This window comes from Melospiza melodia, chromosome 17 (genome assembly GCF_035770615.1).
Source record: "Melospiza melodia melodia isolate bMelMel2 chromosome 17, bMelMel2.pri, whole genome shotgun sequence".
Lineage (NCBI taxonomy): Eukaryota > Metazoa > Chordata > Aves > Passeriformes > Passerellidae > Melospiza > Melospiza melodia.
In genome coordinates this window covers 14,848,353-14,920,441 of record NC_086210.1, presented here as the reverse complement: position 1 = coordinate 14,920,441, position 72,089 = coordinate 14,848,353, and positions in this window count along the sequence as shown.

The following is a 72,089-nucleotide window of genomic DNA, read 5'->3' as shown; positions in this document are numbered from 1 at the left end:
GGACACCAGGTCTACCCCGTGGCCGGGGACACCAGGTCTACCCCGGGTCCGGCCGGACACCAGGTCTACCCCGTGGCCGGGGAAACCAGGTCTACCCCGGATGCGGCGGGACACCAGGTCTACCCCGTGGCCGGGGACACCAGGTCTACCCCGGATGCGGCGGGACACCTGGTCTACCACGTGGCCGGGGACACCAGGTCTACCCTGGGTCCGGCGGGACACCAGGTCTACCCCGTAGCCGGGGACACCAGGTCTACCCCTGGGCCGGCGGGAGACCAGGTCTACCCCGGGGCACGTGACACCAGGTCTACCCTGCGGCCGGCGGGACACCAGGTCTACCCCGCGGCCTTGGACACCAGGTCTACCCCGGGGCCCGGGACACCAGGTCTACCCCGCCGCCCGGGACACCAGGTCTACCCCGGGCCGCGGGACACCAGGTCTACCCCGCCGCCAGGGACACCAGGTCTACCCCGTGGCCGGGGACACCAGGTCTACCCCGGAGCCTGGACACCAGGTCTACCCCGGGTCCGGCGGGACACCAGGTCAACCCCGTGGCCGGGGACACCAGTTCTACCCCGAATGCGGCGGGACACCAGGTCTACCCCGGGTCCGGCGGGACACCAGGTCTACCCCGTGGCCGGGGACACCAGGTCTACCCCGGATGCGGCGGGACACCAGGTCTACCACGTGGCCGGGGAGACCAGGTCTACCACGGGGCCGGCGGGACACCAGGTCTAACCCGGGGCCGGCGGGACACCAGGTCTAACCCGGGGCCGGCGGGACACCAGGTCTACCCCGGGGCCCGGGACACCAGGTCTACCCCGTGGCCGGGGACACCAGGTCTACCCCGTGTCCGGCGGGACACCAGGTCTACCCCGTGGCCGGGGACACCAGGTCTACCCCGGAGCCCGGGACACCAGGTCTACCCCGAATCCGGCGGGACACCAGGTCTACCCCGTGTACGGGGACACCAGGTCTACCCCGGAGACCGGGACACCAGGTCTACCCCGGGTCCGGCGCGACACCATGTCTACCCCGTGGCCGGGGACACCAGGTCTACCCCGGGGCCGGCGGGACACCAGGTCTACCCCGGAGCCCGGGACACCAGGTCTACCCCGAATCCGGCGGGACACCAGGTCTACCCCGTGTACGGGGACACCAGGTCTACCCCGGAGACCGGGACACCAGGTTTACCCCGGGTCCGGCGGGACACCATGTCTACCCCGTGGCCGGGGACACCAGGACTACCACGGGGCCGGCGGGACACCAGGTCTACCCCGTGGCCGGTGACACCAGGTCTACCCCGGGTCCGGCGGGACACCAGGTCTACCCCGCCGCCCGGGAACCCAGGTCTACCCCGTGGCCCGGGACACCAGGTCTACCCCGGGCCGCGGGACACCAGGTCTACCCCGCCGCCCGGGACACCAGGTCTACCCCTGGGCCGTGGACAACAGGTCTACCCCGCCGCCCGGGAAACCAGGTCTACCACGCCGCCCGGGAACCCAGGTCTACCCCGGGCCGCGGGACACCAGGTCTACCCCGCCGCCCGGGACACCAGGTCTACCCCGGGTCCCGGGACACCAGGTCTACCCCGGGGCCCGGGACACCAGGTCTACCCCGGGTCCGGCGGGACACCAGGTCTACCCCGGGGCGGGGACACCAGTTCTACCCGTATGCGGCGGGACACCAGGTCTACCCCGGGTCCGGCGGGACACCAGGTCTACCCCGTGGCCTGGGACACCAGGTCTACCCCGGATGCGGCGGGACACCAGGTCTACCACGTGGCCGGGGACACCAGGTCTACCCCGGGTCCGGCGGGACACCAGGTCTACCCCGTGGCCGGCGGGACACCAGGTCTACCCTGTGGACGGGGACACCAGGTCTACCCCGGGGCCCGGGACACCAGGTCTACCCCGTGGCCTTGGACACCAGGTCTACCCCGGGGGCCGGGACACCAGGTCTACCACGGGGACGGCGGTACAGCAGGTCTAACCCGGGGCCGGCGGGACACCAGGTCTACCCCGTGGCCGGGGACACCAGGTCTACCCCGTGTCGGCAGGACACCAGGTCTACCCCGTGGCCGGGGACACCAGGTCTACCCCGGAGACCGGGACACCAGGTCTACCCCGGGTCCGGCGGGACACAAGGTCTACCTCGTGGCCGGGTACACCAGGTCTACCACGGGGCCGGCGGGACACCAGGTCTACCCCGTGGCCGGGGACACCAGGTCTACCCCGGGTCCGGCGGGACACCAGGTCTACCCCGTGGCCGGGGACACCAGGTCTACCCCGGGGCCGGCGGGACACCAGGTCTACCTCGTGGCCGGGGACACCAGGTCTACCACGGAGCCGGCGGGACACCAGGTCTACCTCGTGGCCGGGGACACCAGGTCTACCACGGGGCCGGCGCGACAGCAGGTCTATCCCGCCGTCTGGGACACCAGGTCTACCCCGGGCCGCGGGAGACCAGGTCTATCCCGCCGACCGGGACACCAGGTCTACCACGGGGCCGGCGGGACACCAGGTCTACCCCGGGGCCGGCGGGACACCAGGTCTACACCGCCGCCCGGGTCACCATTTCTACCCCGGGGCCCGGGACACCAGGTCTACCCCGTGCCGCGGGAAACCAGGTCTACCCCGCCGCCCGGGCCACCAGGTCTACCCCGGGCCGCGGGAAACCAGGTCTACCCCGCCGCCCGGGACACCAGGTCTACCCCGCCGCCCGGGACACCAGGTCTACCCCGGGGCCGGCGGGACACCAGGTCTACCTCGTGGCCGGGGACACCAGTTCTACCACGGAGCCGGCGCGACACCAGGTCTACCCCGCCGTCTGGGACACCAGGTCTACCCCGGGCCGCGGGAGACCAGGTCTACCCCGTGGCCGAGGACACCAGGTCTACCCCGGGTCCGGCGGGACACCAGGTCTACCCCGTGGCCGGGGACACCAGGTCTACCCCGGATGCGGCGGGACACCAGGTCTACCCTGGGTCCGGCGGGACACCAGGTCTACCCCGTGGCCGGGGACACCAGGTCTACCTCGGTTCCGGCGGGACACCAGGTCTACCACGTGGCCGGGGACACCAGGTCTACCCCGGGTGCGGCGGGACACCAGGTCTACCCCGTGGCCGGCGGGACACCAGGTCTACCCCGTGGCCGGGGATACCAGGTCTACCCGGGTCCGGGACACCAGGTCTACCCCGGGGCCTTGGACACCAGGTCTACCCCGTGGCCGGGGACACCATGTCTACCACGGGGCCGGCGGGACACCAGGTCTACCCCGTGGCCGGGGACACCAGGTTTACCCCGGAGCCCGGGACACCAGGTCTACCCCGAATCCGGCGGGACACCAGGTCTACCCCGTGTACGGGGACACCAGGTCTACCCCGGAGACCGGGACACCAGGTCTACCCCGGGTCCGGCGGGACACCATGTCTACCCCGTGGCCGGGGACACCAGGTCTACCACGGGGCCGGCGGGACACCAGGTCTACCCCGTGGCCGGTGACACCAGGTCTACCCCGTGTCCGGCGGGACACCAGGTCTACCCCGTGGCCAGGGACACCAGGTCTACCCCGGATCCCGGGACACCAGGTCTACCCCGGATACGGCGGGGCACCATGTCTACCCCGTGGGCGGGGACACCAGGTCTGCCCCGGGTCCGGCGGGACACCAGGTCTACCCCGTGGCCGGGGAAACTAGGTCTACCCCGGTGCCGGCGGGACACCAGGTCTACCCCGTGGCCGGGGACACCAGGTCTACCCCGTGGCCGGGGACACCAGGTCTACCCCGGAGCCCGGGACACCAGGTGAACCCGGGTCCGGCGGGACACCAGGTCTACACCGTGGCCGGGGACACCAGGTCACCCCCTTGGCCGGTGACACCAGGTCTACCCCGAGTCCGGCGGGACACCAGGTCTACCCCGTGGCCAGGGACACCAGGTCTACCCCGGGGCCGGCGGGACACCTGGTCTACCCCGTGGCCGGGGACACCAGGTCTACCCCGGTGCCGGCGGGACACCAGGTCTACCCCGTGGCCGGGGAAACCAGGTCAACCCCGGGTCCGGCGGGACACCAGGTCTAACCCGGGGCCGGCGGGACACCAGGTCTACCCCGTGGCCGGGGACACCAGGTCTACCCCGGGTACGGCGGGACACCAGGTCTACCCCGTGGCCGGGGACACCAGGTCTACCCCGGGGCCGGCGGGACACCAGGTCTACCTCGTGGCCGGGGACACCAGGTCTACCACGTGGCCGGCGCGACACCAGGTCTACCCCGCCGTCTGGGACACCAGGTCTACCCCGGGCCGCGGGAGACCAGGTCTACCCCGCCGACCGGGACACCAGGTCTACCCCGGGGCCGGCGGGACACCAGGTCTACCCCGGGGCCGGCGGGACACCAGGTCTACCCCGCCGCCCGGGACACCATTTCTACACCGGGGCCCGGGACACCAGGTCTACCCCGTGCCGCGGGACACCAGGTCTACCCCGCCGACCGGGACACCAGGTCTACCCCGGGGCCTTGGACAACAGGTCTACCCCGCCACCCGGGAAACCAGGTCTACCCCGCCGCCCGGGCCACCAGGTCTACCCCGGGCCGCGGGAAACCAGGTCTACCCCGCCGCCCGGGACACCAGGTCTACCCCGCCGCCCGGGACACCAGGTCTACCCCGGGGCCGGCGGGACACCAGGTCTACCTCGTGGCCGGGGACACCAGGTCTACCACGTGGCCGGCGCGACACCAGGTCTACCCCGCCGTCTGGGACACCAGGTCTACCCCGGGCCGCGGGAGACCAGGTCTACCCCGCCGCCCGGGACACCAGGTCTACCCCGTGGCCGAGGACACCAGGTCTACCCCGGGTCCGGCGGGACACCAGGTCTACCCCGTGGCCGGGGACACCAGGTCTACCCCGAATGCGGCGGGACACCAGATCTACCCCGAATGCGGCGGGACACCAGGTCTACCCCGTGGCCTGGGACACCAGGTCTACCCCCGATGCGGCGGGACACCAGGTCTACCACGTGGCCGTGGACACCAGGTCTACCCCGGTTCCGCCGGGACACCAGGTCTACCCCGTGGCCGGCGGGACACCAGGTCTACCCCGTGGCCGGGGAGACCAGGTCTACCCCGGGGCCCGGGACGACAGGTCTACGCCGTGGCCTTGGACACCAGGTCTACCTCGGGGCCCGGGACACCAGGTCAACCACGGGGACGGCGGCACACCAGGTCTAACCCGGGGCCGGCGGGACACCGGGTCTACCCCGTGGCCGGGGACACCAGGTCTACCCCGTGTCCAGCGGGACACCAGGTCTACCCCGTGGCCGGGGACACAAGGTCTACCCCGGAGCCCGGGACACCAGGTCTACCCCGAATCCGGCAGGACACCAGGTCTACCCCGTGGCCGGGGACACCAGGTCTACCCCGGGCCGCGGGAGACCAGGTCTACCCCGCCGACCGGGACACCAGGTCTACCCGGGGCCGGCGGGACACCAGGTCTACCCCGGGGCCGGCGGGACACCAGGTCTACACCGCCGCCCGGGTCACCATTTCTACCCCGGGGCCCGGGACACCAGGTCTACCCCGTGCCGCGGGAAACCAGGTCTACCCCGCCGCCCGGGCCACCAGGTCTACCCCGGGCCGCGGGAAACCAGGTCTACCCCGCCGCCCGGGACACCAGGTCTACCCCGCCGCCCGGGACACCAGGTCTACCCCGGGGCCGGCGGGACACCAGGTCTACCTCGTGGCCGGGGACACCAGTTCTACCACGGAGCCGGCGCGACACCAGGTCTACCCCGCCGTCTGGGACACCAGGTCTACCCCGGGCCGCGGGAGACCAGGTCTACCCCGCCGCCCGGGACACCAGGTCTACCCCGTGGCCGAGGACACCAGGTCTACCCCGGGTCCGGCGGGACACCAGGTCTACCCCGTGGCCGGGGACACCAGGTCTACCCCGGATGCGGCGGGACACCAGGTCTACCCCGGGTCCGGCGGGACACCAGGTCTACCCCGTGGCCGGGGACACCAGGTCTACCCCGAATGCGGCGGGACACCAGGTCTACCACGTGGCCGGGGACACCAGGTCTACCCCGGGTGCGGCGGGACACCAGGTCTACCCCGTGGCCGGCGGGACACCAGGTCTACCCCGTGGCCGGGGATACCAGGTCTACCCCGGGTCCGGGACACCAGGTCTACCCCGGGGCCTTGGACACCAGGTCTACCCCGTGGCCGGGGACACCATGTCTACCACGGGGCCGGCGGGACACCAGGTCTACCCCGTGGCCGGGGACACCAGGTCTACCCCGGAGCCCGGGACACCAGGTCTACCCCGAATCCGGCGGGACACCAGGTCTACCCCGTGTACGGGGACACCAGGTCTACCCCGGAGACCGGGACACCAGGTCTACCCCGGGTCCGGCGGGACACCATGTCTACCCCGTGGCCGGGGACACCAGGTCTACCACGGGGCCGGCGGGACACCAGGTCTACCCCGTGGCCGGTGACACCAGGTCTACCCCGTGTCCGGCGGGACACCAGGTCTACCCCGTGGCCAGGGACACCAGGTCTACCCCGGATCCCGGGACACCAGGTCTACCCCGGATACGGCGGGGCACCATGTCTACCCCGTGGGCGGGGACACCAGGTCTGCCCCGGGTCCGGCGGGACACCTGGTCTACCCCGTGGCCGGGGAAACTAGGTCTACCCCGGTGCCGGCGGGACACCAGGTCTACCCCGTGGCCGGGGACACCAGGTCTACCCCGTGGCCGGGGACACCAGGTCTACCCCGGAGCCCGGAACACCAGGTGAACCCGGGTCCGGCGGGACACCAGGTCTACACCGTGGCCGGGGACACCAGGTCTCCCCCGTGGCCGGTGACACCAGGTCTACCCCGAGTCCGGCGGGACACCAGGTCTACCCCGTGGCCAGGGACACCAGGTCTACCCCGGGGCCGGCGGGACACCTGGTCTACCCCGTGGCCGGGGACACCAGGTCTACCCCGGTGCCGGCGGGACACCAGGTCTACCCCGTGGCCGGGGACACCAGGTCTACCCCGGGTCCGGCGGGACACCAGGTCTAACCCGGGGCCGGCGGGACACCAGGTCTACCCCGTGGCCGGGGACACCAGGTCTACCCCGGGTACGGCGGGACACCAGGTCTACCCCGTGGCCGGGGACACCAGGTCTACCCCGGGGCCGGCGGGACACCAGGTCTACCTCGTGGCCGGGGACACCAGGTCTACCACGTGGCCGGCGCGACACCAGGTCTACCCCGCCGTCTGGGACACCAGGTCTACCCCGGGCCGCGGGAGACCAGGTCTACCCCGCCGACCGGGACACCAGGTCTACCCCGGGGCCGGCGGGACACCAGGTCTACCCAGGGGCCGGCGGGACACCAGGTCTACCCCGCCGCCCGGGACACCATTTCTACACCGGGGCCCGGGACACCAGGTCTACCCCGTGCCGCGGGACACCAGGTCTACCCCGCCGACCGGGACACCAGGTCTACCCCGGGGCCTTGGACAACAGGTCTACCCCGCCACCCGGGAAACCAGGTCTACCCCGCCGCCCGGGCCACCAGGTCTACCCCGGGCCGCGGGAAACCAGGTCTACCCCGCCGCCCGGGACACCAGGTCTACCCCGCCGCCCGGGACACCAGGTCTACCCCGGGGCCGGCGGGACACCAGGTCTACCTCGTGGCCGGGGACACCAGGTCTACCACGTGGCCGGCGCGACACCAGGTCTACCCCGCCGTCTGGGACACCAGGTCTACCCCGGGCCGCGGGAGACCAGGTCTACCCCGCCGCCCGGGACACCAGGTCTACCCCGTGGCCGAGGACACCAGGTCTACCCCGGGTCCGGCGGGACACCAGGTCTACCCCGTGGCCGGGGACACCAGGTCTACCCCGAATGCGGCGGGACACCAGATCTACCCCGAATGCGGCGGGACACCAGGTCTACCCCGTGGCCTGGGACACCAGGTCTACCCCCGATGCGGCGGGACACCAGGTCTACCACGTGGCCGGGGACACCAGGTCTACCCCGGTTCCGCCGGGACACCAGGTCTACCCCGTGGCCGGCGGGACACCAGGTCTACCCCGTGGCCGGGGAGACCAGGTCTACCCCGGGGCCCGGGACGACAGGTCTACGCCGTGGCCTTGGACACCAGGTCTACCTCGGGGCCCGGGACACCAGGTCTACCACGGGGACGGCGGCACACCAGGTCTAACCCGGGGCCGGCGGGACACCGGGTCTACCCCGTGGCCGGGGACAACAGGTCTACCCCGTGTCCAGCGGGACACCAGGTCTACCCCGTGGCCGGGGACACAAGGTCTACCCCGGAGCCCGGGACACCAGGTCTACCCCGAATCCGGCAGGACACCAGGTCTACCCCGTGGCCGGGGACACCAGGTCTACCCCGTGGCCGGGGACACCAGGTCTACCCCGGGGCCGGCGGGACACCAGGTCTACCCCGTGGTCGGTGACACCAGGTCTACCCCGGGTCCGGCGGGACACCAGGTCTACCCCGTGGCCAGGGACACCAGGTCTACCCCGGATCCCGGGACACCAGGTCTACCCCGTATGCGGCGGGACACCACGTCTACCCCGTTGCCGGGGACACCAGGTCTACCCCGTGGCCGGCGGGACACCAGGTCTACCCCGTGGCCGGTGACACCAGGTCTACCCCGAGTCCGGCGGGACACCAGGTCTACCCCGTGGCCAGGGACACCAGGTCTACCCCGGGGCCGGCGGGACACCTGGTCTACCCCGTGGCCGGGGACACCAGGTCTACCCCGGTGCCGGCGGGACACCAGGTCTACCCCGTGGCCGGGGACACCAGGTCTACCCCGGGTCCGGCGGGACACCAGGTCTACCCCGGATGCGTCGGGACACCAGGTCTACCCCGGGGCCCGGGACACCAGGTCTACCCCGTGGCCCGGGACACCAGGTCTACCCCGCCGCCCGGGACACCAGGTCTACCCCGCGGCCGGCGGGACACCAGGTCTACCCCACCGCCCGGGAAACCAGGTCTACCCCGGGTGCCGGGACACCAGGTCTACCCCGCCGCCCGGGAGACCAGGTCTACCCCGGGGCCTGCGGGACACCAGGTCTAACCCGGGGCCGGCGGGACACCAGGTCTACCCCGCCGCCCGGGACACCAGGTCTACCCCGGGGTCCGGTACACCAGGTCTACCCCGGGCCGCGGGACACCAGGTCTACCCCGACGCCCGGGACACCAGGTCTACCCCTGGGCCTTGGACAACAGGTCTACCCCGCCGCCCGGGACACCAGGTCTACCCCGCCGCCCGTGACACCAGGTCTACCCCGGGCCGCGGGACACCAGGTCTACCCCGCCGCCCGGGATACCAGGTCTACCCCGCCGCCCGGGACACCAGGTCTACCCCGTGGTCGAGGACACCAGATCTACCCCGGGGCCGGCGGGACACCAGGTCTACCCCGTGGCTGGGGACACCAGGTCTACCCCGGATCCGGCGGGACACCAGGTCATCCCCGTGGCCGGGGACACCAGGTCTACCCCGGATGCGGCGGGACACCAGGCCTACCCCGTGGCCGGGGACACCAGGTCTACACCGTGGCCGGCGGGACACCAGGTCTACCCCGTGGCCGGTGACACCAGGTCTACCCCGAGTCCGGCGGGACACCAGGTCTACCCCGTGGCCAGGGACACCAGGTCTACCCCGGGGCCGGGGGGACACCTGGTCTACCCCGTGGCCGGGGACACCAGGTCTACACCGGTGCCGGCGGGACACCAGGTCTACCCCGTGGCCGGCGGGACACCAGGTCTACCCCGTGGCCGGGGATACCAGGTCTACCCATGGTCCGGGACACCAGGTCTACCCCGGGGCCTTGGACACCAGGTCTACCCCGTGGCCGGGGACACCATGTCTACCACGGAGCCGGCGGGACACCAGGTCTACCCCGTGGCCGGGGACACCAGGTCTACCCCGGAGCCCGGGACACCAGGTCTACCCCGAATCCGGCGGGACACCAGGTCTACCCCGTGTACGGGGACACCAGGTCTACCCCGGAGACCGGGACACCAGGTCTACCCCGGGTCCGGCGGGACACCATGTCTACCCCGTGGCCGGGGACACCAGGTCTACCACGGGGCCGGCGGGACACCAGGTCTACCCCGTGGCCGGTGACACCAGGTCTACCCCGTGTCCGGCGGGACACCAGGTCTACCCCGTGGCCAGGGACACCAGGTCTACCCCGGATCCCGGGACACCAGGTCTACCCCGGATACGGCGGAGCACCATGTCTACCCCGTGGGCGGGGACACCAGGTCTACCCCGAGTCCGGCGGGACACCAGGTCTACCCCGTGGCCGGGGACACCAGGTCTATCCCGTGGCCGGGGACACCAGGTCTACCCCGGAGCCCGGGACACCAGGTGAACCCGGGTCCGGCGGGACACCAGGTCTACACCGTGGCCGGGGACACCAGGTCTCCCCCGAATGCGGCGGGACACCAGGTCTACCACGTGGCCGGGGACACCAGGTCTACCCCGGATCCAGCGAGACACCAGGTCTACCCCGTGGCCGGCGGGACACCAGGTCTACCCCGTGGCCGGGGACACCAGGTCTACCCCGGGGCCCGGGACACCAGGTCTACCCCGGGGCCTTGGACACCAGGTCTACCCCGTGGCCCGGTACACCAGGTCTACCCCGTATCCGGCGGGACACCAGGTCTACCCCGTGGACGGGGACACCAGGTCTACCCCGGATCCGGCGGGACACCAGGTCTACCCCGTGGCCGGGGACACCACGTCTACCCCGTGGCCGGCGGGACACCAGGTCTACCCCGGGCCGCGAGACACCAGGTCTACCCCGCCGCCCGGGAAACCAGGTCTACCCCGCGGCCGGCGGGACACCAGGTCTACCCCACCGCCCGGGAAACCAGGTCTACCCCGGGTGCCGGGACACCAGGTCTACCCCGCCGCCCGGGAGACCAGGTCTACCCCGGGGCCTGCGGGACACCAGGTCTAACCCGGGGCCGGCGGGACACCAGGTCTACCCCGCCGCCCGGGACACCAGGTCTACCCAGGGTCCGGTACACCAGGTCTACCCCGGGCCGCGGGACACCAGGTCTACCCCGACGCCCGGGACACCAGGTCTACCCCTGGGCCTTGGACAACAGGTCTACCCCGCCGCCCGGGACACCAGGTCTACCCCGCCGCCCGTGACACCAGGTCTACCCCGGGCCGCGGGACACCAGGTCTACCCCGCCGCCCGGGATACCAGGTCTACCCCGCGGCCCGGGACACCAGGTCTACCCCGTGGTCGAGGACACCAGATCTACCCCGGGCCGGCGGGACACCAGGTCTACCCCGTGGCTGGGGACACCAGGTCTACCCCGGATCCGGCGGGACACCAGCTCATCCCCGTGGCCGGGGACACCAGGTCTACCCCGGATGCGGCGGGACACCAGGTCTACCCCGTGGCCGGGGACACCAGGTCTACACCGTGGCCGGCGGGACACCAGGTCTACCCCGTGGCCGGTGACACCAGGTCTACCCCGAGTCCGGCGGGACACCAGGTCTACCCCGTGGCCAGGGACACCAGGTCTACCCCGGGGCCGGCGGGACACCTGGTCTACCCCGTGGCCGGGGACACCAGGTCTACCCCGGTGCCGGCGGGACACCAGGTCTACCCCGTGGCCGGGGACACCAGGTCTACCCCGGGTCCGGCGGGACACCAGGTCTACCCCGGATGCGTCGGGACAGCAGGTCTACCCCGGGGCCCGGGACACCAGGTCTACCCTGGGGCCCGGGACACCAGGTCTACCCCGGGGCCTTGGACACCAGGTCTACCCCGGGGCCCGGGACACCAGGTCTACCCCGACGCCCGGGAAACCAGGTCTACCCCGGGCCGCGGGACACCAGGTCTACCCCGCCGCCCGGGACACCAGGTCTACCCCGTGGCCGGGGACACCAGGTCTACCCCGTGGCCAGGGACACCAGGTCTACCCCGGGTCCGGCGGGACACCAGGTTTACCCCGTGGCCGGGTACACCAGGTCTACCCCGAATGCGGCGGGATACCAGGTCTACCCCGGGTCCGGCGGGACACAAGGTCTACCCCGTGGCCGGGGACACCAGGTCTACCCCGGATGCGGCGGGACACCAGGTCTACCACGTGGCCGGGGACACCAGGTCTACCCGGGTCCGGCGGGACACCAGGTCTACCCCCGTGGACGGGGACACCAGGTCTACCCGGGGCCGGCGGGACACCAGGTCTACCCCGTGGCCGGGGACACCAGGTCTACCCCGGGTCCGGCCGGACACCAGGTCTACCCCGTGGCCGGGGAAACCAGGTCTGCCCCGGATGCGGCGGGACACCAGGTCTACCCCGTGGCCGGGGACACCAGGTCGACCCCGGAACCCGGGACACCAGATCTACCCCGGGTCCGGCGGGACACCATGTCTACCCCGTGGCCAGGGAAACCAGGTCTACCCCGGATCCCGGACACCAGGTCTACCCCGTATGCGGCGGGACACCACGTCTACCCCGTTGCCGGGGACACCAGGTCTACCCGAATGCGGCGGGACACCAGGTCTACCCCGTGGCCGGTGACACCAGGTCTACCCCGAGTCCGGCGGGACACAAGGTCTACCCCGTGGAAGAGGACACCAGATCTACCCCGGGGCCGGCGGGACACCAGGTTCTACCCCGTGGCCAGGGACACCAGGTCTACCCCGGATCCCGGGACACCAGGTCTACCCCGTATGCGGCGGGACACCACGTCTACCCCGTTGCCGGGGACACCAGGTCTACCCGAATCCGGCGGGACACCAGGTCTACCCCGTGTACGGGGACACCAGGTCTACCCCGGAGACCGGGGACACCAGGTCTACCCCGGGTCCGGCGGGACACCATGTCTACCCCGTGGCCGGGGACACCAGGTCTACCACGGGGCCGGCGGGACACCAGGTCTACCCCGTGGCCGGTGACACCAGGTCTACCCCGTGTCCGGCGGGACACCAGGTCTACCCCGTGGCCAGGGACACCAGGTCTACCCCGGATCCCGGACACCAGGTCTACCCCGGATACGGCGGAGCACCATGTCTACCCCGTGGGCGGGGACACCAGGTCTACCCCGGGTCCGGCGGGACACCAGGTCTACCCCGTGGCCGGGGAAACTAGGTCTACCCCGGTGCCGGCGGGACACCAGGTCTACCCCGTGGCCGGGGACACCAGGTCTATCCGTGGCCGGGGACACCAGGTCTACCCCGGAGCCCGGGACACCAGGTGAACCCGGGTCCGGCGGGACACCAGGTCTACACCGTGGTCGGGGACACCAGGTCTCCCCCGAATGCGGCGGGACACCAGGTCTACCACGTGGCCGGGACACCAGGTCTACCCCGGATCCAGCGAGACACCAGGTCTACCCCGTGGCCGGCGGGACACCAGGTCTACCCCGTGGCCGGGGACACCAGGTCTACCCCGGGGCCCGGGACACCAGGTCTACCCCGGGGCCTTGGACACCAGGTCTACCCCGGGGCCCGTTACACCAGGTCTACCCCGGATCCGGCGGGACACCAGGTCTACCCCGTGGACGGGGACACCAGGTCTACCCCGGATCCGGCGGGACACCAGGTCTACCCCGTGGCCGGGGACACCACGTCTACCCCGTGGCCGGCGGGACACCAGGTCTACCCCGGGCCGCGGGACACCAGGTCTACCCCGCCGCCGGGAAACCAGGTCTACCCCGCGGCCGGCGGGACACCAGGTCTACCCCACCGCCCGGGAAACCAGGTCTACCCCGGGTGCCGGGACACCAGGTCTACCCCGCCGCCCGGGAGACCAGGTCTACCCCGGGGCCTGCGGGACACCAGGTCTAACCCGGGGCGGCGGGACACCAGGTCTACCCGCCGCCCGGGACACCAGGTCTACCCCGGGTCCGGTACACCAGGTCTACCCCGGCCGCGGGACACCAGGTCTACCCGACGCCCGGGACACCAGGTCTACCCCTGGGCCTTGGACAACAGGTCTACCCCGCCGCCCGGGACACCAGGTCTACCCCGCCGCCCGTGACACCAGGTCTACCCGGGCCGCGGGACACCAGGTCTACCCCGCCGCCCGGGATACCAGGTCTACCCCGCGCCCGGGACACCAGGTCTACCCCGTGGTCGAGGACACCAGATCTACCCCGGGGCCGGCGGGACACCAGGTCTACCCCGTGGCTGGGGACACCAGGTCTACCCCGGATCCGGCGGGACACCAGGTCATCCCCGTGGCCGGGGACACCAGGTCTACCCGGATGCGGCGGGACACCAGGCCTACCCCGTGGCCGGGGACACCAGGTCTACACCGTGGCCGGCGGGACACCAGGTCTACACCGTGGCCGGTGGACACCAGGTCTACCCGAGTCCGGCGGGACACCAGGTCTACCCCGTGGCCAGGGACACCAGGTCTACCCCGGGGCCGGGGGGGACACCTGGTCTACCCGTGGCCGGGGACACCAGGTCTACACCGTGCCGGCGGGACACCAGGTCTACCCCGTGGCCGGCGGGACACCAGGTCTACCCCGTGGCCGGGGATACCAGGTCTACCCATGGTCCGGGACACCAGGTCTACCCGGGGCCTTGGACACCAGGTCTACCCGTGGCCGGGGACACCATGTCTACCACGGAGCCGGCGGGACACCAGGTCTACCCCGTGGCCGGGGACACAGGTCTACCCCGGAGCCCGGGACACCAGGTCTACCCGAATCCGGCGGGACACCAGGTCTACCCCGTGTACGGGACACCAGGTCTACCCCGGAGACCGGGACACCAGGTCTACCCCGGGTCCGGCGGGACACCATGTCTACCCCGTGGCCGGGGACACCAGGTCTACCACGGGGCCGGCGGGACACCAGGTCTACCCCGTGGCCGGTGACACCAGGTCTACCCCGTGTCCGGCGGGACACCAGGTCTACCGCCGTGGCCAGGGACACCAGGTCTACCCCGGATCCCGGGACACCAGGTCTACCCCGGATACGGCGGAGCACCATGTCTACCCCGTGGGCGGGGACACCAGGTCTACCCCGAGTCCGGCGGGACACCAGGTCTACCCGTGGCCGGGGACACCAGGTCTATCCCGTGGCCGGGGACACCAGGTCTACCCCGGAGCCCGGGACACCAGGTGAACCCGGGTCCGGCGGGACACCAGGTCTACACCGTGGCCGGGACACCAGGTCTCCCCCGAATGCGGCGGGACACCAGGTCTACACGTGGCCGGGGACACAGGTCTACCCCGGATCCAGCGAGACACCAGGTCTACCCCGTGGCCGGCGGGACACCAGGTCTACCCCGTGGCCGGGGACACCAGGTCTACCCCGGGGCCCGGGACACCAGGTCTACCCCGGGGCCTTGGACACCAGGTCTACCCCGTGGCCCGGTACACCAGGTCTACCCCGTATCCGGCGGGACACCAGGTCTACCCCGTGGACGGGGACACCAGGTCTACCCCCGGATCCGGCGGGACACCAGGTCTACCCCGTGGCCGGGGACACCACGTCTACCCCGTGGCCGGCGGGACACCAGGTCTACCCCGGCCGCGAGACACCAGGTCTACCCCGCCGCCCGGAAACCAGGTCTACCCCGCGGCCGGCGGGACACCAGGTCTACCCACCGCCCGGGAAACCAGGTCTACCCCGGGTGCCGGGACACCAGGTCTACCCCGCCGCCCGGGAGACCAGGTCTACCCCGGGGCCTGCGGGACACCAGGTCTAACCCGGGGCCGGCGGGACACCAGGTCTACCCCGCCGCCCGGGACACCAGGTCTACCCAGGGTCCGGTACACCAGGTCTACCCCGGGCCGCGGGACACCAGGTCTACCCCGACGCCCGGGACACCAGGTCTACCCCTGGGCCTTGGACAACAGGTCTACCCCGCCGCCCGGGACACCAGGTCTACCCCGCCGCCCGTGACACCAGGTCTACCCCGGGCCGCGGGACACCAGGTCTACCCCGCCGCCCGGGATACCAGGTCTACCCCGCGCCCGGGACACCAGGTCTACCCCGTGGTCGAGGACACCAGATCTACCCCGGGCCGCGGGACACCAGGTCTACCCCGTGGCTGGGGACACCAGGTCTACCCCGGATCCGGCGGGACACCAGCTCATCCCCGTGGCCGGGGACACCAGGTCTACCCGGATGCGGCGGGACACCAGGTCTACCCCGTGGCCGGGGACACCAGGTCTACACCGTGGCCGGCGGGACACCAGGTCTACCCCGTGGCCAGGGACACCAGGTCTACCCCGGGGCCGGCGGGACACCTGGTCTACCCCCGTGGCCGGGGACACCAGGTCTACCCCGGTGCCGGCGGGACACCAGGTCTACCCCGTGGCCGGGGACACCAAGGTCTACCCCGGGTCCGGCGGGACACCAGGTCTACCCCGGATGCGTCGGGACAGCAGGTCTACCCCGGGGCCCGGGACCACCAGGTCTACCCTGGGGCCCGGGACACCAGGTCTACCCCGGGGCCTTGGACACCAGGTCTACCCCGGGGCCCGGGACACCAGGTCTACCCCGACGCCGGGAAACCAGGTCTACCCCGGGCCGCGGGACACCAGGTCTACCCCGCCGCCCGGACACCAGGTCTACCCCGTGGCCGGGGACACCAGGTCTACCCCGTGGCCAGGGACACCAGGTCTACCCCGGGTCCGGCGGGACACCAGTTTACCCCGTGCCGGGTACACCAGGTCTACCCCGAATGCGGCGGGATACCAGGTCTACCCCGGGTCCGGCGGGACACAAGGTCTACCCCGTGGCCGGGGACACCAGGTCTACCCCGGATGCGGCGGGACACCAGGTCTACCACGTGGCCGGGGACACCAGGTCTACCCCGGGTCCGGCGGGACACCAGGTCTACCCGTGGACGGGACACCAGGTCTACCCCGGGGCCGGCGGGACACCAGGTCTACCCCGTGGCCGGGGACACCAGGTCTACCCCGGGTCCGGCCGGACACCAGGTCTACCCCGTGGCCGGGGAAACCAGGTCTGCCCCGATGCGGCGGGACACCAGGTCTACCCCGTGGCCGGGGACACCAGGTCGACCCCGGAACCCGGGACACCAGATCTACCCCGGGTCCGGCGGGACACCATGTCTACCCCGTGGCAGGGAAACCAGGTCTACCCCGGATCCCGGGACACCAGGTCTACCCCGTATGCGGCGGGACACCACGTCTACCCCGTTGCCGGGGACACCAGGTCTACCCCGAATGCGGCGGGACACCAGGTCTACCCCGTGGCCGGTGACACAGGTCTACCCGAGTCCGGCGGGACACAAGGTCTACCCCGTGGAAGAGGACACCAGATCTACCCCGGGGCCTGGCGGGACACCAGGTCTACCCCGTGGCCAGGGACACCAGGTCTACCCCGGATCCCGGGACACCAGGTCTACCCCGGATGCGGCGGGACACCAGGTCTACCCCGTGCCGGGGACACCAGGTCTACCCCGGGGCCGGCGGGACACCAGGTCTACCCCGTGGGCGGTGACACCAGGTCTACCCCGGGTCCGCGGGACACCAGGTGTACCCCGTGGCCAGGGACACCAGGTCTACCCCGTGTCCGGCGGGACACCAAGTCTACCCCGTGGCCGGGGACACCAGGTCTACCCCGTGCCGGCGGGACACCAGGTCTACCCCGTGGCCGGGACACCAGGTCTACCCCGGGTCCGGCGGGACACCAGGTCTACCCCGGATGCGTCGGGACACCAGGTCTACCCGGGGCCCGGGACACCAGGTCTACCCTGGATCCCGGGACAACAGGTCTACCCCCGGGCCTTGGACACCAGGTCTACCCCGGGGCCCGGGACACCAGGTCTACCCCGCCGCCCGGGACACCAGGTCTACCCCGGCCGCGGGACACCAGGTCTACCCCGCCGCCCGGGACACCAGGTCTACCCCGTGGCCGGGGACACCACGTCTACCCCGTGGCCAGGGACACAAGGTCTACCACGGGGCCGGCGGGACACCAGGTCTACCCCGTGGCCGTGACACCAGGTCTACCCGTGTCCGGCGGGACACCAGGTCTACCCGTGGCCAGGGACACCAGGTCTACCCCGGATCCCGGGACACCAGGTCTACCCCGGATACGGCGGGGCACCATGTCTACCCCGTGGGCGGGGACACCAGGTCTGCCCCGGTCCGGCGGGACACCAGGTCTACCCCGTGGCCGGGGAAACTAGGTCTACCCCGGTGCCGGCGGGACACCAGGTCTACCCCGTGGCCGGGGACACCAGGTCTACCCCGTGGCCGGGGACACCAGGTCTACCCCGGAGCCCGGGACACCAGGTGAACCCGGGTCCAGGCGGGACACCAGGTCTACACCGTGGCCGGGGACACCAGGTCTCCCCGAATGCGGCGGGACACCAGGTCTACCACGTGGCCGGGGACACCAGGTCTACCCCGGATCCAGCGAGACACCAGGTCTACCCCGTGGCCGGCGGGACACCAGGTCTACCCCGTGGCCGGGGACACCAGGTCTACCCCGGGCCCGGGACACCAGGTCTACCCGGGGGGCCGGGACAGAAGGTCTACCACGGGGACGGCGGTACACCAGGTCTAACCCGGGGCCGGCGAGACACCAGGTCTACCCCGTGGCCGGGGACACCAGGTCTACCCCGGGTACGGCGGGACACCAGGTCTACCCCGTGGCCGGGGACACCAGGTCTACCCCGGGGCCGGCGGGACACCAGGTCTACCTCGTGGCCGGGGACACCAGGTCTACCACGTGGCCGGCGCGACACCAGGTCTACCCCGCCGTCTGGGACACCAGGTCTACCCCGGGCCGCGGGAGACCAGGTCTACCCCGCCGACCGGGACACCAGGTCTACCCCGGGGCCGGCGGGACACCAGGTCTACCCCGGGGCCGGCGGGACACCAGGTCTACCCCGCCGCCCGGGACACCATTTCTACACCGGGGCCCGGGACACCAGGTCTACCCCGTGCCGCGGGACACCAGGTCTACCCCGCCGACCGGGCCACCAGGTCTACCCCGGGCCGCGGGAAACCAGGTCTACCCCGCCGCCGGGACACCAGGTCTACCCCGCCGCCCGGGACACCAGGTCTACCCCGGGGCCGGCGGGACACCAGGTCTACCTCGTGGCCGGGGACACCAGGTCTACCACGTGGCCGGCGCGATACCAAGTCTACCCCGCCGTCTGGGACACCAGGTCTACCCCGGGCCGCGGGAGACCAGGTCTACCCCGCCGCCCGGGACACCAGGTCTACCCCGTGGCCGAGGACACCAGGTCTACCCCGGATCCGGCGGGACACCAGGTCTACCCCGTGGCCGGGGACACCAGGTCTTCCCCGAAAGCGGCGGGACACCAGATCTACCCCGAATGCGGCGGGACACCAGGTCTACCCCGTGGCCTGGGACACCAGGTCTACCCCCGATGCGGCGGGACACCAGGTCTACCACGTGGCCGGGGACACCAGGTCTACCCCGGTTCCGCCGGGACACCAGGTCTACCCCGTGGCCGGCGGGACACCAGGTCTACCCCGTGGCCGGGGAGACCAGGTCTACCCCGGGGCCCGGGACGACAGGTCTACGCCGTGGCCTTGGACACCAGGTCTACCTCGGGGCCCGGGACACCAGGTCTACCACGGGGACGGCGGCACACCAGGTCTAACCCGGGGCCGGCGGGACACCGGGTCTACCCCGTGGCCGGGGACACCAGGTCTACCCCGTGTCCAGCGGGACACCAGGTCTACCCCGTGGCCGGGGACACAAGGTCTACCCCGGAGCCCGGGACACCAGGTCTACCCCGAATCCGGCAGGACACCAGGTCTACCCCGTGGCCGGGGACACCAGGTCTACCCCGTGGCCGGGGACACCAGGTCTACCCCGGGGCCGGCGGGACACCAGGTCTACCCCGTGGTCGGTGACACCAGGTCTACCCCGGGTCCGGCGGGACACCAGGTCTACCCCGTGGCCAGGGACACCAGGTCTACCCCGGATCCCGGGACACCAGGTCTACCCCGTATGCGGCGGGACACCACGCCTACCCCGTTGCCGGGGACACCAGGTCTACCCCGTGGCCGGCGGGACACCAGGTCTACCCCGTGGCCGGTGACACCAGGTCTACCCCGAGTCCGGCGGGACACCAGGTCTACCCCGTGGCCAGGGACACCAGGTCTACCCCGGGGCCGGCGGGACACCTGGTCTACCCCGTGGCCGGGGACACCAGGTCTACCCCGGTGCCGGCGGGACACCAGGTCTACCCCGTGGCCGGGGACACCAGGTCTACCCCGGGTCCGGCGGGACACCAGGTCTACCCCGGATGCGTCGGGACACCAGGTCTACCCCGGGGCCCGGGACACCAGGTCTACCCCGGGGCCCGGGACACCAGGTCTACCCCGCCGCCCGGGACACCAGGTCTACCCCGGGCCGCGGGACACCAGGTCTACCCCGCCGCCCGGGACACCAGGTCTACCCCGTGGCCGGGGACACCAGGTCTACCCCGTGGCCAGGGACATCAGGTCTACCCCGGGTCCGTCGGGACACCAGGTCTACCCCGTGGCCGGGTACACCAGGTCTACCCCGAATGCGGCGGGATACCAGGTCTACCCCGGGTCCGGCGGTACACCAGGTCTACCCCGTGGCCGGGGACACCAGGTCTACCACGGATGCGGCGGGACACCAGGTCTACCACGTGGCCGGGGACACCAGGTCTACCCTGGGTCCGGCGGGACACCAGGTCTACCCCGTGGCCGGCGGGACACCAGGTCTACCCTGTGGACGGGGACACCAGGTCTACCCCGGGGCCCGGGACACCAGGTCTACCCCGTGGCCTTGGACACCAGGTCTACCCCGGGGGCCGGGACACCAGGTCTACCACGGGGACGGCGGTACACCAGGTCTAACCCGGGGCCGGCGGGACACCAGGTCTACCCCGTGGCCGGGGACACCAGGTCTACCCCGTGTCGGCAGGACACCAGGTCTACCCCGTGGCCGGGGACACCAGGTCTACCCCGGAGACCGGGACACCAGGTCTACCCCGGGTCCGGCGGGACACAAGGTCTACCTCGTGGCCGGGTACACAAGGTCTACCACGGGGCCGGCGGGACACCAGGTCTACCCCGTGGCCGGGGACACCAGGTCTACCCCGGGTCCGGCGGGACACCAGGTCTACCCCGTGGCCGGGGACACCAGGTCTACCCCGGGGCCGGCGGGACACCAGGTCTACCTCGTGGCCGGGGACACCAGGTCTACCACGGGGCCGGCGGGACACCAGGTCTACCTCGTGGCCGGGGACACCAGGTCTACCACGGGGCCGGCGCGACACCAGGTCTATCCCGCCGTCTGGGACACCAGGTCTACCCCGGGCCGCGGGAGACCAGGTCTACCCCGCCGACCGGGACACCAGGTCTACCCCGGGGCCGGCGGGACACCAGGTCTACACCGGGGCCGGCGGGACACCAGGTCTACACCGCCGCCCGGGTCACCATTTCTACCCCGGGGCCCGGGACACCAGGTCTACCCCGTGCCGCGGGAAACCAGGTCTACCCCGCCGCCCGGGCCACCAGGTCTACCCCGGGCCGCGGGAAACCAGGTCTACACCGCCGCCCGGGACACCAGGTCTACCCCGCCGCCCGGGACACCAGGTCTACCACGGGGCCGGCGGGACACCAGGTCTACCTCGTGGCCGGGGACACCAGGTCTACCACGGGGCCGGCGCGACACCAGGTCTACCCCGCCGTCTGGGACACCAGGTCTACCCCGGGCCGCGGGAGACCAGGTCTACCCCGCCGCCCGGGACACCAGGTCTACCCCGTGGCCGAGGACACCAGGTCTACCCCGGGTCCGGCGGGACACCAGGTTTACCCCGTGGCCGGGGACACCAGGTCTACCCCGGATGCGGCGGGACACCAGGTCTACCCCGGGTCCGGCGGGACACCAGGTCTACCCCGTGGCCGGGGACACCAGGTCTACCCCGAATGCGGCGGGACACCAGGTCTACCACGTGGCCGGGGATACCAGGTCTACCCCGGGTGCGGCGGGACACCAGGTCTACCCCGTGGACGGCGGGACACCAGGTCTACCCCGTGGCCGGGGATACCAGGTCTTCCCCGGGTCCGGGACACCAGGTCTACCCCGGGGCCTTGGACACCAGGTCTACCCCGTGGCCGGGGACACCATGTCTACCACGGAGCCGGCGGGACACCAGGTCTACCCCGTGGCCGGGGACACCAGGTCTACCCAGGAGCCCGGGACACCAGGTCTACCCCGAATCCGGCGGGACACCAGGTCAGGTCTACCCAGGAGCCCGGGACACCAGGTCTACCCCGAATCCGGCGGGACACCAGGTCTACCCCGTGTACGGGGACACCAGGTCTACCCCGGAGACCGGGACACCAGGTCTACCCCGGGTCCGGCGGGACACCATGTCTACCCCGTGGCCGGGGACACCAGGTCTACCCCGGGCCGCGGGAAACCAGGTCTACACCGCCGCCCGGGACACCAGGTCTACCCCGCCGCCCGGGACACCAGGTCTACCACGGGGCCGGCGGGACACCAGGTCTACCTCGTGGCCGGGGACACCAGGTCTACCACGGGGCCGGCGCGACACCAGTCTACCCCGCCGTCTGGACACCAGGTCTACCCCGGGCCGCGGGAGACCAGGTCTACCCCCGCCGCCCGGGACACCAGGTCTACCCCGTGGCCGAGGAAACCAGGTCTACCCCGGGTCCGGCGGGACACCAGGTTTACCCCGTGGCCGTGGACACCAGGTCTACCCCGGATGCGGCGGGACACCAGGTCTACCCCGGGTCCGGCGGGACACCAGGTCTACCCCGTGGCCGGGGACACCAGGTCTACCCCGAATGCGGCGGGACAACCAGGTCTACCACGTGGCCGGGGATACCAGGTCTACCCCGGGTGCGGCGGGACACCAGGTCTACCCCGTGGCCGGCGGGAAAACCAGGTCTACCCCGTGGCCGGGGATACCAGGTCTACCCCGGGTCCGGGACACCAGGTCTACCCCGGGGCCTTGGACACCAGGTCTACCCCGTGGCCGGGGACACCATGTCTACCACGGAGCCGGCGGGACACCAGGTCTACCCGTGGCCGGGGACACCAGGTCTACCCCGGAGCCCGGGACACCAGGTCTACCCCGAATCCGGCGGGACACCAGGTCTACCCCGTGTACGGGGACACCAGGTCTACCCCGGAGACCCGGACACCAGGTCTACCCCGGGTCCGGCGGGACACCATGTCTACCCCGTGGCCGGGGACACCAGGTCTACCCCGGGGCCTTGGACACCAGGTCTACCCCGGGGCCCGGGACACCAGGTCTACCCCGCCGCCCGGGAAACCAGGTCTACCCCGGGCCGCGGGACACCAGGTCTACCCCGTGGCCAGGGCACCAGGTCTACCCCGGATCCCGGGACACCAGGTCTACCCCGGATACGGCGGAGCACCATGTCTACCCCGTGGGCGGGGACACCAGGTCTACCCCGGGTCCGGCGGGACACCAGGTCTACCCCGTGCCGGGGAAACTAGGTCTACCCCGGTGCCGGCGGGACACCAGGTCTACCCCGTGGCCGGGGACACCAGGTCTATCCCGTGGCCGGGGACACCAGGTTCTACCCCGGAGCCCGGGACACCAGGTGAACCCGGGTCCGGCGGGACACCAGGTCTACACCGTGGCCGGGGACACCAGGTCTCCCCCGAATGCGGGCGGGACACCAGGTCTACCACGTGGCCGGGGACACCAGGTCTACCCGGATCCAGCGAGACACCAGGTCTACCCCGTGGCCGGCGGGACACCAGGTCTACCCCGTGGCCGGGGACACCAGGTCTACCCCGGGGCCCGGGACACCAGGTCTACCCCGGGGCCTTGGACACCAGGTCTACCCCGGGGCCCGGTACACCAGGTCTACCCCGGATCCGGCGGGACACCAGGTCTACCCCGTGGACGGGGACACCAGGTCTACCCCGGATCCGGCGGGACACCAGGTCTACCCCGTGGCCGGGGACACACGTCTACCCCGTGGCCGGCGGGACAACCAGGTCTACCCCGGGCCGCGGGACACCAGGTCTACCCCGCCGCCCGGGAAACCAGGTCTACCCCGCGGCCGCGGGACACCAGGTCTACCCCACCGCCCGGGAAACCAGGTCTACCCCGGGTGCCGGGACACCAGGTCTACCCCGCCGCCCGGGAGACCAGGTCTACCCCGGGGCCTGCGGGACACCAGGTCTAACCCGGGGCCGGCGGGACACCAGGTCTACCCCGCCGCCCGGGACACCAGGTCTACCCCGGGGTCCGGTACACCAGGTCTACCCCGGGCCGCGGACACCAGGTCTACCCCGACGCCCGGGACACCAGGTCTACCCCCTGGGCCTTGGACAACAGGTCTACCCCGCCGCCCGGGACACCAGGTCTACCCCGCCGCCCGTGACACCAGGTCTACCCCGGGCCGCGGGACACCAGGTCTACCCCGCCGCCCGGGATACCAGGTCTACCCCGCCGCCCGGGACACCAGGTCTACCCCGTGGTCGAGGACACCAGATCTACCCCGGGGCCGGCGGGACACCAGGTCTACCCCGTGGCTGGGGACACCAGGTCTACCCCGGATCCGGCGGGACACCAGGTCATCCCCGTGGCCGGGGACACCAGGTCTACCCCGGATGCGGCGGGACACCAGGTCTACCCCGTGGCCGGGGACACCAGGTCTACACCGTGGCCGGCGGGACACCAGGTCTACCCCGTGGCCGGTGACACCAGGTCTACCCCGAGTCCGGCGGGACACCAGGTCTACCCCGTGGCCAGGGACACCAGGTCTACCCCGGGGCCGGCGGGACACCTGGTCTACCCCGTGGCCGGGGACACCAGGTCTACCCCGGTGCCGGCGGGACCCCAGGTCTACCCCGTGGCCGGGGGACACCAGGTCTACCCCGGGTCCGGCGGGACACCAGGTCTACCCCGGATGCGTCGGGACAGCAGGTCTACCCCGGGGCCCGGGACACCAGGTCTACCCTGGGCCCGGGACACCAGGTCTACCCCGGGGCCTTGGACACCAGGTCTACCCGGGGCCCGGGACACCAGGTCTACCCCGCCGCCCGGGAAACCAGGTCTACCCCGGGCCGCGGGACACCAGGTCTACCCCGCCGCCCCGTGACACCAGGTCTACCCCGTGGCCGGGGACACCAGGTCTACCCCCGTGGCCAGGGACACCAGGTCTACCCGGGTCCGGCGGGACACCAAGTTTACCCCCGTGGCCGGGTACACCAGGTCTACCCCGAATGCGGGCGGGATACAGGTCTACCCCGTGGCCGGGGACACCAGGTCTACCCCGGATGCGGCGGACACCAGGTCTACCACGTGGCCGGGGACACCAGGTCTACCCCGGGTCCGGCGGGACACCAGGTCTACCCCGTGGACGGGGACACCAGGTATACCCCGGATGCGGCGGGATACCAGGTCTACCCACGTGGCCGGGGACAACCAGGTCTACCCAGGGTCCGGCGGGACACCAGGTCTACCCCCGTGGCCGGCGGGACACCAGGTCTACCCCGTGGCCGGGGACACCAGGTCTACCCCGGGTCCGGGACACCAGGTCTACCCCGGGGCCTTGGACACCAGGTCTACCCCGTGGCCGGGGACACCATGTCTACCACGGGGCCGGCGGGACACCAGTCTACCCCGTGGCCGGGGACACCAGGTCTACCCCGGAGCCCGGGACACCAGGTCTACCCCGAATCCGGCGGGACACCAGGTCTACCCCGTGTACGGGGACACCAGGTCTACCCCGTGGCCAGGGACACCAGGTCTACACCGGATCCCGGGACACCAGGTCTACCCCGCCGCCCGGTACACCAGGTCTACCCCGGGCCGGCGGGACACCAGGTCTACCCCGTGGCCGGGGACACCAGGTCTACCCCGTGTCCGGCGGGAAACCAGGTCTACCCCGTGGTCGCGGACACCAGGTGTACCCCGGAGCCCGGGACACCAGGTCTACCCCGGATCCGGCGGGACACCAGGTCTACCCCGCCGCCCGGTACACCAGGTCTACCCCGGGGCCGGCGGGACACCAGGTCTACCCCGTGGCCGGGGACACCAGGTCTACCCCGGGTCCGGCCGGACACCAGGTCTACCCCGTGGCCGGGGAAACCAGGTCTACCCCGGATGCGGCGGGACACCAGGTCTACCCCGTGGCCGGGGACACCAGGTCGACCCCGGAGCCCGGGACACCAGGTCTACCCCGGGTCCGGCGGGACACCATGTCTACCCCGTGGCCAGGTACACCAGGTCTACCCCGGATCCCGGGACACCAGGTCTACCCCGTATGCGGCGGGACACCACGTCTACCCCGTTGCCGGGGACACCAGGTCTACCCCGTGGCCGGCGGGACACCAGGTCTACCCCGTGGCCGGTGACACCAGGTCTACCCCGAGTCCGGCGGGACACCAGGTCTACCCCGTGGAAGAGGACACCAGATCTACCCCGGGGCCGGCGGGACACCAGGTCTACCCCTTGGCCAGGGACACCAGGTCTACCCCGGATCCCGGGACACCAGGTCTACCCCGGATGCGGCGGGACACCAGGTCTACCCCGTGGCCGGGGACACCAGGTCTACCCCGGGGCCGGCGGGACACCAGGTCTACCCCGTGGGCGGTGACACCAGGTCTACCCCGGGTCCGGCGGGACACCAGGTCTACCCCGTGGCCAGGGACACCAGGTCTACCCCGTGTCCGGCGGGACACCAGGTCTACCCCGTGGGCGGTGACACCAGGTCTACCCCGGGTCCGGCGGGACACCAGGTCTACCCCGTGGCCAGGGACACCAGGTCTACCCCGTGTCCGGCGGGACACCAGGTCTACCCCGTGGCCGGGGACACCAGGTCTACCCCGGTGCCGGCGGGACACCAGGTCTACCCCGTGGCCGGGGACACCAGGTCTACCCCGGGTCCGGCGGGACACCAGGTCTACCCCGGATGCGTCGGGACACCAGGTCTACCCCGGGGCCCGGGACACCAGGTCTACCCTGGATCCCGGGACAACAGGTCTACCCCGGGGCCTTGGACACCAGGTCTACCCCGGGGCCCGGGACACCAGGTCTACCCCGCCGCCCGGGACACCAGGTCTACCCCGGGCCGCGGGACACCAGGTCTACCCCGCCGCCCGGGACACCAGGTCTACCCCGTGGCCGGGGACACCACGTCTACCCCGTGGCCAGGGACACCAGGTCTACCACGGGGCCGGCGGGACACCAGGTCTACCCCGTGGCCAGGGACACCAGGTCTACCCCGTGTCCGGCGGGACACCAGGTCTACCCCGTGGCCAGGGACACCAGGTCTACCCCGGATCCCGGGACACCAGGTCTACCCCGGATACGGCGGGGCACCATGTCTACCCCGTGGGCGGGGACACCAGGTCTGCCCCGGGTCCGGCGGGACACCAGGTCTACCCCGTGGCCGGGGAAACTAGGTCTACCCCGGTGCCGGCGGGACACCAGGTCTACCCCGTGGCCGGGGACACCAGGTCTACCCCGTGGCCGGGGACACCAGGTCTACCCCGGAGCCCGGGACACCAGGTGAACCCGGGTCCGGCGGGACACCAGGTCTACACCGTGGCCGGGGACACCAGGTCTCCCCCGAATGCGGCGGGACACCAGGTCTACCACGTGGCCGGGGACACCAGGTCTACCCCGGATCCAGCGAGACACCAGGTCTACCCCGTGGCCGGCGGGACACCAGGTCTACCCCGTGGCCGGGGACACCAGGTCTACCCCGGGGCCCGGGACACCAGGTCTACCCCGGGGGCCGGGACAGAAGGTCTACCACGGGGACGGCGGTACACCAGGTCTAACCCGGGGCCGGCGGGACACCAGGTCTACCCCGTGGCCGGGGACACCAGGTCTACCCCGGGTACGGCGGGACACCAGGTCTACCCCGTGGCCGGGGACACCAGGTCTACCCCGGGGCCGGCGGGACACCAGGTCTACCTCGTGGCCGGGGACACCAGGTCTACCACGTGGCCGGCGCGACACCAGGTCTACCCCGCCGTCTGGGACACCAGGTCTACCCCGGGCCGCGGGAGACCAGGTCTACCCCGCCGACCGGGACACCAGGTCTACCCCGGGGCCGGCGGGACACCAGGTCTACCCCGGGGCCGGCGGGACACCAGGTCTACCCCGCCGCCCGGGACACCATTTCTACACCGGGGCCCGGGACACCAGGTCTACCCCGTGCCGCGGGACACCAGGTCTACCCCGCCGACCGGGCCACCAGGTCTACCCCGGGCCGCGGGAAACCAGGTCTACCCCGCCGCCCGGGACACCAGGTCTACCCCGCCGCCCGGGACACCAGGTCTACCCCGGGGCCGGCGGGACACCAGGTCTACCTCGTGGCCGGGGACACCAGGTCTACCACGTGGCCGGCGCGATACCAGGTCTACCCCGCCGTCTGGGACACCAGGTCTACCCCGGGCCGCGGGAGACCAGGTCTACCCCGCCGCCCGGGACACCAGGTCTACCCCGTGGCCGAGGACACCAGGTCTACCCCGGATCCGGCGGGACACCAGGTCTACCCCGTGGCCGGGGACACCAGGTCTACCCCGAATGCGGCGGGACACCAGATCTACCCCGAATGCGGCGGGACACCAGGTCTACCCCGTGGCCTGGGACACCAGGTCTACCCCCGATGCGGCGGGACACCAGGTCTACCACGTGGCCGGGGACACCAGGTCTACCCCGGTTCCGCCGGGACACCAGGTCTACCCCGTGGCCGGCGGGACACCAGGTCTACCCCGTGGCCGGGGAGACCAGGTCTACCCCGGGGCCCGGGACGACAGGTCTACGCCGTGGCCTTGGACACCAGGTCTACCTCGGGGCCCGGGACACCAGGTCTACCACGGGGACGGCGGCACACCAGGTCTAACCCGGGGCCGGCGGGACACCGGGTCTACCCCGTGGCCGGGGACACCAGGTCTACCCCGTGTCCAGCGGGACACCAGGTCTACCCCGTGGCCGGGGACACAAGGTCTACCCCGGAGCCCGGGACACCAGGTCTACCCCGAATCCGGCAGGACACCAGGTCTACCCCGTGGCCGGGGACACCAAGTCTACCCCGTGGCCGGGGACACCAGGTCTACCCCGGGGCCGGCGGGACACCAGGTCTACCCCGTGGTCGGTGACACCAGGTCTACCCCGGGTCCGGCGGGACACCAGGTCTACCCCGTGGCCAGGGACACCAGGTCTACCCCGGATCCCGGGACACCAGGTCTACCCCGTATGCGGCGGGACACCACGTCTACCCCGTTGCCGGGGACACCAGGTCTACCCCGTGGCCGGCGGGACACCAGGTCTACCCCGTGGCCGGTGACACCAGGTCTACCCCGAGTCCGGCGGGACACCAGGTCTACCCCGTGGCCAGGGACACCAGGTCTACCCCGGGGCCGGCGGGACACCTGGTCTACCCCGTGGCCGGGGACACCAGGTCTACCCCGGTGCCGGCGGGACACCAGGTCTACCCCGTGGCCGGGGACACCAGGTCTACCCCGGGTCCGGCGGGACACCAGGTCTACCCCGGATGCGTCGGGACACCAGGTCTACCCCGGGGCCCGGGACACCAGGTCTACCCCGGGGCCCGGGACACCAGGTCTACCCCGCCGCCCGGGACACCAGGTCTACCCCGGGCCGCGGGACACCAGGTCTACCCCGCCGCCCGGGACACCAGGTCTACCCCGTGGCCGGGGACACCAGGTCTACCCCGTGGCCAGGGACATCAGGTCTACCCCGGGTCCGGCGGGACACCAGGTCTACCCCGTGGCCGGGTACACCAGGTCTACCCCGAATGCGGCGGGATACCAGGTCTACCCCGGGTCCGGCGGTACACCAGGTCTACCCCGTGGCCGGGGACACCAGGTCTACCACGGATGCGGCGGGACACCAGGTCTACCACGTGGCCGGGGACACCAGGTCTACCCTGGGTCCGGCGGGACACCAGGTCTACCCCGTGGCCGGCGGGACACCAGGTCTACCCTGTGGACGGGGACACCAGGTCTACCCCGGGGCCCGGGACACCAGGTCTACCCCGTGGCCTTGGACACCAGGTCTACCCCGGGGGCCGGGACACCAGGTCTACCACGGGGACGGCGGTACACCAGGTCTAACCCAGGGCCGGCGGGACACCAGGTCTACCCCGTGGCCGGGGACACCAGGTCTACCCCGTGTCCGGCAGGACACCAGGTCTACCCCGTGGCCGGGGACACCAGGTCTACCCCGGAGACCGGGACACCAGGTCTACCCCGGGTCCGGCGGGACACAAGGTCTACCTCGTGGCCGTGTACACAAGGTCTACCACGGGGCCGGCGGGACACCAGGTCTACCCCGTGGCCGGGGACACCAGGTCTACCCCGGGTCCGGCGGGACACCAGGTCTACCCCGTGGCCGGGGACACCAGGTCTACCCCGGGGCCGGCGGGACACCAGGTCTACCTCGTGGCCGGGGACACCAGGTCTACCACGGGGCCGGCGGGACACCAGGTCTACCTCGTGGTCGGGGACACCAGGTCTACCACGGGGCCGGCGCGACACCAGGTCTATCCCGCCGTCTGGGACACCAGGTCTACCCCGGGCCGCGGGAGACCAGGTCTACCCCGCCGACCGGGACACCAGGTCTACCCCGGGGCCGGCGGGACACCAGGTCAACCCCGAATCCGGCGGGACACCAGGTCTACCCCGTGTACGGGGACACCAGGTCTACCCCGGAGACCGGGACACCAGGTCTACCCCGGGTCCGGCGGGACACCATGTCTACCCCGTGGCCGGGGACACCAGGTCTACCCCGGGCCGCGGGAAACCAGGTCTACACCGCCGCCCGGGACACCAGGTCTACCCCGCCGCCCGGGACACCAGGTCTACCACGGGGCCGGCGGGACACCAGGTCTACCTCGTGGCCGGGGACACCAGGTCTACCACGGGGCCGGCGCGACACCAGGTCTACCCCGCCGTCTGGGACACCAGGTCTACCCCGGGCCGCGGGAGACCAGGTCTACCCCGCCGCCCGGGACACCAGGTCTACCCCGTGGCCGAGGACACCAGGTCTACCCCGTATGCGGCGGGACACCAGGTTTACCCCGTGGCCGTGGACACCAGGTCTACCCCGGATGCGGCGGGACACCAGGTCTACCCCGGGTCCGGCGGGACACCAGGTCTACCCCGTGGCCGGGGACACCAGGTCTACCCCGAATGCGGCGGGACACCAGGTCTACCACGTGGCCGGGGATACCAGGTCTACCCCGGGTGCGGCGGGACACCAGGTCTACCCCGTGGCCGGCGGGACACCAGGTCTACCCCGTGGCCGGGGATACCAGGTCTACCCCGGGTCCGGGACACCAGGTCTACCCCGGGGCCTTGGACACCAGGTCTACCCCGTGGCCGGGGACACCATGTCTACCACGGAGCCGGCGGGACACCAGGTCTACCCCGTGGCCGGGGACACCAGGTCTACCCCGGAGCCCGGGACACCAGGTCTACCCCGAATCCGGCGGGACACCAGGTCTACCCCGTGTACGGGGACACCAGGTCTACCCCGGAGACCGGGACACCAGGTCTACCCCGGGTCCGGCGGGACACCATGTCTACCCCGTGGCCGGGGACACCAGGTCTACCCCGGGGCCTTGGACACCAGGTCTACCCCGGGGCCCGGGACACCAGGTCTACCCCGCCGCCCGGGACACCAGGTCTACCCCGGGCCGCGGGACACCAGGTCTACCCCGCCGCCCGGGAAACCAGGTCTACCCCGTGGCCGGGGACACCACGTCTACCCCGTGGCCAGGGACACCAGGTCTACCACGGGGCCGGCGGGACACAAGGTCTACCCCGTGGCCGGTGACACCAGGTCTACCCCGTGTCCGGCGGGACACCAGGTCTACCCCGTGGCCAGGGACACCAGGTCTACCCCGGATCCCGGGACACCAGGTCTACCCCGGATACGGCGGGGCACCATGTCTACCCCGTGGGCGGGGACACCAGGTCTGCCCCGGGTCCGGCGGGACACCAGGTCTACCCCGTGGCCGGGGAAACTAGGTCTACCCCGGTGCCGGCGGGACACCAGGTCTACCCCGTGGCCGGGGACACCAGGTCTACCCCGTGGCCGGGGACACCAGGTCTACCCCGGAGCCCGGGACACCAGGTGAACCCGGGTCCGGCGGGACACCAGGTCTACACCGTGGCCGGGGACACCAGGTCTCCCCCGGATGCGGCGGGACACCAGGTCTACCACGTGGCCGGGGACACCAGGTCTACCCCGGATCCAGCGAGACACCAGGTCTACCCCGTGGCCGGCGGGACACCAGGTCTACCCCGTGGCCGGGGACACCAGGTCTACCCCGGGGCCCGGGACACCAGGTCTACCCCGGGGGCCGGGACAGAAGGTCTACCACGGGGACGGCGGTACACCAGGTCTAACCCGGGGCCGGCGGGACACCAGGTCTACCCCGTGGCCGGGGACACCAGGTCTACCCCGGGTACGGCGGGACACCAGGTCTACCCCGTGGCCGGGGACACCAGGTCTACCCCGGGGCCGGCGGGACACCAGGTCTACCTCGTGGCCGGGGACACCAGGTCTACCACGTGGCCGGCGCGACACCAGGTCTACCCCGCCGTCTGGGACACCAGGTCTACCCCGGGCCGCGGGAGACCAGGTCTACCCCGCCGACCGGGACACCAGGTCTACCCCGGGGCCGGCGGGACACCAGGTCTACCCCGGGGCCGGCGGGACACCAGGTCTACCCCGCCGCCCGGGACACCATTTCTACACCGGGGCCCGGGACACCAGGTCTACCCCGTGCCGCGGGACACCAGGTCTACCCCGCCGACCGGGACACCAGGTCTACCCCGGGGCCTTGGACAACAGGTCTACCCCGCCACCCGGGAAACCAGGTCTACCCCGCCGCCCGGGCCACCAGGTCTACCCCGGGCCGCGGGAAACCAGGTCTACCCCGCCGCCCGGGACACCAGGTCTACCCCGCCGCCCGGGACACCAGGTCTACCCCGGGGCCGGCGGGACACCAGGTCTACCTCGTGGCCGGGGACACCAGGTCTACTACGTGGCCGGCGCGACACCAGGTCTACCCCGCCGTCTGGGACACCAGGTCTACCCCGGGCCGCGGGAGACCAGGTCTACCCCGCCGCCCGGGACACCAGGTCTACCCCGTGGCCGAGGACACCAGGTCTACCCTGGGTCCGGCGGGACACCAGGTCTACCCCGTGGCCGGGGACACCAGGTCTACCCCGAATGCGGCGGGACACCAGATCTACCCCGAATGCGGCGGGACACCAGGTCTACCCCGTGGCCTGGGACACCAGGTCTACCCCCGATGCGGCGGGACACCAGGTCTACCACGTGGCCGGGGACACCACGTCTACCCCGGTTCCGCCGGGACACCAGGTCTACCCCGTGGCCTGCGGGACACCAGGTCTACCCCGTGGCCGGGGAGACCAGGTCTACCCCGGGGCCCGGGACGACAGGTCTACGCCGTGGCCTTGGACACCAGGTCTACCTCGGGGCCCGGGACACCAGGTCTACCACGGGGACGGCGGCACACCAGGTCTAACCCGGGGCCGGCGGGACACCGGGTCTACCCCGTGGCCGGGGACACCAGGTCTACCCCGTGTCCAGCGGGACACCAGGTCTACCCCGTGGCCGGGGACACAAGGTCTACCCCGGAGCCCGGGACACCAGGTCTACCCCGAATCCGGCAGGACACCAGGTCTACCCCGTGGCCGGGGACACCAGGTCTACCCCGTGGCCGGGGACACCAGGTCTACCCCGGGGCCGGCGGGACACCAGGTCTACCCCGTGGTCGGTGACACCAGGTCTACCCCGGGTCCGGCGGGACACCAGGTCTACCCCGTGGCCAGGGACACCAGGTCTACCCCGGATCCCGGGACACCAGGTCTACCCCGTATGCGGCGGGACACCACGTCTACCCCGTTGCCGGGGACACCAGGTCTACCCCGAGGCCGGCGGGACACCAGGTCTACCCCGTGGCCGGTGACACCAGGTCTACCCCGAGTCCGGCGGGACACCAGGTCCACCCCGTGGCCAGGGACACCAGGTCTACCCCGGGGCCGGCGGGACACCTGGTCTACCCCGTGGCCGGGGACACCAGGTCTACCCCGGTGCCGGCGGGACACCAGGTCTACCCCGTGGCCGGGGACACCAGGTCTACCCCGGGTCCGGCGGGACACCAGGTCTACCCCGGATGCGTCGGGACACCAGGTCTACCCCGGGGCCCGGGACACCAGGTCTACCCCGGGGCCCGGGACACCAGGTCTACCCCGCCGCCCGGGACACCAGGTCTACCCCGGGCCGCGGGACACCAGGTCTACCCCGCCGCCCGGGACACCAGGTCTACCCCGTGGCCGGGGACACCAGGTCTACCCCGTGGCCAGGGACACCAGGTCTACCCCGGGTCCGGCGGGACACCAGGTCTACCCCGTGGCCGGGTACACCAGGTCTACCCCGAATGCGGCGGGATACCAGGTCTACCCCGGGTCCGGCGGTACACCAGGTCTACCCCGTGGCCGGGGACACCAGGTCTACCACGGATGCGGCGGGACACCAGGTCTACCACGTGGCCGGGGACACCAGGTCTACCCTGGGTCCGGCGGGACACCAGGTCTACCCCGTGGCCGGCGGGACACCAGGTCTACCCTGTGGACGGGGACACCAGGTCTACCCCGGGGCCCGGGACACCAGGTCTACCCCGTGGCCTTGGACACCAGGTCTACACCGGGGGCCGGGACACCAGGTCTACCACGGGGACGGCGGTACACCAGGTCTAACCCGGGGCCGGCGGGACACCAGGTCTACCCCGTGGCCGGGGACACCAGGTCTACCCCGTGTCCGGCAGGACACCAGGTCTACCCCGTGGCCGGGGACACCAGGTCTACCCCGGAGACCGGGACACCAGGTCTACCCCGGGTCCGGCGGGACACAAGGTCTACCTCGTGGCCGGGTACACAAGGTCTACCACGGGGCCGGCGGGACACCAGGTCTACCCCGTGGCCGGGGACACCAGGTCTACCCCGGGTCCGGCGGGACACCAGGTCTACCCCGCCGCCCGGGACACCAGGTCTACCCCGTGGCCGAGGACACCAGGTCTACCCTGGGTCCGGCGGGACACCAGGTCTACCCCGTGGCCGGGGACACCAGGTCTACCCCGAATGCGGCGGGACACCAGATCTACCCCGAATGCGGCGGGACACCAGGTCTACCCCGTGGCCTGGGACACCAGGTCTACCCCCGATGCGGCGGGACACCAGGTCTACCACGTGGCCGGGGACACCACGTCTACCCCGGTTCCGCCGGGACACCAGGTCTACCCCGTGGCCTGCGGGACACCAGGTCTACCCCGTGGCCGGGGAGACCAGGTCTACCCCGGGGCCCGGGACGACAGGTCTACGCCGTGGCCTTGGACACCAGGTCTACCTCGGGGCCCGGGACACCAGGTCTACCACGGGGACGGCGGCACACCAGGTCTAACCCGGGGCCGGCGGGACACCGGGTCTACCCCGTGGCCGGGGACACCAGGTCTACCCCGTGTCCAGCGGGACACCAGGTCTACCCCGTGGCCGGGGACACAAGGTCTACCCCGGAGCCCGGGACACCAGGTCTACCCCGAATCCGGCAGGACACCAGGTCTACCCCGTGGCCGGGGACACCAGGTCTACCCCGTGGCCGGGGACACCAGGTCTACCCCGGGGCCGGCGGGACACCAGGTCTACCCCGTGGTCGGTGACACCAGGTCTACCCCGGGTCCGGCGGGACACCAGGTCTACCCCGTGGCCAGGGACACCAGGTCTACCCCGGATCCCGGGACACCAGGTCTACCCCGTATGCGGCGGGACACCACGTCTACCACGTTGCCGGGGACACCAGGTCTACCCCGAGGCCGGCGGGACACCAGGTCTACCCCGTGGCCGGTGACACCAGGTCTACCCCGAGTCCGGCGGGACACCAGGTCCACCCCGTGGCCAGGGACACCAGGTCTACCCCGGGGCCGGCGGGACACCTGGTCTACCCCGTGGCCGGGGACACCAGGTCTACCCCGGTGCCGGCGGGACACCAGGTCTACCCCGTGGCCGGGGAAACCAGGTCTACCCCGGGTCCGGCGGGACACCAGGTCTACCCCGGATGCGTCGGGACACCAGGTCTACCCCGGGGCCCGGGACACCAGGTCTACCCCGGGGCCCGGGACACCAGGTCTACCCCGCCGCCCGGGACACCAGGTCTACCCCGGGCCGCGGGACACCAGGTCTACCCCGCCGCCCGGGACACCAGGTCTACCCCGTGGCCGGGGACACCAGGTCTACCCCGTGGCCAGGGACACCAGGTCTACCCCGGGTCCGGCGGGACACCAGGTCTACCCCGTGGCCGGGTACACCAGGTCTACCCCGAATGCGGCGGGATACCAGGTCTACCCCGGGTCCGGCGGTACACCAGGTCTACCCCGTGGCCGGGGACACCAGGTCTACCACGGATGCGGCGGGACACCAGGTCTACCACGTGGCCGGGGACACCAGGTCTACCCTGGGTCCGGCGGGACACCAGGTCTACCCCGTGGCCGGCGGGACACCAGGTCTACCCTGTGGACGGGGACACCAGGTCTACCCCGGGGCCCGGGACACCAGGTCTACCCCGTGGCCTTGGACACCAGGTCTACACCGGGGGCCGGGACACCAGGTCTACCACGGGGACGGCGGTACACCAGGTCTAACCCGGGGCCGGCGGGACACCAGGTCTACCCCGTGGCCGGGGACACCAGGTCTACCCCGTGTCCGGCAGGACACCAGGTCTAACCCGTGGCCGGGGACACCAGGTCTACCCCGGAGACCGGGACACCAGGTCTACCCCGGGTCCGGCGGGACACAAGGTCTACCTCGTGGCCGGGTACACAAGGTCTACCACGGGGCCGGCGGGACACCAGGTCTACCCCGTGGCCGGGGACACCAGGTCTACCCCGGGTCCGGCGGGACACCAGGTCTACCCCGTGGCCGGGGACACCAGGTCTACCCCGGGGCCGGCGGGACACCAGGTCTACCTCGTGGCCGGGGACACCAGGTCTACCACGGGGCCGGCGGGACACCAGGTCTACCTCGTGGCCGGGGACACCAGGTCTACCACGGGGCCGGCGCGACACCAGGTCTCTCCCGCCGTCTGGGACACCAGGTCTACCCCGGGCCGCGGGAGACCAGGTCTACCCCGCCGACCGGGACACCAGGTCTACCCCGGGGCCGGCGGGACACCAGGTCTACACCGGGGCCGGCGGGACACCAGGTCTACACCGCCGCCCGGGTCACCATTTCTACCCCGGGGCCCGGGACACCAGGTCTACCCCGTGCCGCGGGAAACCAGGTCTACCCCGCCGCCCGGGCCACCAGGTCTACCCCGGGCCGCGGGAAACCAGGTCTACACCGCCGCCCGGGACACCAGGTCTACCCCGCCGCCCGGGACACCAGGTCTACCACGGGGCCGGCGGGACACCAGGTCTACCTCGTGGCCGGGGACACCAGGTCTACCACGGGGCCGGCGCCACACCAGGTCTACCCCGCCGTCTGGGACACCAGGTCTACCCCGGGCCGCGGGAGACCAGGTCTACCCCGCCGCCCGGGACACCAGGTCTACCCCGTGGCCGAGGACACCAGGTCTACCCCGGGTCCGGCGGGACACCAGGTTTACCCCGTGGCCGGGGACACCAGGTCTACCCCGGATGCGGCGGGACACCAGGTCTACCCCGGGTCCGGCGGGACACCAGGTCTACCCCGTGGCCGGGGACACCAGGTCTACCCCGAATGCGGCGGGACACCAGGTCTACCACGTGGCCGGGGATACCAGGTCTACCCCGGGTGCGGCGGGACACCAGGTCTACCCCGTGGCCGGCGGGACACCAGGTCTACCCCGTGGCCGGGGATACCAGGTCTACCCCGGGTCCGGGACACCAGGTCTACCCCGGGGCCTTGGACACCAGGTCTACCCCGTGGCCGGGGACACCATGTCTACCACGGAGCCGGCGGGACACCAGGTCTACCCCGTGGCCGGGGACACCAGGTCTACCCCGGAGCCCGGGACACCAGGTCTACCCCGAATCCGGCGGGACACCAGGTCTACCCCGTGTACGGGGACACCAGGTCTACCCCGGAGACCGGGACACCAGGTCTACCCCGGGTCCGGCGGGACACCATGTCTACCCCGTGGCCGGGGACACCAGGTCTACCCCGGGCCGCGGGAAACCAGGTCTACACCGCCGCCCGGGACACCAGGTCTACCCCGCCGCCCGGGACACCAGGTCTACCACGGGGCCGGCGGGACACCAGGTCTACCTCGTGGCCGGGGACACCAGGTCTACCACGGGGCCGGCGCGACACCAGGTCTACCCCACCGTCTGGGACACCAGGTCTACCCCGGGCCGCGGGAGACCAGGTCTACCCCGCCGCCCGGGACACCAGGTCTACCCCGTGGCCGAGGACACCAGGTCTACCCCGGGTCCGGCGGGACACCAGGTTTACCCCGTGGCCGGGGACACCAGGTCTACCCCGGATGCGGCGGGACACCAGGTCTACCCCGGGTCCGGCGGGACACCAGGTCTACCCCGTGGCCGGGGACACCAGGTCTACCCCGAATGCGGCGGGACACCAGGTCTACCACGTGGCCGGGGATACCAGGTCTACCCCGGGTGCGGCGGGACACCAGGTCTACCCCGTGGCCGGCGGGACACCAGGTCTACCCCGTGGCCGGGGATACCAGGTCTACCCCGGGTCCGGGACACCAGGTCTACCCCGGGGCCTTGGACACCAGGTCTACCCCGTGGCCGGGGACACCATGTCTACCACGGAGCCGGCGGGACACCAGGTCTACCCCGTGGCCGGGGACACCAGGTCTACCCCGGAGCCCGGGACACCAGGTCTACCCCGAATCCGGCGGGACACCAGGTCTACCCCGTGTACGGGGACACCAGGTCTCCCCCGGAGACCGGGACACCAGGTCTACCCCGGGTCCGGCGGGACACCAGGTCTACCCCGTGGCCGGGGACACCAGGTCTACCACGGGGCCGGCGGGACACCAGGTCTACCCCGTGGCCGGTGACACCAGGTCTACCCCGTGTCCGGCGGGACACCAGGTCTACCCCGTGGCCAGGGACACCAGGTCTACCCCGGATCCCGGGACACCAGGTCTACCCCGGATACGGCGGAGCACCATGTCTACCCCGTGGGCGGGGACACCAGGTCTACCCCGGGTCCGGCGGGACACCAGGTCTACCCCGTGGCCGGGGAAACTAGGTCTACCCCGGTGCCGGCGGGACACCAGGTCTACCCCGTGGCCGGGGACACCAGGTCTATCCCGTGGCCGGGGACACCAGGTCTACCCCGGAGCCCGGGACACCAGGTGAACCCGGGTCCGGCGGGACACCAGGTCTACACCGTGGCCGGGGACACCAGGTCTCCCCCGAATGCGGCGGGACACCAGGTCTACCACGTGGCCGGGGACACCAGGTCTACCCCGGATCCAGCGAGACACCAGGTCTACCCCGTGGCCGGCGGGACACCAGGTCTACCCCGTGGCCGGGGACACCAGGTCTACCCCGGGGCCCGGGACACCAGGTCTACCCCGGGGCCTTGGACACCAGGTCTACCCCGGGGCCCGGTACACCAGGTCTACCCCGGATCCGGCGGGACACCAGGTCTACCCCGTGGACGGGGACACCAGGTCTACCCCGGATCCGGCGGGACACCAGGTCTACCCCGTGGCCGGGGACACCACGTCTACCCCGTGGCCGGCGGGACACCAGGTCTACCCCGGGCCGCGGGACACCAGGTCTACCCCGCCGCCCGGGAAACCAGGTCTACCCCGCGGCCGGCGGGACACCAGGTCTACCCCACCGCCCGGGAAACCAGGTCTACCCCGGGTGCCGGGACACCAGGTCTACCCCGCCGCCCGGGAGACCAGGTCTACCCCGGGGCCTGCGGGACACCAGGTCTAACCCGGGGCCGGCGGGACACCAGGTCTACCCCGCCGCCCGGGACACCAGGTCTACCCCGGGGTCCGGTACACCAGGTCTACCCCGGGCCGCGGGACACCAGGTCTACCCCGACGCCCGGGACACCAGGTCTACCCCTGGGCCTTGGACAACAGGTCTACCCCGCCGCCCGGGACACCAGGTCTACCCCGCCGCCCGTGACACCAGGTCTACCCCGGGCCGCGGGACACCAGGTCTACCCCGCCGCCCGGGATACCAGGTCTACCCCGCCGCCCGGGACACCAGGTCTACCCCGTGGTCGAGGACACCAGATCTACCCCGGGGCCGGCGGGACACCAGGTCTACCCCGTGGCTGGGGACACCAGGTCTACCCCGGATCCGGCGGGACACCAGGTCATCCCCGTGGCCGGGGACACCAGGTCTACCCCGGATGCGGCGGGACACCAGGTCTACCCCGTGGCCGGGGACACCAGGTCTACACCGTGGCCGGCGGGACACCAGGTCTACCCCGTGGCCGGTGACACCAGGTCTACCCCGAGTCCGGCGGGACACCAGGTCTACCCCGTGGCCAGGGACACCAGGTCTACCCCGGGGCCGGCGGGACACCTGGTCTACCCCGTGGCCGGGGACACCAGGTCTACCCCGGTGCCGGCGGGACACCAGGTCTACCCCGTGGCCGGGGACACCAGCTCTACCCCGGGTCCGGCGGGACACCAGGTCTACCCCGGATGCGTCGGGACAGCAGGTCTACCCCGGGGCCCGGGACACCAGGTCTACCCTGGGGCCCGGGACACCAGGTCTACCCCGGGGCCTTGGACACCAGGTCTACCCCGGGGCCCGGGACACCAGGTCTACCCCGCCGCCCGGGAAACCAGGTCTACCCCGGGCCGCGGGACACCAGGTCTACCCCGCCGCCCGGGACACCAGGTCTACCCCGTGGCCGGGGACACCAGGTCTACCCCGTGGCCAGGGACACCAGGTCTACCCCGGGTCCGGCGGGACACCAGGTTTACCCCGTGGCCGGGTACACCAGGTCTACCCCGAATGCGGCGGGATACCAGGTCTACCCCGGGTCCGGCGCGACACCAGGTCTACCCCGTGGCCGGGGACACCAGGTCTACCCCGGATGCGGCGGGACACCAGGTCTACCACGTGGCCGGGGACACCAGGTCTACCCCGGGTCCGGCGGGACACCAGGTCTACCCCGTGGACGGGGACACCAGGTCTACCCCGGATGCGGCGGGACACCAGGTCTACCACGTGGCCGGGGACACCAGGTCTACCCAGGGTCCGGCGGGACACCAGGTCTACCCCGTGGCCGGCGGGACACCAGGTCTACCCCGTGGCCGGGGACACCAGGTCTACCCCGGGTCCGGGACACCAGGTCTACCCCGGGGCCTTGGACACCAGGTCTACCCCGTGGCCGGGGACACCATGTTTACCACGGGGCCGGCGGGACACCAGGTCTACCCCGTGGCCGGGGACACCAGGTCTACCCCGGAGCCCGGGACACAAGGTCTACCCCGAATCCGGCGGGAAACCAGGTCTACCCCGTGTACGGGGACACCAGGTCTACCCCGTGGCCAGGGACACCAGGTCTACACCGGATCCCGGGACACCAGGTCTACCCCGCCGCCCGGTACACCAGGTCTACCCCGGGCCGGCGGGACACCAGGTCTACCCCGTGGCCGGGGACACCAGGTCTACCCCGTGTCCGGCGGGAAACCAGGTCTACCCCGTGGTCGCGGACACCAGGTAAACCCCGGAGCCCGGGACACCAGGTCTACCCCGGATCCGGCGGGACACCAGGTCTACACCGCCGCCCGGTACACCAGGTCTACCCCGGGGCCGGCGGGACACCAGGTCTACCCCGTGGCCGGGGACACCAGGTCTACCCCGGGTCCGGCCGGACACCAGGTCTACCCCGTGGCCGGGGAAACCAGGTCTACCCCGTATGCGGCGGGACACCAGGTCTACCCCGTGGCCGGGGACACCAGGTCGACCCCGGAGCCCGGGACACCAGGTCTACCCCGGGTCCGGCGGGACACCATGTCTACCCCGTGGCCAGGTACACCAGGTCTACCCCGGATCCCGGGACACCAGGTCTACCCCGTATGCGGCGGGACACCACGTCTACCCCGTTGCCGAGGACACCAGGTCTACCCCGTGGCCGGCGGGACACCAGGTCTACCCCGTGGCCGGTGACACCAGGTCTACCCCGAGTCCGGCGGGACACCAGGTCTACCCCGTGGAAGAGGACACCAGATCTACCCCGGGGCCGGCGGGACACCAGGTCTACCCCGTGGCCAGGGACACCAGGTCTACCCCGGATCCCGGGACACCAGGTCTACCCCGGATGCGGCGGGACACCAGGTCTACCCCGTGGCCGGGGACACCAGGTCTACCCCGGGGCCGGCGGGACACCAGGTCTACCCCGTGGGCGGTGACACCAGGTCTACCCCGGGTCCGGCGGGACACCAGGTCTACCCCGTGGCCAGGGACACCAGGTCTACCCCGTGTCCGGCGGGACACCAGGTCTACCCCGTGGCCGCGGACACCAGGTCTACCCCGGTGCCGGCGGGACACCAGGTCTACCCCGTGGCCGGGGACACCAGGTCTACCCCGGGTCCGGCGGGACACCAGGTCTACCCCGGATGCGTCGGGACACCAGGTCTACCCCGGGGCCCGGGACACCAGGTCTACCCTGGATCCCGGGACAACAGGTCTACCCCGGGGCCTTGGACACCAGGTCTACCCCGGGGCCCGGGACACCAGGTCTACCCCGCCGCCCGGGACACCAGGTCTACCCCGGGCCGCGGGACACCAGGTCTACCCCGCCGCCCGGGAGACCAGGTCTACCCCGTGGCCGGGGACACCAGGTCTACCCCGTGGCCAGGGACACCAGGTCTACCCCGGGTCCGGCGGGACACCAGGTCTACCCCGTGGCCGGGTACACCAGGTCTACCCCGAATGCGGCGGGATACCAGGTCTACCCCGGGTCCGGCGGGACACCAGGGCTACCCCGTGGCCGGGGACACCAGGTCTACCCCGGATGCGGCGGGACACCAGGTCTACCACGTGGCCGGGACACCAGGTCTACCCTGGTTCCGGCGGGACACCAGGTCTGCCCCGTGGCCGGCGGGACACCAGGTCTGCCCCGTGGCCGGGGACACCAGGTCTACCCCGGGGCCCGGGACACCAGGTCTACCCCGTGGCCTTGGACACCAGGTCTACCCCGGGGGCCGGGACACCAGGTCTAGCACGGGGACGGCGGTACACCAGGTCTAACCCGGGGCCGGCGGGACACCAGGTCTACCCCGTGGCCGTGGACACCAGGCCTACCCCGTGTCCGGCGGGACACCAGGTCTACCCCGTGGCCGGGGACACCAGGTCTACCCCGGAGCCCGGGACACCAGGTCTACCCCGAATCCGGCGGGACACCAGGTCTACCCCGTGGCCGTGGACACCAGGCCGACCCCGTGTCCGGCGGGACACCAGGTCTACCCCGTGGCCGGGGACACCAGGTCTACCCCGGAGCCCGGGACACCAGGTCTACCCCGGGTCCGGCGGGACACCAGGTCTACCTCGTGGCCGGGGACACCAGGTCTACCACGGGGCCGGCGGGACACCAGGTCTACCCCGTGGCCGGGGATACCAGGTCTACCCCGGGTCCGGCGGGAAACCAGGTCTACCCCGTGGCCGGGTACACCAGGTCTACCCCGGATCCGGCGGGATACCAGGTCTACCCCGGGTCCGGCGGGACACCAGGTCTACCCCGTGGCCGGGTACACCAGGTCTACCACGAATGCGGCGGGACACCAGGTCTACCACGGGGCCGGCGGGACACCAGGTCTACCCCGGGGCCGGCGGGACACCAGGTCTACCCCGTGGCCGGGGACACCAGGTCTACCCCGTGTCCGGCGGGAAACCAGGTCTACCCCGTGGTCGCGGACACCAGGTGTACCCCGGAGCCCGGGACACCAGGTCTACCCCGGATCCGGCGGGACACCAGGTCTACCCCGCCGCCCGGTACACCAGGTCTACCCCGGGGCCGGCGGGACACCAGGTCTACCCCGTGGCCGGGGACACCAGGTCTACCCCGGGTCCGGCCGGACACCAGGTCTACCCCGTGGACGGGGAAACCAGGTCTACCCCGGATGCGGCGGGACACCAGGTCTACCCCGTGGCCGGGGACACCAGGTCTACCCCGGAGCCCGGGACACCAGGTCTACCTCGGATCCGGCGGGACACCAGGTCTACCCCGTGGACGGGGATATCAGCTCTACACCGGGACCGGCGGGACACCAGGTCTACCCCGTGGCCGGGGACACCAGGTCTACCCCGGATCCGGCGGGACACCAGGTCTACCCCGTGGCCGGGGACACCACGTCTACCCCAGGCCGGCGGGACACCAGGTCTACCCCGGGCCGGGGGACACCAGGTCTACCCCGCCGCCCGGGAAACCAGGTCTACCCCGCGGCCGGCGGGAAACCAGGTCTACCCCACCGCCCGGGACACCAGGTCTACCCCGGGCCGCGGGACACCAGGCCTACCCCGCCGCCCGGGAGACCAGGTCTACCCCGGGGCCTGCGGGACACCAGGTCTAACCCGGGGCCGGCGGGACACCAGGTCTACCCCGCCGCCCGGGACACCAGGTCTACCCCGGGGCCCGGGACACCAGGTGTACCCCGGGCCGCGGGACACCAGCTCTACCCCGCCGCCCGGGACACCAGGTCTTCCCCGTGCCGCGGGACACCAGGTCTACCCCGCCGCCCGGGACACCAGGTCTACCCCGTGGCCGGGGACACCAGGTCTACCCCGTGGCCAGGGACACCAGGTCTACCCCGGGTCCGGCGGGACACCAGGTCTACCCCGTGGCCGGGTACACCAGGTCTACCCCGAATGCGGCGGGATACCAGGTCTACCCCGGGTCCGGCGGGACACCAGGTCTACCCCGTGGCCGGGGACACCAGGTCTACCCCGGATGCGGCGGGACACCAGGTCTACCACGTGGCCGGGGACACCAGGTCTACCCTGGGTCCGGCGGGACACCAGGTCTACCACGTGGCCGGCGGGACACCAGGTCTACCCCGCCGCCCGGGACACCAGGTCTACCCCGTGGCCGGGGACACCAGGTCTACCCCGTGGCCAGGGACACCAGGTCTACCCCGGGTCCGGCGGGACACCAGGTCTACCCCGTGGCCGGGTACACCAGGTCTACCCCGAATGCGGCGGGATACCAGGTCTACCCCGGGTCCGGCGGGACACCAGGTCTACCCCGGATCCCGGGACACCAGGTCTACCCCGTATGCGGCGGGACACCACGTCTACCCCGTTGCCGGGGACACCAGGTCTACCCCGTGGCCGGCGGGACACCAGGTCTACCCCGTGGCCGGTGACACCAGGTCTACCCCGAGTCCGGCGGGACACCAGGTCTACCCCGTGGAAGAGGACACCAGATCTACCCCGGGGCCGGCGGGACACCAGGTCTACCCCGTGGCCAGGGACACCAGGTCTACCCCGGATCCCGGGACACCAGGTCTACCCCGGATGCGGCGGGACACCAGGTCTACCCCGTGGCCGGGGACACCAGGTCTACCCCGGGGCCGGCGGGACACCAGGTCTACCCCGTGGGCGGTGACACCAGGTCTACCCCGGGTCCGGCGGGACACCAGGTCTACCCCGTGGCCAGGGACACCAGGTCTACCCCGTGTCCGGCGGGACACCAGGTCTACCCCGTGGCCGCGGACACCAGGTCTACCCCGGTGCCGGCGGGACACCAGGTCTACCCCGTGGCCGGGGACACCAGGTCTACCCCGGGTCCGGCGGGACACCAGGTCTACCCCGGATGCGTCGGGACACCAGGTCTACCCCGGGGCCCGGGACACCAGGTCTACCCTGGATCCCGGGACAACAGGTCTACCCCGGGGCCTTGGACACCAGGTCTACCCCGGGGCCCGGGACACCAGGTCTACCCCGCCGCCCGGGACACCAGGTCTACCCCGGGCCGCGGGACACCAGGTCTACCCCGCCGCCCGGGAGACCAGGTCTACCCCGTGGCCGGGGACACCACGTCTACCCCGTGGCCAGGGACACCAGGTCTACCCCGGGTCCGGCGGGACACCAGGTCTACCCCGTGGCCGGGTACACCAGGTCTACCCCGAATGCGGCGGGATACCAGGTCTACCCCGGGTCCGGCGGGACACCAGGGCTACCCCGTGGCCGGGGACACCAGGTCTACCCCGGATGCGGCGGGACACCAGGTCTACCACGTGGCCGGGACACCAGGTCTACCCTGGTTCCGGCGGGACACCAGGTCTACCCCGTGGCCGGCGGGACACCAGGTCTGCCCCGTGGCCGGGGACACCAGGTCTACCCCGGGGCCCGGGACACCAGGTCTACCCCGTGGCCTTGGACACCAGGTCTACCCCGGGGGCCGGGACACCAGGTCTAGCACGGGGACGGCGGTACACCAGGTCTAACCCGGGGCCGGCGGGACACCAGGTCTACCCCGTGGCCGTGGACACCAGGCCTACCCCGTGTCCGGCGGGACACCAGGTCTACCCCGTGGCCGGGGACACCAGGTCTACCCCGGAGCCCGGGACACCAGGTCTACCCCGAATCCGGCGGGACACCAGGTCTACCCCGTGGCCGTGGACACCAGGCCGACCCCGTGTCCGGCGGGACACCAGGTCTACCCCGTGGCCGGGGACACCAGGTCTACCCCGGAGCCCGGGACACCAGGTCTACCCCGGGTCCGGCGGGACACCAGGTCTACCTCGTGGCCGGGGACACCAGGTCTACCACGGGGCCGGCGGGACACCAGGTCTACCCCGTGGCCGGGGATACCAGGTCTACCCCGGGTCCGGCGGGAAACCAGGTCTACCCCGTGGCCGGGGACACCACGTCTACCCCAGGCCGGCGGGACACCAGGTCTACCCCGGGCCGGGGGACACCAGGTCTACCCCGCCGCCCGGGACACCAGGTCTACCCCGCGGCCGGCGGGAAACCAGGTCTACCCCACCGCCCGGGACACCAGGTCTACCCCGGGCCGCGGGACACCAGGTCTACCCCGCCGCCCGGGAGACCAGGTCTACCCCGGGGCCTGCGGGACACCAGGTCTAACCCGGGGCCGGCGGGACACCAGGTCTACCCCGCCGCCCGGGACACCAGGTCTACCCCGGGGCCCGGGACACCAGGTGTACCCCGGGCCGCGGGACACCAGCTCTACCCCGCCGCCCGGGACACCAGGTCTTCCCCGTGCCGCGGGACACCAGGTCTACCCCGCCGCCCGGGACACCAGGTCTACCCCGTGGCCGGGGACACCAGGTCTACCCCGTGGCCAGGGACACCAGGTCTACCCCGGGTCCGGCGGGACACCAGGTCTACCCCGTGGCCGGGTACACCAGGTCTACCCCGAATGCGGCGGGATACCAGGTCTACCCCGGGTCCGGCGGGACACCAGGTCTACCCCGTGGCCGGGGACACCAGGTCTACCCCGGATGCGGCGGGACACCAGGTCTACCACGTGGCCGGGGACACCAGGTCTACCCTGGGTCCGGCGGGACACCAGGTCTACCACGTGGCCGGCGGGACACCAGGTCTACCCCGTGGCCGGGGACACCAGGTCTACCCCGGGGCCCGGGACACCAGGTCTACCCCGTGGCCTTGGACACCAGGTCTACCCCGGGGGCCGGGACACCAGGTCTACCACGGGGACGGCGGTACAACAGGTCTAACCCGGGGCCGGCGGGACACCAGGTCTACCCCGTGGCCGGGGACACCAGGTCTACCCCGTGTCCGGCGGGACACCAGGTCTACCACGTGGCCGGGGACACCAGGTCTACCCCGGGTCCGGCGAGACACCAGGTCTACACCGTGGCCGGCGGGACACCAGGTCTACCCCGTGGCGGGGGAAACAAGGTCTACCCCGGGGCCCGGGACACCAGGTCTAACCCGGGGCCGGCGGGACACCAGGTCTACCCCGGGTCCGGCGGGACACCAGGTCTACCCCGGGGCCCGGGACACCAGGTCTACCCCGGGCCGCGGGACACCAGGTCTACCCCGCCGCCCGGTACACCAGGTCTACCCCTGGGCCTTGGACAACAGGTCTACCCCGCCGCCCGGGACACCAGGTCTACCCCGCCGCACGGGACACCAGGTCTACCCCGGGCCGCGGGACACCAGGTCTACCCCGCCGCCCGGGACACCAGGTCTACCCCGCCGCCCGGGACACCAGGTCTACCCCGTGGAAGAGGACACCAGATATACCCCGGGGCCGGCGGGACACCAGCTCTACCCCGTGGCCAGGGACACCAGGTCTACCCCGGATCCCGGGACACCAGGTCTACCCCGGATGCGGCGGGACACCAGGTCTACCCCGTGGCCGGGGACACCAGGTCTACCCCGGGGCCGGCGGGACACCAGGTCTACCCCGTGGGCGGTGACACCAGGTCTATAACCGGGTCCGGCGGGACACCAGGTCTACCCCGTGGCCAGGGACACCAGGTCTACCCCGGGTCCGGCGGGACACCAGGTCTACCCCGGATGCGTCGGGACACCAGGTCTACCCCGGGGCCCGGGACACCAGGTCTACCCTGGATCCCGGGACAACAGGTCTACCCCGGGGCCTTGGACACCAGGTCTACCCCGGGGCCTTGGACACCAGGTCTACCCCGGGGCCCGGGACACCAGGTCTACCCCGCCGCCCGGGACACCAGGTCTACCCCGGGCCGCGCGACACCAGGTCTACCCCGCCGCCCGGGACACCAGGTCTACCCCGTGGCCGGGGACACCAGGTCTACCCCGTGGCCAGGGACACCAGGTCTACCCCGGGTCCGGCGGGACACCAGGTCTACCCCGTAGCCGGGGACACCAGGTCTACCCCTGGGCCGGCGGGACACCAGGTCTACCCCGGGGCACGTGACACCAGGTCTACCCTGCGGCCGGCGGGACACCAGGTCTACCCCGCGGCCTTGGACACCAGGTCTACCCCGGGGCCCGGGACACCAGGTCTACCCCGCCGCCCGGGACACCAGGTCTACCCCGGGCCGCGGGACACCAGGTCTACCCCGCCGCCAGGGACACCAGGTCTACCCCGTGGCCGGGGACACCAGGTCTACCCCGGAGCCTGGACACCAGGTCTACCCCGGGTCCGGCGGGACACCAGGTCAACCCCGTGGCCGGGGACACCAGTTCTACCCCGAATGCGGCGGGACACCAGGTCTACCCCGGGTCCGGCGGGACACCAGGTCTACCCCGTGGCCGGGGACACCAGGTCTACCCCGGATGCGGCGGGACACCAGGTCTACCACGTGGCCGGGGAGACCAGGTCTACCACGGGGCCGGCGGGACACCAGGTCTAACCCGGGGCCGGCGGGACACCAGGTCTAACCCGGGGCCGGCGGGACACCAGGTCTACCCCGGGGCCCGGGACACCAGGTCTACCCCGTGGCCGGGGACACCAGGTCTACCCCGTGTCCGGCGGGACACCAGGTCTACCCCGTGGCCGGGGACACCAGGTCTACCCCGGAGCCCGGGACACCAGGTCTACCCCGAATCCGGCGGGACACCAGGTCTACCCCGTGTACGGGGACACCAGGTCTACCCCGGAGACCGGGACACCAGGTCTACCCCGGGTCCGGCGAGACACCATGTCTACCCCGTGGCCGGGGACACCAGGTCTACCACGGGGCCGGCGGGACACCAGGTCTACCCCGGAGCCCGGGACACCAGGTCTACCCCGAATCCGGCGGGACACCAGGTCTACCCCGTGTACGGGGACACCAGGTCTACCCCGGAGACCGGGACACCAGGTTTACCCCGGGTCCGGCGGGACACCATGTCTACCCCGTGGCCGGGGACACCAGGTCTACCACGGGGCCGGCGGGACACCAGGTCTACCCCGTGGCCGGTGACACCAGGTCTACCCCGTGTCCGGCGGGACACCAGGTCTACCCCGTGGCCAGGGACACCAGGTCTACCCCGTTGCCGGCGGGACACCAGGTCTAACCCGTGGCCGGGGACACCTTGTCTACCCCGGGTCCGGCGGGACACCAGGTCTACCCCGGATGCGTCGGGACACCAGGTCTACCCCGGGGCCCGGGACACCAGGTCTACCCTGGGGCCCGGGACACCAGGTCTACCCCGGGGCCTTGGCACCAGGTCTACCCCGGGGCCCGGGACACCAGGTCTACCCCGCCGCCCGTGACACCAGGTCTACCACGGGCCGCGGGACACCAGGTCTACCCCGCCGCCCGGGACACCAGGTCTACCCCGTAGCCGGGGACACCAGGTCTACCCCGTGGCCAGGGACACCAGGTCTACCACGTGTCCGGCGGGACACCAGGTCTACCCCGTGGCCGGGTACACCAGGTCTACCCCGAATGCGGCGGGATACCAGGTCTACCCCGGGTCCGGCGGGACACCAGGTCTACCCCGTGGCCGGGTACACCAGGTCTACCCCGAATGCGGCGGGACACCAGGTCTACCACGGGGCCGGCGGGACACAAGGTCTACCCCGGGGCCGGCGGGACACCAGGTCTACACCGTGGCCGGGGACACCAGGTCTACCCCGTGTCCGGCGGGAAACCAGGTCTACCCCGTGGTCGCGGACACCAGGTGTACCCCGGAGCCCGGGACACCAGGTCTACCCCGGATCCGGCGGGACACCAGGTCTACCCCGCCGCCCGGTACACCAGGTCTACCCCGGGGCCGGCGGGACACCAGGTCTACCCCGTGGACGGGGACACCAGCTCTACCCCGGGACCGGCGGGACACCAGGTCTACCCCGTGGCCGGGGACACCAGGTCTACCCCGGATCCGGCGGGACACCAGGTCTACCCCGTGGCCGGGGACACCACGTCTACCCCAGGCCGGCGGGACACCAGGTCTACCCCGGGCCGGGGGACACCAGGTCTACCCCGTGGCGGGGGAAACAAGGTCTACCCCGGGGCCCGGGACACCAGGTCTAACCCGGGGCCGGCGGGACACCAGGTCTACCCCGGGTCCGGCGGGACACCAGGTCTACCCCGGGGCCCGGGACACCAGGTCTACCCCGGGCCGCGGGACACCAGGTCTACCCCGCCGCCCGGTACACCAGGTCTACCCCTGGGCCTTGGGACACCAGGTCTACCCCGCCGCCCGGGACACCAGGTCTACCCCGCCGCACGGGACACCAGGTCTACCCCGGGCCGCGGGATACCAGGTCTACCCCGCCGCCCGGGACACCAGGTCTACCCCGCCGCCCGGGACACCAGGTCTACCCCGTGGAAGAGGACACCAGATATACCCCGGGGCCGGCGGGACACCAGCTCTACCCCGTGGCCAGGGACACCAGGTCTACCCCGGATCCCGGGACACCAGGTCTACCCCGGATGCGGCGGGACACCAGGTCTACCCCGTGGCCGGGGACACCAGGTCTACCCCGGGGCCGGCGGGACACCAGGTCTACCCCGTGGGCGGTGACACCAGGTCTACCCCGGGTCCGGCGGGACACCAGGTCTACCCCGTGGCCAGGGACACCAGGTCTACCCCGGGTCCGGCGGGACACCAGGTCTACCCCGGATGCGTCGGGACACCAGGTCTACCCCGGGGCCCGGGACACCAGGTCTACCCTGGATCCCGGGACAACAGGTCTACCCCGGGGCCTTGGACACCAGGTCTACCCCGGGGCCTTGGACACCAGGTCTACCCCGGGGCCCGGGACACCAGGTCTACCCCGCCGCCCGGGACACCAGGTCTACCCCGGGCCGCGCGACACCAGGTCTACCCCGCCGCCCGGGACACCAGGTCTACCCCGTGGCCGGGGACACCAGGTCTACCCCGTGGCCAGGGACACCAGGTCTACCCCGGGTCCGGCGGGACACCAGGTCTACCCCGTAGCCGGGGACACCAGGTCTACCCCTGGGCCGGCGGGACACCAGGTCTACCCCGGGGCACGTGACACCAGGTCTACCCTGCGGCCGGCGGGACACCAGGTCTACCCCGCGGCCTTGGACACCAGGTCTACCCCGGGGCCCGGGACACCAGGTCTACCCCGCCGCCCGGGACACCAGGTCTACCCCGGGCCGCGGGACACCAGGTCTACCCAACCGCCAGGGACACCAGGTCTACCCCGTGGCCGGGGACACCAGGTCTACCCCGGAGCCTGGACACCAGGTCTACCCCGGGTCCGGCGGGACACCAGGTCAACCCCGTGGCCGGGGACACCAGTTCTACCCCGAATGCGGCGGGACACCAGGTCTACCCCGGGTCCGGCGGGACTCCAGGTCTACCCCGTGGCCGGGGACACCAGGTCTACCCCGGATGCGGCGGGACACCAGGTCTACCACGTGGCCGGGGAGACCAGGTCTACCACGGGGCCGGCGGGACACCAGGTCTAACCCGGGGCCGGCGGGACACCAGGTCTAACCCGGGGCCGGCGGGACACCAGGTCTACCCCGGGGCCCGGGACACCAGGTCTACCCCGTGGCCGGGGACACCAGGTCTACCCCGTGTCCGGCGGGACACCAGGTCTACCCCGTGGCCGGGGACACCAGGTCTACCCCGGAGCCCGGGACACCAGGTCTACCCCGAATCCGGCGGGACACCAGGTCTACCCCGTGTACGGGGACACCAGGTCTACCCCGGAGACCGGGACACCAGGTCTACCCCGGGTCCGGCGAGACACCATGTCTACCCCGTGGCCGGGGACACCAGGTCTACCACGGGGCCGGCGGGACACCAGGTCTACCCCGGAGCCCGGGACACCAGGTCTACCCCGAATCCGGCGGGACACCAGGTCTACCCCGTGTACGGGGACACCAGGTCTACCCCGGAGACCGGGACACCAGGTTTACCCCGGGTCCGGCGGGACACCATGTCTACCCCGTGGCCGGGGACACCAGGTCTACCACGGGGCCGGCGGGACACCAGGTCTACCCCGTGGCCGGTGACACCAGGTCTACCCCGTGTCCGGCGGGACACCAGGTCTACCCCGTGGCCAGGGACACCAGGTCTACCCCGTTGCCGGCGGGACACCAGGTCTAACCCGTGGCCGGGGACACCTTGTCTACCCCGGGTCCGGCGGGACACCAGGTCTACCCCGGATGCGTCGGGACACCAGGTCTACCCCGGGGCCCGGGACACCAGGTCTACCCTGGGGCCCGGGACACCAGGTCTACCCCGGGGCCTTGGCACCAGGTCTACCCCGGGGCCCGGGACACCAGGTCTACCCCGCCGCCCGTGACACCAGGTCTACCACGGGCCGCGGGACACCAGGTCTACCCCGCCGCCCGGGACACCAGGTCTACCCCGTAGCCGGAGACACCAGGTCTACCCCGTGGCCAGGGACACCAGGTCTACCACGTGTCCGGCGGGACACCAGGTCTACCCCGTGGCCGGGTACACCAGGTCTACCCCGAATGCGGCGGGATACCAGGTCTACCCCGGGTCCGGCGGGACACCAGGTCTACCCCGTGGCCGGGTACACCAGGTCTACCCCGAATGCGGCGGGACACCAGGTCTACCACGGGGCCGGCGGGACACAAGGTCTACCCCGGGGCCGGCGGGACACCAGGTCTACACCGTGGCCGGGGACACCAGGTCTACCCCGTGTCCGGCGGGAAACCAGGTCTACCCCGTGGTCGCGGACACCAGGTGTACCCCGGAGCCCGGGACACCAGGTCTACCCCGGATCCGGCGGGACACCAGGTCTACCCCGCCGCCCGGTACACCAGGTCTACCCCGGGGCCGGCGGGACACCAGGTCTACCCCGTGGACGGGGACACCAGCTCTACCCCGGGACCGGCGGGACACCAGGTCTACCCCGTGGCCGGGGACACCAGGTCTACCCCGGATCCGGCGGGACACCAGGTCTACCCCTTGGCCGGGGACACCACGTCTACCCCAGGCCGGCGGGACACCAGGTCTACCCCGGGCCGGGGGACACCAGGTCTACCCCGCCGCCCGGGAAACCAGGTCTACCCCGCGGCCGGCGGGAAACCAGGTCTACCCCACCGCCCGGGACACCAGGTCTACCCCGGGCCGCGGGACACCAGGTCTACCCCGCCGCTCGGGAGACCAGGTCTACCCCGGGGCCTGCGGGACACCAGGTCTAACCCGGGGCCGGCGGGACACCAGGTCTACCCCGCCGCCCGGGACACCAGGTCAACCCCGGGGCCCGGGACACCAGGTGTACCCCGGGCCGCGGGACACCAGGTCTACCCCGCCGCCCGGGACACCAGGTCTTCCCCGGGCCGCGGGACACCAGGTCTACCCCGCCGCCCGGGACACCAGGTCTACCCCGTGGCCGGGGACACCAGGTCTACCCCGTGGCCAGGGACACCAGGTCTACCCCGGGTCCGGCGGGACACCAGGTCTACCCCGTGGCCGGGTACACCAGGTCTACCCCGAATGCGGCGGGATACCAGGTCTACCCCGGGTCCGGCGGGACACCAGGTGTACCCCGTGGCCGGGGACACCAGGTCTACCCCGGATGCGGCGGGACACCAGGTCTACCACGTGGCCGGGGACACCAGGTCTACCCTGGGTCCGGCGGGACACCAGGTCTACCACGTGGCCGGCGGGACACCAGGTCTACCCCGTGGCCGGGGACACCAGGTCTACCCCGGGGCCCGGGACACCAGGTCTACCCCGTGGCCTTGGACACCAGGTCTACCCCGGGGGCCGGGACACCAGGTCTACCACGGGGACGGCGGTACACCAGGTCTAACCCGGGGCCGGCGGGACACCAGGTCTACCCAGTGGCCGGGGACACCAGGTCTACCCCGTGTCCGGCGGGACACCAGGTCTACCACGTGGCCGGGGACACCAGGTCTACCCCGGGGCCCGGGACACCAGGTCTACCCTGGATCCCAGGACAACAGGTCTACCCCGGGGCCTTGGACACCAGGTCTACCCCGGGGCCCGGGACACCAGGTCTACCCCGCCGCCCGGTACACCAGGTCTACCCTTGGCCGCGGGACACCAGGTCTACCCCGCCGCCCGGGACACCAGGTCTACCCCGTGGCCGGGGACACCAGGTCTACCCCGTGGCCAGGGACACCAGGTCTACCCCGGGTCCGGCGTGACACCAGGTCTACCCCGTGGCCGGGTACACCAGGTCTACCCCGAATGCGGCGGGATACCAGGTCTACCCCGGGTCCGGCGGGACACCAGGGCTACTCCGTGGCCGGGGACACCAGGTCTACCCCGGATGCGGCGGGACACCAGGTCTACCACGTGGCCGGGACACCAGGTCTACCCTGGGTCCGGCGGGACACAAGGTCTACCCCGTGGCCGGCGGTACACCAGGTCTAACCCGGGGCCGGCGGGACACCAGGTCTACCCCGTGGCCGTGGACACCAGGCCTACCCCGTGTCCGGCGGGACACCAGGTCTACCCCGTGGCCGGGGACACCAGGTCTACCCCGGAGCCCGGGACACCAGGTCTACCCCGAATCCGGCGGGACACCAGGTGTACCCCGTGGCGGGGACACCAGGTCTACCCCGGAGACCGAGGCACGAGGTCTACCCCGGGTCCGGCGGGACACCAGGTCTACCTCGTGGCCGGGGACACCAGGTCTACCACGGGGCCGGCGGGACACCAGGTCTACCCCGTGGCCGGGGATACCAGGTCTACCCCGGGTCCGGCGGGAAACCAGGTCTACCCCGTGGCCGGGTACACCAGGTCTACCCCGGATCCGGCGGGATACCAGGTCTACCCCGGGTCCGGCGGGACACCAGGTCTACCCCGCCGCCCGGGAGACCAGGTCTACCCCGGCCGCGGGACACCATGTCTACCCCGCCGCCCGGGAGACCAGGTCTACCCCGGGGCCTGCGGGACACCAGGTCTAACCCGGGGCCGGCGGGACACCAGGTCTACCCCGCCGCCCGGGAAACCAGGTCTACCCCGGGGCCCGGGACACCAGGTCTACCCCGGGCCGCGGGACACCAGGTCTACCCCGCCGCCCGGGAAACCAGGTCTACCCCTGGGCCTTGCACAACAGGTCTACCCCGCCGCCCGGGACACCAGGTCTACCCCGCCGCCCGGGACACCAGGTCTACCCCGGGCCGCGGGACACCAGGTCTACCCCGCCGCCCGGGACACCAGGTCTACCCCGCCGCCCGGGACACCAGGTCTACCCCGTGGCCGAGGACACCAGATCTACCCCGGGGCCAGCGGGACACCAGGTCTACCCCGTTGCCGGGGACACCAGGTCTACCCCGTATCCGGCGGGACACCAGGTCTACCCCGTGGCCGGGGACACCAGGTCTACCCCCGATGCGGCGGGACACCAGGTCTACCCCGTGGCCGGGGACACCAGGTCTACCCCGTGGCCGGCGGGACACCAGGTCTACCCCGGGTCCGGCGGGACACCAGGTCAACCCCGTGGCCGGGGACACCAGGTCTACCCCGGGTCCGGCCGGACACCAGGTCTACCCCGTGGCCGTGGACACCAGGTTTACCCCGGAGCCCGGGACACCAGGTCTACCCCGGGTCCGGCGGGACACCAGGTCTACCCCGTGGCCGGGGACACCAGGTCTGCCCCGGATGCGGCGGGACACCAGGTCTACACCGGATGCGTCGGGACACCAGGTCTACCCCGTGGCCGTGGACACCAGGTCTCCCCCGAATGCGGCGGGACACCAGGTCTACCACGTGGCCGGGGACACCAGGTCTACCCCGTGTGCGGGGACACCAGGTCTACCCCGGGGCCGGCGGGACACCAGGTCTACCCCGGGGCCCCGGACACCAGGTCTACCCTTGCGCCGGCGGGACACCAGGTCTACCCCGTGGCCGGGGACACCAGGTCTACCCCGGAGCCCGGGACACCAGGTCTACCCCGGGTCCGGCGGGACACCAGGTCTACCCCGTGGACGGGGACACCAGGTCTACCCCGGTTCCGCCGGGACACCAGGTCTACCCCGTGGCCGGCGGGACACCAGGTCTACCCCGTGGCCGGGGACACCAGGTCTACCCCGGGGCCCGGGACACCAGGTCAACCCTGGGGCCTTGGATACCAGGTCTACACCGGGGACCGGGACACCAGGTGTACCACGTGTCCGGCGGGACACCAGGTCTACCCCGTGGCCGGGGACACCAGGTCTACCCCGGAGCCCGGGACACCAGGTCTACCCCGAATCCGGCGGGACACCAGGTCTACCCCGTGGCCGGGGACACCAGGTCTTCCCCGGAGACCGGGACACCAGGTCTACCCCGGGTCCGGCGGGACACCATGTCTACCCCGTGGCCGGGGACACCAGGTCTACCACGGTGCCGGCGGGACACCAGGTCTACCCCGTGGCCGGTGACACCAGGTCTACCCCGGTTCCGGCGGGACACCAGGTCTACCCCGTGGCCAGGGACACCAGGTCTACCCCGGATCCCGGGACACCAGGTCTACCCCGGATACGGCGGGACACCAGGTCTACCCCGGAGCCCGGGACACCAGGTCTACCCCGGGTCCGGCGGGACACCAGGTCTACCCCGTGGCCGGGGACACCAGGTCTCCCCTGAATGCGGCGGGACACCAGGTCTACCACGTGGCCGGGGACACCAGGTCTACCCCGGGTCCGGCGAGACACCAGGTCTACCACGTGGCCGGCGGGACACCAGGTCTACCCCGTGGCCGGGGACACCAGGTCTACCCCGGGGCCCGGGAATCCAGGTCTACCCCGGGGCCTTGGACACCAGGTCTACCCCGGGGCCCGGGACACCAGGTCTACCCTTGCGCCGGCGGGACACCAGGTCTACCCCGTGTCCGGCGGGACACCAGGTCTACCCCGTGGCCGGGGACACCAGGTCTACCCCGTGTCCGGCGGGAAACCAGGTCTACCCCGTGGTCGCGGACACCAGGTGTACCCCGGAGCCCGGGACACCAGGTCTACCCCGGATCCGGCGGGACACCAGGTCTACCCCGCCGCCCGGGACACCAGGTCTACCCCGGGGCCGGCGGGACACCAGGTCTACCCCGTGGCCGGGGACACCAGGTCTACCCCGGGTCCGGCCGGACACCAGGTCTACCCTGTGGCCGTGGACACCAGGTCTACCCCGGAGCCCGGGACACCAGGTCTACCCCGGATCCGGCGGGACACCAGGTCTACCCCGTGGCCGGGGACACCAGGTCTACCCCGGATGCGGCGGGACACCAGGTCTACCCCGTGGCCGGGGACACCAGGTCTACCCCGGAGCCCGGGACACCAGGTCTACCCCGGAACCGGCGGGACACCAGGTCTACACCGTGGTCGGGGACAACAGCTCTACCCCGGGGCCCGGCGGGACACCAGGTCTACCCCGTGGCCGGGGACACCAGGTCTACCCCGGGTCCGGCGGGACACCAGGTCTACCCCGTGGCCGGGGACACCAGTTCTACCCCGAATGCGGCGGGACACCAGGTCTACCCCGGGTCCGGCGGGACACCAGGTCTACCCCGTGGCCGGGGACACCAGGTCTACCCCGGATGCGGAGGGACACCAGGTCTACCACGTGGCCGGGGACACCAGGTCTACCCCGGGTCCGGCGGGACACCAGGTCTACCCCGTGGCCGGCGGGACACCAGGTCTACCCCGTGGCCGGGGATACCAGGTCTACCCCGGGGCCCGGGAAACCAGGTCTACCCCGGGGCCTTGGACACCAGGTCTACTCCGGGGCCCGGGACACCAGGTCTACCACGGGGCCGGCGGGACACCAGGTCTACCCCGTGGCCGCGGACACCAGGTCTACCCCGGAGCCCGGGAAACCAGGTCTACCCCGGATCCGGCGGGACACCAGGTCTACCCCGTGGCCGGGGACACCACGTCTACCCCGTGGCCGGCGGGACACCAGGTCTACCCCGGGCCGCGGGACACCAGGTCTACCCCGCCGCCCGGGAAACCAGGTCTACCACGCGGCCGGCGGGACACCAGGTCTACCCCACCGCCCTGGACACCAGGTCTACCCCGGCCGCGGGACACCAGGTCTACCCCGCCGCCCGGGAGACCAGGTCTACCCCGGGGCCTGCGGGACACCAGGTCTAACCCGGGGCCGGCGGGACACCAAGTCAACCCCGCCGCCCGGGAAACCAGGTCTACCCCGGGGCCCGGGACACCAGGTCTACCCCGGGCCGCGTGACACCAGGTCTACCCCGCCGCCCGGGAAACCAGGTCTACCCCTGGGCCTTGCACAACAGGTCTACCCCGCCGCCCGGGACACCAGGTCTACCCCGCCGCCCGGGACACCAGGTCTACCCCGGGCCGCGGGACACCAGGTCTACCCCGCCGCCCGGGACACCAGGTCTACCCCGCCGCCCGGGACACCAGGTCTACCCCGTGCCCGAGGACACCAGATCTACCCCGGGGCCGGCGGGACACCAGGTCTACCCCGTTGCCGGGGACACCAGGTCTACCACGTATCCGGCGGGACACCAGGTCTACCCCGTGGCCGGCGACACCAGGTGTACCCCGGATCCGGCGGGACACCAGGTCTACCCTGTGGCCGGGGACACCAGGTCTACCCCGGGGCCGGCGGGACACCAGGTCTACCCCGGGTCCGGCGGGAAACCAGGTCTACCCCGTGGCCGGGGACACCAGGTCTACCCCGGGTCCGGCCGGACACCAGGTCTACCCCGTGGCCGTGGACACCAGGTCTACCCCGGAGCCCGGGACACCAGGTCTACCCCGGATCCGGCGGGACACCAGGTCTACCCCGTGGCCGGGGAAACCACGTCTACCCCGTGGCCGGCGGGACACCAGGTCTACACCGGGCCGCGGGACACCAGGTCTACCCCGCCGCCCGGGAAACCAGGTCTACCACGCGGCCGGCGGGACACCAGGTCTACCCCACCGCCCGGGACACCAGGTCTACCCCGGCCGCGGGACACCAGGTCTACCCCGCCGCCCGGGAGACCAGGTCTACCCCGGGGCCTGCGGGACACCAGGTCTAACCCGGGGCCGGCGGGACACCAGGTCTACCCCGCCGCCCGGGAAACCAGGTCTACCCCGGGGCCCGGGACACCAGGTCTACCCCGGGCCGCGGGACACCAGGTCTACCCCGCCGCCCGGGAAACCAGGTCTACCTCTGGGCCTTGCACAACAGGTCTACCCCGCCGCCCGGGACACCAGGTCTACCCCGCCGCCCGGGACACCAGGTCTACCCCGGGCCGCGGGACACCAGGTCTACCCCGCCGCCCGGGACACCAGGTCTACCCCGCCGCCCGGGACACCAGGTCTACCCCGTGGCCGAGGACACCAGGTCTACCCCGGGTCCCGGGACACCAGGTCTACCCCGTGGCCAGGGACACCAGGTCTACCCCGGATCCGGCGGGACACCAGGTCTACCCCGTGGCCGGGTACACCAGGTCTACCCCGAATGCGGCGGGATACCAGGTCTACCCCGGGTCCGGCGGGACACCAGGTCTACCCCGTGGCCGGGGACACCAGGTCTACCCCGGATGCGGCGGGACACCAGGTCTACCACGTGGCCGGGGACACCAGGTCTACCCTGGGTCCGGCGGGACACCAGGTCTACCACGTGGCCGGCGGGACACCAGGTCTACCCCGTGGCCGGGGACACCAGGTCTACCCCGGGGCCCGGGACACCAGGTCTACCCCGTGGCCTTGGACACCAGGTCTACCCCGGGGGCCGGGACACCAGGTCTACCACGGGGACGGCGGTACACCAGGTCTAACCCTGGGCCGGCGGGACACCAGGTCTACCCCGTGGCCGGGGACACCAGGTCTACCCCGTGTCCGGCGGGACACCAGGTCTACCACGTGGCCGGGGACACCAGGTCTACCCCGGGTCCGGCGAGACACCAGGTCTACCCCGTGGCCGGCGGGACACCAGGTCTACCCCGTGGCCGGGGACACCAGGTCTACCCCGGAGACCGGGACACGAGGTCTACCCCGGGTCCGGCGGGACACCAGGTCTACCTCGTGGCCGGGGACACTAGGTCTACCACGTGGCCGGCGGGACACCAGGTCTACCCCGTGGCCGGGGACACCAGGTCTACCCCGGGTCCGGCGGGAAACTAGGTCTACCCCGTGGCCGGGGACACCAGGTCTACCCCGGGGCCGGCGGGACACCAGGTCTACCTCGTGGCCGGGGACACCAGGTCTACCACGGGGCCGGCGCGACACCAGGTCTATCCCGCCGTCTGGGACACCAGGTCTACCCCGGGCCGCGGGAGACCAGGTCTACCCCGCCGCCCGGGACCCCAGGTCTACCCCGGGGCCGGCGGGACACCAGGTCTACCCCGTGGCCGGCGGGACACCAGGTCTACCCCGCCGCCCGGGACACCAGTTCTACCCCGGGGCCCGGGACACCAGGTCTACCCCGTGCCGCGGGACACCAGGTCTACCCCGCCGCCCGAGACACCAGGTCTACCCCGGGGCCTTGGACAACAGGTCTACCCCGCCACCCGGGAAACCAGGTCTACCCCGCCGCACCGTCCACCAGGTCTACCCCGGGCCGCGGGACACCAGGTCTACCCCGCCGCACGGGACACCAGGTCTACCCCGCCGCCCGGGACACCAGGTCTACCCAGTGGCCGAGGACACCAGATCTCCCCCGGGCCCGGCGGGACACCAGGTCTACCCCGTGGCCGGGGACACCAGGTCTACCCCGGATGCGGCGCGAAACCAGGTCTACCCCGTGGCCGGGGACACCAGATCTACCCCGTGGCCTTGGACACCAGGTCTACCCCGTAGCCGGCGGGACACCAGGTCTACCCCGGGTCCCGGGACACCAGGTCTACCCCGGGGCCCGGGACACCAGGTCTACCCCGGTTCCGGCGGGACACCAGGTCTACCCCGTGACCGGGGACACCAGTTCTACCCCGGATGCGGCGGGACACCAGGTCTACCCCGGGTCCGGCGGGACACCAGGTCTACCCCGTGGCCGGGGACACCAGGTCTACCCCGGATGCGGCGGGACACCAGGTCTACCACGTGGCCGGGGACACCAGGTCTACCCCGGGTCCGGCGGGACACCAGGTCTACCCCGTGGCCGGCGGGACACCAGGTCTTCCCCGTGGACGGGGATACCAGGTCTACCCCGGGGCCCGGGACACCAGGTCTACCCCGGGGCCTTGGACACCAGGTCTACACCGGGGCCCGGGACACCAGGTCTACCACGGGGCCGGCGGGACACCAGGTCTACCCCGTGGCCGCGGACACCAGGTCTACCCCGGAGCCCTGGACACCAGGTCTACCCCGGATCCGGCGGGACACCAGGTCTACCCCGTGGCCGGGGAAACCACGTCTACCCCGTGGCCGGCGGGACACCAGGTCTACACCGGGCCGCGGGACACCAGGTCTACCCCGCCGCCCGGGAAACCAGGTCTACCACGCGGCCGGCGGGACACCAGGTCTACCCCACCGCCCGGGACACCAGGTCTACCCCGGCCGCGGGACACCAGGTCTACCCCGCCGCCCGGGAGACCAGGTCTACCCCGGGGCCTGCGGGACACCAGGTCTAACCCGGGGCCGGCGGGACACCAGGTCTACCCCGCCGCCCGGGAAACCAGGTCTACCCCGGGGCCCGGGACACCAGGTCTACCCCGGGCCGCGGGACACCAGGTCTACCCCGCCGCCCGGGAAACCAGGTCTACCCCTGGGCCTTGCACAACAGGTCTACCCCGCCGCCCGGGACACCAGGTCTACCCCGGGCCGCGGGACACCAGGTCTACCCCGCCGCCCGGGACACCAGGTCTACCCCGCCGCCCGGGACACCAGGTCTACCCCGTGGCCGAGGACACCAGATCTACCCCGGGGCCAGCGGGACACCAGGTCTACCCCGTTGCCGGGGACACCAGGTCTACCCCGTATCCGGCGGGACACCAGGTCTACACCGTGGCCGGGGACACCAGGTCTACCCCCGATGCGGCGGGACACCAGGTCTACCCCGTGGCCGGGGACACCAGGTCTACCCCGGGGCCGGCGGGACACCAGGTCTACCCCGGGTCCGGCGGGACACCAGGTCAACCCCGTGGCCGGGGACACCAGGTCTACCCCGGGTCCGGCCGGACACCAGGTCTACCCCGTGGCCGTGGACACCAGGTTTACCCCGGAGCCCGGGACACCAGGTCTACCCCGGGTCCGGCGGGACACCAGGTCTACCCCGTGGCCGGGGACACCAGGTCTGCCCCGGATGCGGCGGGACACCAGGTCTACACCGGATGCGTCGGGACACCAGGTCTACCCCGTGGCCGTGGACACCAGGTCTCCCCCGAATGCGGCGGGACACCAGGTCTACCACGTGGCCGGGGACACCAGGTCTACCCCGTGTGCGGGGACACCAGGTCTACCCCGGGGCAGGCGGGACACCAGGTCTACCCCGGGGCCCCGGACACCAGGTCTACCCTTGCGCCGGCGGGACACCAGGTCTACCCCGTGGCCGGGGACACCAGGTCTACCCCGGAGCCCGGGACACCAGGTCTACCCCGAGTCCGGCGGGACACCAGGTCTACCCCGTGGACGGGGACACCAGGTCTACCCCGGTTCCGCCGGGACACCAGGTCTACCCCGTGGCCGGCGGGACACCAGGTCTACCCCGTGGCCGGGGACACCAGGTCTACCCCGGGGCCCGGGACACCAGGTCAACCCTGGGGCCTTGGATACCAGGTCTACCCCGGGGACCGGGACACCAGGTGTACCACGGGGCCGGCGGGACACCAGGTCTACCCCGGGGCCGTCGGGACACCAGGTCTACCCCGTGGCCGGGGACACCAGGTCTACCCCGTGTCCGGCGGGATACCAGGTCTACCCCGTGGCCGGGGACACCAGGTCTACCCCGTGTCCGGCGGAACACCAGGTCTACCCCGTGGCCGGGGACACCAGGTCTACCCCGGAGACCGGGACACCAGGTCTACCCCGAATCCGGCGGGACACCAGGTCTACCCCGTGGACGGGGACACCAGGTCTTCCCCGGAGACCGGGACACCAGGTCTACCCCGGGTCCGGCGGGACACCATGTCTACCCCGTGGCCGGGGACACCAGGTCTACCACGGTGCCGGCGGGACACCAGGTCTACCCCGTGGCCGGTGACACCAGGTCTACCCCGGTTCCGGCGGGACACCAGGTCTACCCCGTGGCCAGGGACACCAGGTCTACCCCGGATCCCGGGACACCAGGTCTACCCCGGATACGGCGGGACACCAGGTCTACCCCGGAGCCCGGGACACCAGGTCTACCCCGGGTCCGGCGGGACACCAGGTCTACCCCGTGGCCGGGGACACCAGGTCTCCCCTGAATGCGGCGGGACACCAGGTCTACCACGTGGCCGGGGACACCAGGTCTACCCCGGGTCCGGCGAGACACCAGGTCTACCACGTGGCCGGCGGGACACCAGGTCTACCCCGTGGCCGGGGACACCAGGTCTACCCCGGGGCCCGGGACACCAGGTCTACCCCGGGGCCTTGGACACCAGGTCTACCCCGGGGCCCGGGACACCAGGTCTACCCTTGCGCCGGCGGGACACCAGGTCTACCCCGGGGCCGGCGGGACACCAGGTCTACCCCGTGGCCGGGGACACCAGGTCTACCCCGTGTCCGGCGGGAAACCAGGTCTACCCCGTGGTCGCGGACACCAGGTGTACCCCGGAGCCCGGGACACCAGGTCTACCCCGGATCCGGCGGGACACCAGGTCTACCCCGCCGCCCGGGACACCAGGTCTACCCCGGGGCCGGCGGGACACCAGGTCTACCCCGTGGCCGCGGACACCAGGTCTACCCCGGGTCCGGCCGGACACCAGGTCTACCCTGTGGCCGTGGACACCAGGTCTACCCCGGAGCCCGGGACACCAGGTCTACCCCGGATCCGGCGGGACACCAGGTCTACCCCGTGGCCGGGGACACCAGGTCTACCCCGGATGCGGCGGGACACCAGGTCTACCCCGTGGCCGGGGACACCAGGTCTACCCCGGAGCCCGGGACACCAGGTCTACCCCGGAACCGGCGGGACACCAGGTCTACACCGTGGTCGGGGACAACAGCTCTACCCCGGGGCCCGGCGGGACACCATGTCTACCCCGTGGCCGGGGACACCAGGTCTACCCCGGGTCCGGCGGGACACCAGGTCTACCCCGTGGCCGGGGACACCAGTTCTACCCCGGATGCGGCGGGACACCAGGTCTACCCCGGGTCCGGCGGGACACCAGGTCTACCCCGTGGCCGGGGACACCAGGTCTACCCCGGATGCGGCGGGACACCAGGTCTACCACGTGGCCGGGGACACCAGGTCTACCCCGGGTCCGGCGGGACACCAGGTCTACCCCTTGGCCGGCGGAACACCAGGTCTACCCCGTGGCCGGGGATACCAGGTCTACCCCGGGGCCCGGGACACCAGGTCTACCCCGGGGCCTTGGACACCAGGTCTACTCCGGGGCCCGGGACACCAGGTCTACCACGGGGCCGGCGGGACACCAGGTCTACCCCGTGGCCGCGGACACCAGGTCTACCCCGGAGCCCGGGACACCAGGTCTACCCCGGATCCGGCGGGACACCAGGTCTACCCCGTGGCCGGGGACACCACGTCTACCCCGTGGCCGGCGGGACACCAGGTCTACCCCGGGCCGCGGGACACCAGGTCTACCCCGCCGCCCGGGAAACCAGGTCTACCACGCGGCCGGCGGGACACCAGGTCTACCCCACCGCCCGGGACACCAGGTCTACCCCGGCCGCGGGACACCAGGTCTACCCCGCCGCCCGGGAGACCAGGTCTACCCCGGGGCCTGCGGGACACCAGGTCTAACCCGGGGCCGGCGGGACACCAAGTCTACCCCGCCGCCCGGGAAACCAGGTCTACCCCGGGGCCCGGGACACCAGGTCTACCCCGGGCCGCGTGACACCAGGTCTACCCCGCCGCCCGGGAAACCAGGTCTACCCCTGGGCCTTGCACAACAGGTCTACCCCGCCGCCCGGGACACCAGGTCTACCCCGCCGCCCGGGACACCAGGTCTACCCCGGGCCGCGGGACACCAGGTCTACCCCGCCGCCCGGGACACCAGGTCTACCCCGCCGCCCGGGACACCAGGTCTACCCCGTGCCCGAGGACACCAGATCTACCCCGGGGCCGGCGGGACACCAGGTCTACCCCGTTGCCGGGGACACCAGGTCTACCCCGTATCCGGCGGGACACCAGGTCTACCCCGTGGCCGGCGACACCAGGTCTACCCCGGATCCGGCGGGACACCAGGTCTACCCCGTGGCCGGGGACACCAGGTCTACCCCGGGGCCGGCGGGACACCAGGTCTACCCCGGGTCCGGCGGGAAACCAGGTCTACCCCGTGGCCGGGGACACCAGGTCTACCCCGGGTCCGGCCGGACACCAGGTCTACCCCGTGGCCGTGGACACCAGGTCTACCCCGGAGCCCGGGACACCAGGTCTACCCCGGATCCGGCGGGACACCAGGTCTACCCCGTGGCCAGGGAAACCACGTCTACCCCGTGGCCGGCGGGACACCAGGTCTACACCGGGCCGCGGGACACCAGGTCTACCCCGCCGCCCGGGAAACCAGGTCTACCACGCGGCCGGCGGGACACCAGGTCTACCCCACCGCCCGGGACACCAGGTCTACCCCGGCCGCGGGACACCAGGTCTACCCCGCCGCCCGGGAGACCAGGTCTACCCCGGGGCCTGCGGGACACCAGGTCTAACCCGGGGCCGGCGGGACACCAGGTCTACCCCGCCGCCCGGGAAACCAGGCCTACCCCGGGGCCCGGGACACCAGGTCTACCCCGGGCCGCGGGACACCAGGTCTACCCCGCCGCCCGGGAAACCAGGTCTACCTCTGGACCTTGCACAACAGGTCTACCCCGCCGCCCGGGACACCAGGTCTACCCCGCCGCCCGGGACACCAGGTCTACCCCGGGCCGCGGGACACCAGGTCTACCCTGCCGCCCGGGACACCAGGTCTACCCCGCCGCCCGGGACACCAGGTCTACCCCGTGGCCGAGGACACCAGATCTACCCCGGGGCCGGCGGGACACCAGGTCTACCCCGTTGCCGGGCACACCAGGTCTACCCCGTATCCGGCGGGACACCAGGTCTACCCCGTAGCCGGGGACACCAGGTCTACCCCCGATGCGGCGGGACACCAGGTCTACCCCGTGGACGGGGACACCAGGTCTACCCCGGGGCCGGCGGGACACCAGGTCTACCCCGGGTCCGGCGGGACACCAGGTCAACCCCGTGGCCGGGGACACCAGGTCTACCCCGGGTCCGGCCGGACACCAGGTCTACCCCGTGGCCGTGGACACCAGGTTTACCCCGGAGCCCGGGACACCAGGTCTACCCCGGGTCCGGAGGGACACCAGGTCTACCCCGTGGCCGGGGACACCAGGTCTGCCCCGGATGCGGCGGGACACCAGGTCTACCCCGGATGCGTCGGGACACCAGGTCTACCCCGTGGCCGTGGACACCAGGTCTCCCCCGAATGCGGCGGGACACCAGGTCTACCACGTGGCCGGGGACACCAGGTCTACCCCGTGTGCGGGGACACCAGGTCTACCCCGGGGCCGGCGGGACACCAGGTCTACCCCGGGGCCCCGGACACCAGGTCTACCCTTGCGCCGGCGGGACACCAGGTCTACCCCGTGGCCGGGGACACCAGGTCTACCCCGGAGCCCGGGACACCAGGTCTACCCCGGGTCCGGCGGGACACCAGGTCTACCCCGTGGACGGGGACACCAGGTCTACCCCGGTTCCGCCGGGACACCAGGTCTACCCCGTGGCCGGCGGGACACCAGGTCTACCCCGTGGCCGGGGACACCAGGTCTACCCCGGGGCCCGGGACACCAGGTCAACCCTGGGGCCTTGGATACCAGGTCTACCCCGGGGACCGGGACACCAGGTGTACCACGGGGCCGGCGGGACACCAGGTCTACCCCGGGGCCGTCGGGACACCAGGTCTACCCCGTGGCCGGGGACACCAGGTCTACCCCGTGTCCGGCGGGATACCAGGTCTACCCCGTGGCCGGGGACACCAGGTCTACCCCGTGTCCGGCGGGACACCAGGTCTACCCCGTGGCCGGGGACACCAGGTCTACCCCGGAGCCCGGGACACCAGGTCTACCCCGAATCCGGCGGGACACCAGGTCTACCCCGTGGCCGGGGACACCAGGTCTTCCCCGTAGACCGGGACACCAGGTCTACCCCGGGTCCGGCGGGACACCATGTCTACCCCGTGGCCGGGGACACCAGGTCTACCACGGTGCCGGCGGGACACCAGGTCTACCCCGTAGCCGGTGACACCAGGTCTACCCCGGTTCCGGCGGGACACCAGGTCTACCCCGTGGCCAGGGTCACCAGGTCTACCCCGGATCCCGGGACACCAGGTCTACCCCGGATACGGCGGGACACCAGGTCTACCCCGGAGCACGGGACACCAGGTCTACCCCGGGTCCGGCGGGACACCAGGTCTACCCCGTGGCCGGGGACACCAGGTCTACCCCGGGTCCGGCGAGACACCAGGTCTACCACGTGGCCGGCGGGACACCAGGTCTACCCCGTGGCCGGGGACACCAGGTCTACCCCGGGGCCCGGGACACCAGGTCTACCCCGGGGCCTTGGACACCAGGTCTACCCCGGGGCCCGGGACACCAGGTCTACCTTTGCGCCGGCGGGACACCAGGTCTACCCCGGGGCCGGCGGGACACCAGGTCTACCCCGTGGCCGGGGACACCAGGTCTACCCCGTGTCCGGCGGGAAACCAGGTCTACCCCGTGGTCGCGGACACCAGGTGTACCCCGGAGCCCGGGACACCAGGTCTACCCCGGATCCGGCGGGACACCAGGTCTACCCCGCCGCCCGGGACACCAGGTCTACCCCGGGGCCGGCGGGACACCAGGTCTACCCCGTGGCCGGGGACACCAGGTCTACCCCGGGTCCGGCCGGACACCAGGTCTACCCTGTGGCCGTGGACACCAGGTCTACCCCGGAGCCCGGGACACCAGGTCTACCCCGGATCCGGCGGGACACCAGGTCTACCCCGTGGCCGGGGACACCAGGTCTACCCCGGATGCGGCGGGACACCAGGTCTACCCCGTGGCCGGGGACACCAGGTCTACCCCGGAGCCCGGGACACCAGGTCTACCCCGGAACCGGCGGGACACCAGGTCTACACCGTGGTCGGGGACAACAGCTCTACCCCGGGGCCCGGCGGGACACCATGTCTACCCCGTGGCCGGGGACACCAGGTCTACCCCGGGTCCGGCGGGACACCAGGTCTACTCCGGGTCCGGCGGGACACCAGGTCTACCCCGTGGCCGGGGACACCAGGTCTACCCCGGATGCGGCGGGACACCAGGTCTACCACGTGGCCGGGGACACCAGGTCTACCCCGGGTCCGGCGGGACACCAGGTCTACCCCGTGGCCGGCGGGACACCAGGTCTACCCCGAGGCCGGGGATACCAGGTCTACCCCGGGGCCCGGGACACCAGGTCTACCCCGGGGCCTTGGACACCAGGTCTACTCCGGGGCCCGGGACACCAGGTCTACCACGGGGCCGGCGGGACACCAGGTCTACCCCGTGGCCGCGGACACCAGGTCTACCCCGGAGCCCGGGACACCAGGTCTACCCCGGATCCGGCGGGACACCAGGTCTACCCCGTGGCCGGGGACACCACGTCTACCCCGTGGCCGGCGGGACACCAGGTCTACCCCGGGCCGCGGGACACCAGGTCTACCCCGCCGCCCGGGAAACCAGGTCTACCACGCGGCCGGCGGGACACCAGGTCTACCCCACCGCCCGGGACACCAGGTCTACCCCGGCCGCGGGACACCAGGTCTACCCCGCCGCCCGGGAGACCAGGTCTACCCCGGGGCCTGCGGGACACCAGGTCTAACCTGGGGCCGGCGGGACACCAAGTCTACCCCGCCGCCCGGGAAACCAGGTCTACCCCGGGGCCCGGGACACCAGGTCTACCCCGGGCCGCGTGACACCAGGTCTACCCCGCCGCCCGGGACACCAGGTCTACCCCGCCGCCCGGGACACCAGGTCTACCCCGTGCCCGAGGACACCAGATCTACCCCGGGGCCGGCGGGACACCAGGTCTACCCCGTTGCCGGGGACACCAGGTCTACCCCGTATCCGGCGGGACACCAGGTCTACCCCGTGGCCGGCGACACCAGGTCTACCCCGGATCCGGCGGGACACCAGGTCAACCCCGTGGCCGGGGACACCAGGTCTACCCCGGGGCCGGCGGGACACCAGGTCTACCCCGGGTCCGGCGGGAAACCAGGTCTACCCCGTGGCCGGGGACACCAGGTCTACCCCGGGTCCGGCCGGACACCAGGTCTACCCCGTGGCCGTGGACACCAGGTCTACCCCGGAGCCTGGGACACCAGGTCTACCCCGGGTCCGGCGGGACACCAGGTCTACCCCGTGGCCGGGGACACCAGGTCTGCCCCGGATGCGGCGGGACACCAGGTCTACCCCGGATGCGTCGGGACACCAGGTCTACCCCGTGGCCGGGGACACCAGGTCTCCCCCGAATGCGGCGGACACCAGGTCTACCACGTGGCCGGGGACACCAGGTCTACCCCGTGTGCGGGGACACCAGGTCTACCCCGGGGCCGGCGGGACACCAGGTCTACCCCGGGGCCCCGGACACCAGGTCTACCCTTGCGCCGGCGGGACACCAGGTCTACCCCGTGGCCGGGGACCCCAGGTCTACCCCGGAGGCCGGGACACCAGGTCTACCCCGGGTCCGGCGGGACACCAGGTCTACCCCGTGGCCGGGGACACCTTGTCTCCCACGAATGCGGCGGGACACCAGGTCTACCACGTGGCCGGGGACACCAGGTCTACCCCGGGTCCGCCGGGACACCAGGTCTACCCCGTGGCCGGCGGGACACCAGGTCTACCCCGTGATCGGGGACACCAGGTCTACCCCGGGGCCCGGGACACCAGGTCAACCCTGGGGCCTTGGATACCAGGTCTACCCCGGGGACCGGGACACCAGGTGTACCACGGGGCCGGCGGGACACCAGGTCTACCCCGGGGCCGGCGGGACACCAGGTCTACCCCGTGGCCGGGGACACCAGGTCTACCCCGTGTGAGGCGGGAAACCAGGTCTACCCCGTGGCCGGGGACACCAGGTCTACCCCGTGTCCGGCGGGACACCAGGTCTACCCCGTGGCCGGGGACACCAGGTCTACCCCGGAGCCCGGGACACCAGGTCTACCCCGAATCCGGCGGGACACCAGGTCTACCCCGTGGCCGGGGACACCAGGTCTACCCCGGAGACCGCGACACCAGGTCTACCCCGGGTCCGGCGGGACACCATGTCTACCCCGGGGCCGGGGACACCAGGTCTACCACGGGTCCGGCGGGACACCAGGTCTACCCCGTGGCCGGGGACACCAGGTCTACCCCGGGGCCGGCGGGACACCAGGTCTACCCCGTGGCCGGGGACACCAGGTCTACCCCGGAGCCCGGGACACCAGGTGAACCCGGGTCCGGCGGGACACCAGGTCTACCCCGTGGGCGGGGACACCAGGTCTACCACGAATGCGGCGGGACACCAGGTCTACCCCGGGTCCGGCGGGACACCAGGTCTACCCCGTGGCCGGGGACACCAGGTCTCCCCCGAATGCGGCGGGACACCAGGTCTACCACGTGGCCGGGGACACCAGGTCTACCCCGGATCCGGCGAGACACCAGGTCTACCCCGTGGCCGGCGGGACACCAGGTCTACCCCGTGGCCGGGGACACCAGGTCTACCCCGGGGCCCGGGACACCAGGTCTACCCCGGGGCCTTGGACACCAGGACTACCCCGGGGCCCGGGACACCAGGTCTACCACGGGGCCGGCGGGACACCAGGTCTACCCCGGGGCCGGCGGGACACCAGGTCTACCCCGTGGCCGGGGACACCAGGTCTACCCCGGGGCCGGCGGGACACCAGGTCTACCCCGTGGCCGGGGACACCAGGTCTACACCGGAGCCCGGGACACCAGGTCTACCCCGGGTCCGGCGGGACACCAGGTCTACCCCGCCGCCCGGGACACCAGGTCTACCCCGGGTCAGGCGGGACACCAGTTCTACCCCGTGGACGGGGACACCAGGTCTACCCCGGGTCCGGCCGGACACCAGGTCTACCCTGTGGCCGTGGACAGCAGGTCTACCCCGGAGCCCGGGAC